Consider the following 61,032-nt stretch of genomic DNA (forward strand, 5'->3'; position numbering starts at 1 on the left):
GCGTTTTTATGGGTGTGGAAGGTTTAAGGTAAGGCCTCAATGTAACCACAACTTCATCTTCCTCAATATTTTCCCTCTTATCGATATTCTACTGTGAATGGGACTGAAGAGGCTTTGTCAATTTTTTACAGGAACAGAACAAGAGGCTTTGCCAATTTTTTAAGTGGTATGACGAACTTGAAGGCAACCCACGTGACAAGAAGGTCATTGCAGGTCTTCTCCGTAAGATTGATGACATGCAGAAGAAGCAAGATATGTTGGGGATACTTTGCATTGTTGGGTGGGGATTATTTAGAGTTGTTCTTCTGCTACTTGTAATTCTCATAGTGAAAATGATGAAATAGAATGTTTAGGAAAAGGATGAGTTGTTGGGTAGGGAAATGTATGGTAGTTTGTAGTATTGGAGTTATTTGAAGTTAATCAGGAAAATTGAGTTGATGTCTGTCGTATTTGGAGTTGTTTAGTTGTAATGGAAAGTATTTGGAGTATGATTCTTTCAAAATGTTGTTCTTGGATTTGTTCCTTTGATTGATCTCTGTTTTGACATGATTATGAGACAAAATACGACATAACAATCTAGAAGCCTTACAAGTTTAATTTGAGGATAATTTGTCAACAACTTAAATCAATTTCAGAGCAATTTATGAGATTATTTTGTCTTTCACAATCAGTTCATAAATTGATCAATCTGTCATGTTCTTTTCATCAAAATAACAGAACAAGTCAACTTCAATAAGCCTACTTCTTATACCAATAAGACATAACAATCATAAAAATAAGTGGTCTGCAAAGAAGCTTAATTTGAAAGGCTTTGAAATAAGTCACCACCCATACAAGGTTCTGTGATCTTCAAAATAGAAGCATTACAAGTTTAACATAGACAAAATAAGAGGGTGTTCCAAAGGTACATTCACCAATTACAAAGACACAAAATACAATTCTGAAAGTTCTCATAATGCTCCACCAATGAAAAAAAGCACAAAATAGAGACATGAGGCTTCAAAGAGTGCTCTCTTGTGTAGACACAACCTCTCTTGCTCTCTTCTTAGCTCTTGTAGTTGGGGCAGAAGATGTCACAGTGCTAGCTTGAACAGATGTTTGTGATGATGGAGGCTGGGATGATGGAGGCTGGGATGGTGGAGGCTGGGATGGTGCTGGCTGCAACTCAGTAGGCTGAGATGGTGCCTTCCTCTTCCTCTTAGAGGCCGGTTTGTACTTGGGTGGCCTTCCAGCAGCAGATGCTCTTTTAGTTTTATCTGTGGGGTGAACAATTTTTTTGTTTTTCTGAAATGGTACAAATTTAATGGTTAGTGAACATACACATTGAATATTGGCTGAATATTATTACTCTAACACACAGACAGTTGTTATTATACCTTGTTTCCTCCTTTTGGGATTTCTCTGTCTGCTCCAGTTTTACCACCGCATGTTCTGACATTATGACCCAACTTCTTACATCTAGTGCACCTTACTTTGGACTGGTTCCTTGCAAGCTTGTAAGGATTTTTGGGTTCATCATTCTTCTTGTTCCTCTGTGTCTTAGGCCTACCGGGTGCTCTTCTGACATATGGTGGATTAATGGGAGGAAGGTTACTGCGTGACCATAAGTTTGGACCATTTGTTGGCATGATGATGTATGAGTAGGTTGCAAGAAAGTTTTCCCTCCTATCACAACAAAAAAAAAACACAGTAAACATATGAAACAAGGAATACCAGATGTGTGCAAGTCATAACAAACTAAATGTGCAAGTCATAACCTGTAACAATTGTCCACAAAGCGTTCAGGTTGTGTATTGTTGTACCACATGCAAGTAATGGCATGAGCGCAAGGAATTCCAGATAAGTCCCATCTTCTGCATGCATAGTGCCTGTCTTTTAACTCAACTCCATACTGGCTTATCCCATTGGTGACTTGAAAGGTTGAATTTTCTGTATCTCCCATCCATTTAGTAGACCAGCCCTCTGCTATTTCCTTATTCAATTTCAGTTTTTGTTGAATCATGGGACAAATGTCTCCCATATATCTATTCATGAGCTGCCTCTGCTTCACAATCCTTGAGCTTATGTAGTCTTTTATCCCTTCAATCAATGAGATTATAGGCTTATCCCTATATTCAAGTATTGCTCTGTTAAATGCCTCACACATGTTATTGACTTGTAGATCACACAATGGAGTTGTGCTAAAGTGAGATCTGGACCACTGCTTAGGTGGAATCTCCAACATATCCTTCCATGCTTGTTCATCCATTTCTTTCATGCTCTCCATAGCCCTTTCAAAATGTAGTATAGTGTTGGCTCTAGCAGCTGACCATAGGCAACTTTTCATCTCTTCACCTGGGTATTTTTTCCTCCAATTGCCATAAACATGTTTCACACACACTCTGTGATCTACATTCTGGACCAGACCTTGAAGAGTAGGAACCAGTCCCTGAAATTAAAAGGAAGATAAACAACATTAAAATACACACAAGCTAGAAATGTAAATGAATAATGTAGCAAGGAAAATAATAAACTTGCCTTTTGTTGGTCTGAAATAAAAGTCCACTCCCTCTGCCTAATAGTGTTTAAGTCCTCCATCAGCAGCTCCATGAACCATTGCCAAGAATCCTTCGTTTCTGCCTCTACTACTGCAAATGCAATAGGGAACATTTGATTGTTCCCATCTTTGCCAACTGCAGCAAGCAACTGACCACCATAAACCCCCTTCAGAAAACACCCATCTAGGCCTATGAGTGGTCTGCAATTTCTTGCAAAAGCTAGCTTACATGCTGCAAAGCAAACATACATCCTCTGGAAAACTGGGCCATCTTCTCCCATTTCAGTCTTGATTATCACTTTACTGTTGGGATTACTCCTAAGCAACTCATCTGCATAGCTTCTTAGATGGGTATATTGCTCTTGTTCAACCCCATGAATCAATTTAAGAGCTTCTTTCCTAACCCTGCCAGCCTGATATATATTCAAAACAACACCCCACCTATTCTGACACTCACCAATAATAGCCTTCAACTTCATTTTAGGGGTATGCCTTATGGTTGGGAGTAATTTTTTGGCTAATATCTTTGGTCGTGCATGTCTATTTTTTGAGCTTCTGCAACAAGAATGTGTATCTACTAAGGACACAATCTTCCAAAAATTGTCACCCACATACTTAGACAATCTACAGTAAAATGTACACTCCCCGTCACACTTAACAACAACCCTTGTCCTCTCACTTTTGTCAATTATCAGATTCTTCCTATATTTGAGAGCATACTCTCTAACTGCTGTCCTAAAAAGCTTTGAATTTGTGAAAGTCTGTGAATAATCAGAAGGCTTAATCAGAAAACCAAATCAATTCACAACCAGAAAAGGCTTAACAAAAAACAGATAAATGGAACATTATTCATGTAAAATTGAGGATTTACAGCATACCTGTCCAAGCTGAAACTTCACTTCTGAACCATCGGGTCCCAATTTAAACTTGGGGTACTTAATTCTTTCTTGTACATCTTCAGCATCCTCATCACTACTAGGGGGTGTATCCAAGTCATCTGAACTCCACTTTTCATACTCAAAATCAGCAAATTCACTAGGTTGAAATTCATCTTGGTCATCTTCATCTTCATCTTCTATGCCACCCTCCTCAGCTTCATAGTTGGACACAAATGCCTTCCAGTCCCACCTCTCATCATAATCACTGTCATCTAATGACACATTACTGACATCTTCTCCATCTGTATCAACACTTCCCTCACTCACAGCCACATCCTCATCCTCACCAGCCCTTTCACCCTCTTTAACAGCTTCACCAACCCTTTCACCCTCTTTTATTACCTCACCAGCCCCACTTCCCTCTTTAATTACCTCACACAACACTGCCTCAGCATCATTAACCCCAATATCAGTCCTTGGTTTCTCCACTAAAGGTACTAAATGTTGAACAAACAAAGTGTGTTCATTATGTCCCTTCACATCATTAAGGAATTGGATTACATCCTTGTCATTGTTGAATGGTCTACATCCATTTAACAGACCTATTCGAGGGTGTTTATACCACAGCTTAAATTCACCCTCAATATACCCAAAACTCTTCACAATATTACCCACATCAATTGAGCTGATATTGTCTATATCCCACCCAGGTAATGTTAGACATTCTCCATCAACGTACCTAGCTGAATTAGGAGTTTTAACAAACTTTCCCCCATACCAAAGATGAACAGTAGATACATTCTCATCATTACTGGACCTACACATAAGGTAATAAACAACTCATTGGCACATGCCTCACTATCACAAAGTGACAACCAAGGTGGAAAAAAAACTCATTTATACATGCCTCACTATAACAAGGTGACGACCAAACTGAATTAAAAATTGATTCATTTGTGCATCAGTATTCACAAATAGACAACCAAAATGAGTAAAAAATTCATCAAATTACCTTATCTGAGTGTCATTATTTTCAAGGACCACAACTTTCCCTTTCTCGTTCCCACCAAATGTGCCCTTCTCCCATGTGCTTTCTTCCTGGACCACACCTTTCGCTTCCCCTTTCCCTTTGTTTTTTCCACGATTCCTTGTCCCTATCGCTGTCGGGTTCCGTTTGACCTTGTTCTGCCTCGGTTGCCTCGGTTTTCCTTTTCCTTTGCCTCCTCGACCACCACGCGTGGAGGACCCTGCCATGGTCGCGTCGGGCAAGAATCAATCACTGATTCAAGCTTCTCTCTGAATTGGATATAAGGTTACCTGGGTGATGGGTGAGATTAGGGTTGAATCCCAATTTGGGGATTTATGTTGGCACACCACGTGAGTGTTTTATTTGGTTTTTTTATTTATTTTTAATTCAGCCAGTTAATCCACATGGAAGCCATGTCAGCGCCTTCCGTCAAGTTTTTAACGATTTTGGACGGAAGGGTAAACGGCGCAGCTTTTTGAAAGAATAGGGTCCCTTTTCGTAGAAAAAATAGACAAGGGTTGACAATCGCAAAACGTTAAAACATGAGGGTCCAAAAGTGCTTTTAAGCCTAGATTGTAAGATATCAAATACAGAAAATGAAATTTTAAAAACAAGTAGCACTACAATTTAAAAACAAGTACTTAACATGGTCTGGTTGATAAATGCCAATTTTACCTAGTTTTGATGAGCAATTTAGACACTTATCTTTGTAAATTCATGAGAAATCTTGATCAAATCCTACTTTTTTTATTAGAACTTATTGATAGGTAAACATTAGGCTAAAATGTGCTTAAGTTTGTTTTAATCTCAACTTGTATTGTAGGATTGAAGATTCAAGGAAGAGGGCATGTTTTGGCAAGAAAAATGGACTTTGAAGATGTACAGGGCGCCCAGCGGGTTGCAGAGGTCGCCCAGCGCCCATGGCGGTTCCAGAAACCTTCCTTTTAAGTAACTGGCCGCTGAGCGGCCAAAAAGGGGCGCTCAGCGCTCTGGCACTCGATAGCACATTATAAAAAGGTCATTTTCAGATTTTGACGAGGGAACTGGAGGAGAGTAGAACCCTAAAAAAGGGAAACACTTGAGAGACAAGGAGAGGCTTAGGAGGCTAGAGAAGAGGCTTGGGTATCGGATTCGGCGGCGAGACATCGCGACGATTTCGGTTCTTCTAATTCTTCTTCTTTATTTGTAAAGCTATCCATTTTCCCATGAAAATGGATAGTTAATCTCTCTTTTGTTGGGATTTGATGTAGTTGTATGATACTTATGCTCTCTATGTGATTCTCCTCAATATAAAGCATGTTTCTAGTTGTTGATTTAGTGATTTTCTCTTGATCTTCATGCTATATCTTAGATTGATCACCTAGGGTATTTTGTTTGATTCGACTTGTGAGGGAAAGCTACAACGTTTCGAGTCCGAACTAGTGTTAATCACCTAATAATCCTAATTGCTAGACATAGAGTTAGGTTTGTTAGTCACTTAAACACCTAAACTTCATGATAACTATCTTTCTTAATCATGTGAGACATCAATGTTTAGGATTAGAGAGTTATTGATATCCACTCATGCGAGACATCGATGACGTAGGGTTGAATTGGTGTAGATGAATCATATGCTTGAACATGTTATGTATTTGAATCACTAGAATGCAAAAAGGTCAAACAATGAAGTCTAATCCCAACAATTCCTCATACCTGTTGTTTCTCTGTTAGTTTATTTGCTTTTCATTCAGTTTCATGTATAATCAATCAATCTCTTATGAATCCATCATTTAAGTTTGTGAACTATTGAACGGCGTAAGTATTACACCTCCTTGTGGATACGACACGACAAAACCCTTTACTATACTACAATTGAGTCTTGAGAGATTCAAACGTAGAGTGGTAAAAAATCTTTCAACAAATTGGCGTCGTTGCCGGGGAAGTGTCTCAATACTTATTGCATTGCAGTAGTTTTCATTCTTGAATGATTGTGAATATAGTGTACAGTTTTTTTTTCTGTTTACTTTCCTTGTTGTTACTAATCTCTTGTGTTAGTTATCTAGCTCAAGAGGAGAATCAACAAGAAGCTTCTAAATCACCAACTTCTCTAAATGGATCAACCATCTCAGTCATTCTACCCCTATGAAGAGGATAGGATTTCCAAGCTTGAGGATACCTTGGTCCAATTCATGCAGATTTCAATAGTTAACCAAAAGAATACAGAGGCTTCCATCAAGAACCTAGAAAATCAAATGGGGCAGCTAGCACAACAAATGGCTGAATATGGTAAGGTTGTTGTGGAAACAAAAGAAATTGAAAACGAAAATGAGGAAGAAGGTGAGGAGGATGAAGTAAAAGAAAAAAAATGAAGAAAATGATCCACCAATTCACAACTCACCTCCAAATTCCCCAAAGGTAAAACATGAAGAGGTTGAGGTAAGCTTTGAAGTTTTTGATGATTTTCAGCATCACCAATGCAATGGTATGATTTATATCGTTGAACATATAGATTCTGTATTTGGGGATAAGTTTGATGAAAATATTTCATTGAATACTTCAAAGAATGTATATAGCTTAAATTGTGAATTAGGGTGGATTGAAAAAAGAAAGAAAAAGAGTGATTTTTGGATGGCTAGGAAAGGTTTTGATAGAACACTTGATGAAGTCCAAGTCAAACGACCTAAGAAGCGGAAGGGGTTATATTATAACCCTTGTTTGTGGTCACCTTGATTGTGTTTGAGTCAAACTAATGACGTTAAACGAGCGCTTCCTGGGAGGCAACCCAGTGTTTTTATTGTTTTTGTTATACTTATGTGTTTTGTGTGTTTTTAGAAGTAGGTTAGTGATTTTGTGAAGCTTTGATTAAATTTGTGCTTTAAGGTGCTTCACAAGTTTTGATAGATATATTGAGTGAGTTTAAAGGTTTTGGAAGCAATGAAAGTGATGAATTTGGAATTTAAGGGATTGACTTGTGAAAATGCATGAAAACTACCTGAAATTTGGATCATGTGAAATTTCTTTTCAAAATCTGCTATTGAGACTTGTAACAAGGCCAAATTTTGATTTAGTATGCATATGGATGGTTGGTGTGTATGACTTGAGTGTTTTTCAAAATTTGGGGTTTGTGGTTGTGAGTTTCAGATGAAAAACTAGTCTCTCATAGCTATTTTCTGCATAAACTGTGAAAACGTGCTTCCAAATGCTTATGAACCATCTCATGTATGAACCAATGTTGTTTCTCAAGTTTAAGAATAGTTTTGTAGTGAACCCTTTGATGATGTGATGAAATTTAAAAAATGAAGGTCAAGTTGCTCTTGTATGGATTATAGAGTGTCATGAGAAGATAAGCTTCAATTGTGTGCTCTAAGGCTCTCCACAAGTTTTAAATGACATGAATGAGTGATTATGAGGCCTAGAATGCAAGGAATTTGAGCAATGAAAAAGATGAGATGTTGAGTTGTGAAATCATTAAATTTGACCCTTAATGGAACTTGGAATGACTTTTGTGCTAAATGTGCTTTAATTGCTAATTTTTAGGTATGTACAAGTTTCATAGGGTATTTGAATGTGTTTGGACCAAGCGGCATGTGCTAGAAGTGAATACATCAAAATATGGCTTATTAAGTTCCGAAAAAGCATAAAAACTTGTATTTGGAAGCCTTGCATTGTGAATCTTTGATAAAATGTGCTTGATTGTTAAATTTTAGGGCCTGGACAAGTTTTAAATGACATATGAATGTGAATAAATCAGTTGACATGATCGGGAAGTGTAAAGCTCAAAATTTGACCTATCTGGTTGTGGTTTTTAAGTTTTCTTGAGATTTTACACTGGCCAGAGCGCCCAACGCCCATCTGATAGGGCTCAGCGGCCTCAAACTCTGATTCTGACTGCTCAGCGGTATGCAGAGGCCGCTCAGCGCCAACCCCTTCTCAGCAATCCACTCTTTTATTCAAATGAGCATAACTTCTTCATTTCTTATTGGATTTGAGCAAACAACCACTCTATGGAAAGATCTTGAAGTCTATTTTCATATGGACTAGGGTGTGAATTGTTTAAATGCTTTTATATTCTCATTTATCCCTTGTACTCTAACATGTTTTTAAGTGACTATAAGGCATATTAACAGGAGAGTCATACACTTTGTCCTGAGGACAGTCCAATTCTCATGGAGGGGGAGAGAGATCAAGGATTTTAGTAGAGAGCTTGGATTCAAATCATTAACATCACAAGGGAGTCCACTTCACTTAGTAGAGAGCTTGGATTCAAATCATTAACATCACAAGGGAGTCCACTTCACTTTTTTTTAGCTTCTTTTTGATAGTATAGTTTATATATAGCACTTGTGTCCCCATTTCTATGATTCTCTGACTTTTTCAATACTTGCATGACTATTGTGAGAATTGCTTGATATATGCTATAAAAATGAATGATGCCATGATTTAAATTGTGCTTGCACTCATTGATGCCATGACTTGGTATGATTGCATAATTTACTTGGAATTCTTGATGCATACATGAAAATTACTTGAAAATCAGGGAAATTTGAAACTTTTTAGCCTGTGAGGGAGTGCTCCTATACACTGTGAGTTGAGAGAACATCACTGAATTATATGGTTAACTTTGTTTGAGTCTCTTACGAACATTGGTTGCATGGAATTTCTGGGAAAGGATCAAGGCATGTTTTGTTCTGTATATATAGCTACTTAGCCAAATAGCCTACCTATGTCAATTAAAATCATTTGTTATCCCTTTGAGCCATAAATTTGAAGATTTTTGTATTGTTCTTGATTATGACCCTTGAGCCTCAAAGAAAAACAATTTTTCTAAGCTTAATAAGCAAAGAGAGCATTCTTACTGTGGGTTGTATGCAAGTTGGGGGGAGAAGGCTCTTGTGCTAAAGTTTCTGTGCGATTTCAGATTCAATCTCTTTGTAAATATTGTCAAATCTGCTTATACTTCAAAAGAGAAAGAAAAAAAAAAAAAAGGAGAAAAAGCCAAAAGAGCAAAAAGAGAATAAAGAAGAGATTGATGAAAGAACAAAAGGGTGAAATTCAAAGAAAAAGGTGAAGAAGAAGTTGGTTTTCAAATAAAAAAAGGAGTGTGTATCATGAAAGTTAGCCTTGATTGCTCTCTTGGTTTATTGAGTTCCATTGTATATCTGAAAAACCAAACTCGTTGAAGCCTAGCCTCATTACAACCCTATAAAGACCTTAGTGATCCTTGATTGAACATGTAGCTTTGATGATTGTGGAGACAGGTAACAATCTTGACTTCTGTGATTTAGTGATGCATATGAGTGAAACACTGACCTTTCCTGATTTACATGTTATATCTTGGCTTGATTGAGTGGTTCCCTGATCAAGAGTAATTGATTGTATGTCTTGAAATTCTAGATCCCTTAGAACAAATGTCCTGCACGATGCTGGGACAATCGATTAGAACATCATACAACTGAAAGACCTGAACACAAAACAACAAACAACTAAAAGGAAACAAGACACAGGAAGTTGTTAACCCAGTTCGGTGAAACTACACCTACGTCTGGTTAGCTTTCGCCCAATGAAAAGGAATTCCACTATCTCAAGAACTAGGTATTACAGACCCACATGAACACATCAAGTTCATTGTTCTTAACCTAATCTACCCAGTGGTATTCTACTTAGAACCACAGCCTAAGTATGAGAGCCCCTCTCACTTTTCCTCAATCACTGCCACAGTGATCGGTGAACAACAATAACACAGAGTTTGTTTGACACTCAAACACAACACAGAACTCAGTCTCACTTTATAGAATCAGTGAGCAAGACGAGTTCACAACTAACAAAGACAAAGAACAACTTACACTCTTAAGAACACTTGATCTTCAAGGTAATTCTCTCGATCAACTTCAAGCTTCAGGTCTTTGTCAATATATACTTCAGCAGAGACGGCTAGGGTTTCTTTGGGCTGAAGAACACTTTGATCCAACTCATATCAGCAGAGAATCTTTCAAGATCTGATATGAGTGATCAACAAGTAAAAATAGAAACAAATCTTTTTAATCACAGATTTGCTTCAACAATAACAACCCGCAACTGGCTCCCAACACACAGTTACTTGACCTTCAAGTAAGCACAGATCACACCATAAAGCATAACCACAAGGGACCCACTTGCATGCCAGCAGGGGCGGATGTCCTGGCCTTCATCAAGGCAGATGTCACAACATCGGCTAGGACATCAGGTTGTTTTTAACAAAATTGATGACAACAAAGGAACAACAATCTCCCCCTTTGTCAAATTTTGACTAAAAACAACTTCACTACCAGAGAGGGAAAAAATATCAAAATCATCAGAGTCAGCAGCAGAAATACTCCCCCTCAAACCAATGCATCCACAACAGCCAAAACATGGAGGAACTCCCCCTCAAAAGATGCATCCAAATAAACACTGCATAAAGTATATAGAACCCATATGCAACACAGTACAAACTAAGCAAGCACACTTGGTACTACTTGAACAGAAGCTAGCTTGTAGCACTTGAACACTTGAACATAAAATATCTCCTGAACTGGTCTTGTCTTGACAAAACTGCATACTTATTACATAACATAACCAGAATACCAAGTCTTAAAAAAAACAAACCACAACAAACTACTACTCCCCCTTTTTAGCACAAATTTGGCAAAGATGGAAAGAATTTAACCAAGGCCAACTAAAAATCAACTTGGAGATGCACTAAACACCAGAAGAAGAGGAGTGTTCCTCATCATTTTCTGCAGATTCTTCCCTCTCAGCATCAGCTGTATGCTCACCCTCTTGACCAGCTTCCCCCTGGAGAGTTTGAATGAGAGCATCCACCTTAATCTTCCTAGCAGCAGCAATCCTGATCGTCTCTTGAAGTTCCTTGGAAATGGCCTCAAGTTCAGCAATGACACTGTGAGTGCCTGAGGCAGACATAGAGGCAGGAACAGATGTCCTACTGGATGGCAGATCAATGTCCAGGACATGAGGGTCCAGGAACAACCGTTGGTCCAAGGTGATGGGAGGGCCTTTGGGCACAGGAACATCATCAACAGTGAGGATATTAGGATGTTGTTTCAGAATGATAGCAGTCAGTAAAGAAGGAAAAGAGATGGGGAGTTTCACTGCACATGTATCTGCATGCTTCAAAGTTTGGGAAAACACAAAGTTGCCAAAGTCATAAGAAATTTCAGTCCCAATGCGATAGAGAAGCTTGGAAAGCATAGCAGAAACAGCAGAAGTATGGTTAGAGGGAACCCAATTCACCACTCCAATCCTATTCAAAATAGCATACTTCACACTCAGAACCCCAGTTGACAGAAGCTTCTTAGCAGGCCACTTCTTTACTCTTCCAGCAGTCAATTCCTCAGCAACCGTATCCAGAGAAAGTTCTTCTTCAACAAATTCAACCACACTTCTTCCAAGGGTTTGGTTGATGATAGCAGGAGAGAAATTCACACACTTACCCCTGACAAACACTTTCCTGAATTCAGGACTGGCAGAATTATTAACATCATCAGAGAGATTGACAATAAATTCCTTCACAAACTTGTCATAACATTTTCCTATGTTCATCACAGTCTGCCTCAACCCTGCTTTTGCTATCAAGGCAATGATCTCTTTGCAGGCTAACACATCAGAATCAATCTCCCTTTCTTTGGCAACACGTCTTTGATAGACATATTTCCATTTGAAGGCATTTTCTGGAGCATGAATAGACACATTATCTAGAGGAACATTAGGAATATCTGAGGGAATACGCTTACCAGAGAACATTTTCTTCTCAGAGGCAGTGATGTCCAGGACATCGCCTTCAACATCTGATTCAGTCTCCAAATCAATTCTGGAAACTTTATGCTTTTTCCCAGTAGTCTTCTTGGCTTTCTTCCCTGATGATTCCACAGCTTTCTGCTTGCCTTTCCGTGACGCATCGGTTGCCCTTGATTTTGAAGATCCAGTAGTGATCTTGGTTTTCTTCTTCTTGACAACAGGGGTTTCTTCAACAGATGCTCTTCTTCGCTTAAGCATTCTGGCAGCAACACTCGCCAGAGGCACATCCTCTGAATCTTCATCATCAGATACATCATGAACAATAGGAGGGGTCTTCATCGATTCCTCTGACAAAGCATCCATTGAGTTTGCAGCCTTGGAATCAGAACTCTTGGATGAAGAGGAAGAATCCTTTGAGAGTGAAACTTCCTTGGCATGCTTATCAGACAATGTCGCGACATCGTCTTCAACATTTGCAGAGACAGAAGTATTGGAGACTTCCTCAGGCACAGGGGCTTCTGGGTTTTGCATTGGGGTTGCACGAGACTTGTAGTGCTTCTTGGAAGGAGTTCTTGAGTTCTTCTTAGATTGAGAGGAAGAACTTGTGTGCAAACCCATAACCCTAGCACCACCAGCAGTTCTCTCTATCTTTCCTTTCACAGACTCTTGCTTGCTTGAAGACATGATGAACTGGTAAAGCAAACGAACAAAAACAAGAAATTGAGAGAAATGTAAGTGATGAGAATCAGAAATTGTTAGAGCAAGATTGGCAACTTGTGGTGAGATTGTGATGAAGTCATTGGTGATGATTATATAGCAGTTGAGTGAGAAGGAAGCAATGATGTCACAACGGCAGTCAATGGTAGTTACGAGGAAACTAGCCGTTAGACAGAAAAGGGGCTTTAATTGCTATGCTTCTTCGAAGAGGCAAATCCCAAGATTTCCTCTTAATTTGTCAAATGTAGCAGCATCTAAGGGTTTGGTAAAGATGTCAGCCAATTGTCTCTCTGTGGGGACATGTTCCAAAGTAACAATTTTATCCTCCACTAATTCCCTGATGAAGTGATGTCTGATATCTATGTGTTTGGTTCTGCTATGTTGTATAGGGTTCTTGGCAATATTGATAGCACTCAAATTGTCACAGTACAATGTCATGACATCTTGCTCAACTTCGTATTCCTTGAGCATCTGCTTCATCCAAATAAGCTGAGTACAACTGCTTCCAGCAGCTATATATTCAGCTTCAGCTGTGGATAAAGACACGCAGTTTTGCTTCTTGCTAAACCAAGAAATTAAGTTGTTTCCAAAGAAGAAACACCCTCCAGATGTACTCTTTCTATCATCAGCACTCCCTGCCCAATCTGCATCACAATACCCTACAAGAGAAGAATTAGTATCATTTGTATAAAGAATCCCATAGTCACAAGTACCATTTATGTACTTAATGATTCTTTTCACTTGTAAGAGATGACTGGTCTTTGGAGCAGCTTGATATCTTGCACAAGCACCAACAGCAAAGGTAATGTCAGGTCTGCTAGCAGTGAGGTACAACAAACTTCCAATCATGCTTCTATATAAGCTTTGATCAACATCCTCTCCCTGATTGTCTTTAGACAGCTTGATATGTGTAGCAGCAGGAGTCCTTTTATGTCCAGATTTTTCAAGTCCAAATTTCTTGACGATGCCCCTAGCATACTTACTCTGGGAAATAAACATTGAGTCTTCCATTTGTTTGATCTGAAGTCCCAGAAAGTAGTTCAATTCACCAACTAAGCTCATCTCAAACTCTGACTTCATTTGTTGGACAAAATGTTCCACCATCGTGTTCGACATCCCACCAAACACAATATCATCAACATATATTTGTGCAATCATGAGTTTTCCTCTTTCATTTCTCACAAATAGTGTCTTGTCTATTCCTCCCTTGCAATAACCATTGCTCACCAGAAACTCTGTAAGACGTTCATACCAAGCTCTAGGAGCCTGTTTTAATCCATACAAGGCTTTCTTGAGTTTGTAGACATGTTCAGGATGATGTGGATCTGTGAATCCCTTTGGCTGTTCAACATAAACTTCCTCATTCAGATAACCATTTAGAAAAGCACTTTTGACATCCATTTGGAATAATCTGAACTTCAAAAGACAAGCAACACCAAGCAAAAGTCTTATGGATTCCAACCTAGCCACTGGAGCAAAGGTTTCATCAAAGTCTACTCCTTCAATCTGAGTATATCCTTGAGCCACCAGTCTTGCTTTGTTTCTAGTTACTACACCATTCTCATCTGACTTGTTCTTGAAAATCCACTTGGTTCCTATGATGTTTACTCCCTCAGGCCTAGGAATGAGATCCCATACTTCATTTCTTCTGAATTGATCAAGTTCTTCTTGCATAGCATTTATCCAGTATTCATCTGTCAGAGCCTCCTTGACATTCTTGGGTTCTACCTTGGATATAAAACATTCATGAGCAATGTAGCTTCTAGCCCTGGTAGTAACTCCTTCTTTGAGGTCACCAATAATATTCTCTTGAGGATGATTCTTTTGAATTCTGATCGATGGAGCTTTATGTGCAGGGGTCATCTGGTGATCTTGCTCATCAGAACTTGTTTCTGATTCAATGTCGAGGTCAATAGTTGGGACATCGGCTGTGACATGTGGACCATCATCATCTTCAGTTGCACCAGTGTCTTCTCTTTCATTTGGTTGATCATCAATAGAGACATTTACAGATTCCATCATTACCTTTGTTCGGGAATTGTACACTCTGTAAGCTTTGCTGTTTGTAGAGTATCCCATGAAAATTCCTTCATCACTCTTAGGATCTAGCTTTCTTCTTTGTTCACGATCAGCCAGAATATAACATTTACTCCCAAAGATATGAAAGTGTTTCACAGTTGGCTTCCTTCCTTTCCAGAGTTCATATAGAGTGACTGTGGTTCCAGCTCTAATGGTTACTCTATTGTGAATGTAACAGGCTGTATTCATGGCTTCTGCCCAGAACTTGTTGGAAATCTTCCTTGCATGAAGCATAACCCTGGTGGATTCTTGAAGAGTCCTGTTTTTCCTTTCAACAATTCCATTCTGCTGAGGTGTAATTGGAGCTGAGAATTCATGGCTTATTCCTTCTGAATCACAGAAGTCAGATAATTTGGAGTTCTCAAACTCTCTTCCATGATCACTTCTGATTCTTACTATAGAGCAATTCTTCTCAGTTTGAAGTTTCAGACATAGCCTTCTGAATATGTCAAAGGTTTCTGATTTTTCCTTCATGAAGTCAATCCATGTGAACCTGGAATAATCATCAACACAGACATAAACATATTTCTTACCTCCTAGACTTTCTACCTGCATGGGTCCCATCAAGTCCATGTGAAGAAGTTCAAGGACTTTTGTTGTAGTTGGATGCTGAAGCTTTGCATGAGATGTTTTGGTCAGCTTTCCAATCTTGCATTCTCCACATATCTTTTCTTCATCTATTTTCAGTTTTGGTAGCCCTCGTACAGCATCTTTAGAGATAACTTTCTGCATACTCTTGAGATTGATGTGACCTAAACGTTGGTGCCATAGATTCAACTCATCCACTTTTGATATCAAACATCTAGACACTTGGGCTTTCTTTTGTGGAATCCACATGTAGCAATTGTCTTTGGACCTGACACCTCTCATCACAATCTCTTGATCACTAGTGGTAACCATGCATTCAGTCTTGCTAAACTTCACATCTAGATCTTGATCACACAACTGACTTATACTGATTAGATTTGCTGTCAACCCCTTGACAAGAAGAACGTTGTTCAGACTAGGAGATCCAGTGTTTACCAACTTCCCAATGCCTTTGATTTTTCCTTTAGCCCCATCTCCAAAGGTGACTGATTTACTGGAGTATTCCTTGAGATTTTCCAGATACTCCTTATTCCCAGTCATGTGTTTTGAGCAGCCACTATCAAAATACCAGTCTTCACTTGATGAGACTCTAAAAGATGTGTGTGCTATAAGACATGAAACTTCTCCTTTGGGTACCCAAGCTCTCTTAGATGTCTTGAGAACCTTCTGGATCTGAGGATATCCGTATAGCTTGAAGCAGTAGGGCTTAATGTGACCAAACCTACCACAATAATGACATCTCCATGGAATTTGAGCAGTAGCCTTCTGAGTAGTAGGATGTTGAGGCATATGTTGTGACATCGGGCTTGACCTCTGATAGTTCTCTGGGTTTTTAAACTCAGAGTTTTCTTTAGCTCTTACAAACTTCCTTGATGCTTTCTGATTTCCTCTACTCCCAGACTGGTAACTGAAACCAATGCCTTTAACACTCTTTCCTTGCTTGCTTGTTTCTTCCAGAATCTCTTCAAGCATATTAGATCCACTATTCAGCATACGCACTGACTTGTAGGTATTTTCCAGTTTGGCTGTCAATGTAGCTACTTTCTCTTGAAGATCAGCTATGGTTAACAGAAGCTTGGCTTTTTCAACAGTTTCAACATCCTTTAATTTTGAGTTCCATTTATCCAAATCATCTTGCAGTTTATCAATGGTCTCCCTTAGGTTTTCATTTTCAGTCTTAACTTGTTTCATCTCATCTTCTTGCTCCTTCAGATGTTTGCAAGTTTCCTTCCATTTAACATGTAGGAGTTTGTAAGTCTCTTCCAAATCCTCAAATGTCATTTCATCACCACTGGAATCTGAGTCATTGACAGCCCCTGAGAAAGCATTAACCTTGTTGACAGATAATTCTTCCTCATCCTCAGTATCTTCATCTGACCATGTCACTACCATGCCTTTCTTCTGTTTCTTCAAGTAGGTTGCACACTCAGATCTAATGTGACCATAACCCTCACATTCATGACACTGAACACCCTTGTTTTGGCCTGATTTGTCCTCTTCTTTGACCTTTCGCTGGGAATTGTAGGTTTTATAGTTGTCTGACTTATTAATGTCCTGGACATTTGGCCTAGTCCTTCTGTCTATCTTCCTTAGAGCTCTGTTGAATTTTCTAGCAAGAAGGACCAGAGCTTCAGATAGATTCTCACTTTCACTATCAGCATCATCTCCTTCAGTGGTGTTGGATACAAAAGCAATGCTTTTGGTCTTCTTTTCAGGTTTTTCACCCAACTTTAACTCATAAGTCTGCAGAGAACCAATCAGCTCATCCACTTTCAAACTGCTGATATCTTGAGCTTCTTCAATAGCAGTGACCTTCATTGCAAACTTGCTGGTTACAGACCTCAAGATTTTCCTCACAAGCTTTTCATCTGACATAGGTTCTCCCAGAGCAAATGAAGCATTTGACAGATCACGCACACGCATGTGATATTCAGAAATAGTCTCATCTTCTGTCATTGTCAAGTTCTCAAAACGAGTAGTAAGCATCTGGAGTCTAGACATCCTCACCCTGGTTGTACCTTCATGTGCTGTTTTCAAAATCTCCCAAGCATCTTTGGCAACAGTGCAAGTATTAATCAATCTAAACATGTTTTTGTCCACAGCATTGAAGATAGCATTCATTGCTTTTGAGTTTGCCAGAGAAGCTTCTTCTTCAGCACTTGTCCATTCATCCTCAGGTTTTTCTTCAGGAGTAGATGTACTTCCTTCTGCTTGAGCTTTGACAGGATGCTTCCAGCCTTTGACAACAGCCTTCCAAGTTTTGATATCAATAGACTTGAGAAAGGCTATCATTCGAACCTTCCAGTAATCATAATTGGAGCCATCCAGGATTGGTGGCCTGTTGATCGATCATCCCTCCTTATTGTCCATGAGATCAAGAAAATATCTCCCTGGAGCTCACCCACACAGAACAGGGGTGCCTGCTCTGATGCCAATTGAAATTCTAGATCCCTTAGAACAAATGTCCTGCACGATGCTGGGACAATCGATTAGAACATCATACAACTGAAAGACCTGAACACAAAACAACAAACAACTAAAAGGAAACAAGACACAGGAAGTTGTTAACCCAGTTCGGTGAAACTACACCTACGTCTGGTTAGCTTTCGCCCAATGAAAAGGAATTCCACTATCTCAAGAACTAGGTATTACAGACCCACATGAACACATCAAGTTCATTGTTCTTAACCTAATCTACCCAGTGGTATTCTACTTAGAACCACAGCCTAAGTATGAGAGCCCCTCTCACTTTTCCTCAATCACTGCCACAGTGATCGGAGAACAACAATAACACAGAGTTTGTTTGACACTCAAACACAACACAGAACTCAGTCTCACTTTATAGAATCAGTGAGCAAGACGAGTTCACAACTAACAAAGACAAAGAACAACTTACACTCTTAAGAACACTTGATCTTCAAGGTAATTCTCTCGATCAACTTCAAGCTTCAGGTCTTTGTCAATATATACTTCAGCAGAGACGGCTAGGGTTTCTTTGGGCTGAAGAACACTTTGATCCAACTCATATCAGCAGAGAATCTTTCAAGATCTGATATGAGTGATCAACAAGTAAAAATAGAAACAAATCTTTTTAATCACAGATTTGCTTCAACAATAACAACCCGCAACTGGCTCCCAACACACAGTTACTTGACCTTCAAGTAAGCACAGATCACACCATAAAGCATAACCACAAGGGACCCACTTGCATGCCAGCAGGGGCGGATGTCCTGGCCTTCATCAAGGCAGATGTCACAACATCGGCTAGGACATCAGGTTGTTTTTAACAAAATTGATGACAACAAAGGAACAACATGTCTATTGAGTTTCGGGTTGAATAAGTAGTTGTATTAATGTCATGCATTCTCTTGTGGGCATCATGTTTCTGTTTTGGATCATTGATTCAATCTTTGTGAGATCTTGCAAATTGAGCTTTGAAAAAGTTTAAGTCATGTTTGTTTGATTTAAGTCTTTGCCTTTTGTTTGAGGACAAACAAAGTGCTAAGTTGGGGGGAGTTGATAAGTGCCAATTTTACCTAGTTTTGATGAGTAATTTAGACACTTATCTTTGTAAATTCATGAGAAATCTTGATCAAATCCTACTTTTTTTATTAGAACTTATTGATAGGTAAACATTAGGCTAAAATGTGCTTAAGTTTGTTTTAATCTCAACTTGTATTGTAGGATTGAAAATTCAAGGAAGAGGGCATGTTTTGGCAAGAAAAATGGACTTTGAAGATGTACAGGGCGCCCAGCGGGTTGCAGAGGCCGCCCAGCGCCCATGGCGGTTCCAGAAACCTTCCTTTTAAGTAACTGGCCGCTGAGCGGCCAAAAAGGGGCGCTCAGCGCTCTGGCACTCGATAGCACATTATAAAAAGGTCATTTTCAGATTTTGACGAGGGAACTGGAGGAGAGTAGAACCCTAAAAAAGGGAAACACTTGAGAGACAAGGAGAGGCTTAGGAGGCTAGAGAAGAGGCTTGGGTATCGGATTCGGCGGCGAGACATCGCGACGATTTCGGTTCTTCTAATTCTTCTTCTTTATTTGTAAAGCTATCCATTTTCCCATGAAAATGGATAGTTAATCTCTCTTTTGTTGGGATTTGATGTAGTTGTATGATACTTATGCTATCTATGTGATTCTCCTCAATATAAAGCATGTTTCTAGTTGTTGATTTAGTGATTTTCTCTTGATCTTCATGCTATATCTTAGATTGATCACCTAGGGTATTTTGTTTGATTCGACTTGTGAGCGAAAGCTACAACGTTTCGAGTCCGAACTAGTGTTAATTACCTAATAATCCTAATTGCTAGACATAGAGTTAGGTTTGTTAGTCACTTAAACACCTAAACTTCATGATAACTATCTTTCTTAATAATGTGAGACATCAATGTTTAGGATTATAGAGTTATTGATATCCACTCATGCGAGACATTGATGATGTAGGGTTGAATTGGTGTAGATGAATCATATGCTTGAACATGTTATGTATTTGAATCACTAGAATGCAAAAAGGTCAAACAATGAAGTCTAATCCCAACAATTCCTCATACCTGTTGTTTCTCTGTTAGTTTATTTGCTTTTCATTCAGTTTCATGTATAATCAATCAATCTCTTATGAATCCATCATTTAAGTTTGTGAACTATTGAACGGCGTATGTATTACACCTCCTTGTGGATACGACAAAACCCTTTACTATACTACAATTGAGTCTTGAGAGATTCAAACGTAGAGTGGTAAAACATCTTTCAACACTGGTCTCCACCAGAATCAGACCTGCTTATGACCTTATCAAAATTAAGAATAACCCTCTCCACACCATCATCCTCCTCACCATCACTCAATTGCATAATTCCATCATCCTCCTCCTCATCACTTAATTGCACAATTCCATCATCCTCCTCATCATTACTTGATATCACAATTACATCATTCTCTTCAATGTTATCCACATCCATAAACTGCCCACCAACATCAGCTACTAGAATCTCCCCACCAACATCAGCCACTGGAACGGGAACTTCCACACCATCTTCATCCTTATCACCAACATCAGCCACTGGAACTGCAACTTCCCCACAAACTTCAACCTTATCACCAACATCAGCCACTGGAACTTCCCCACTAACTTCATCCTTATCACCAACATCAGCCACAACCACCTCTTCACCATTCTTACCTGAACTCCCAACATTAGGTTGCCTTACAGAAGGGCCGGCATCATAGCTTATTTGATTCATCATTCCATCAAATATCCTGATAAAAAACTTGTTCTTTCCACAATAGGAGAAATCTACCCAATGATTTCGTTTCAAATCATACCTTTTTACAAAATTGTCCACATCACCAATGAGCAAACCTCCATTATTACCCACAACCAACTGAAAGGTGAACTTCCCCCCTACAAGATCCCTAATCACAACATGATTTCCCAGCATAGATTTGTATTGTGCAATAAACTCTAATAGAACTTCCACGTCATCCTAATGTTTTTCCAATAAAACTTATTAAAATTGATGTTTAAACCATATAATTATACCAATTCAAATGGAAGGAGCAAAAAATTACCAGGTTTAACTTTATCACAGTATTGAAACCAGGTGTGTAAGGGCCATAAGCACTTGTATGACTCATCTCTTCAAAAACACAAATAATCAGTTCAAAGCACAGAATAAGAATGTGAACACAGACGTTTAAAATTCTATATCAACATAAAAATATGGTTCAATCCCACAAAAAAGAACACTCATGTGATAAACAAGGTTCCAGAACAAATTTACATACCATAAACAACATAAAAATCAAACCTTTAATGCAGACAAAGAAAGGGGAACAACATGCATGTGATATACAAGGTTGATTTTCAAATCTACAGCCTATTCGGAATCATTGTGATTACAAGTTATGAAAAATAACCGTAAACATCAAAACATCAAAACTTTAACTCAGAAAAAGATAGAAGAACGATATCAGAACACAAACCCTGGGAAAAAAAAACCATTCTTTCATTAAGATCGAAACCCAGAAGAGAATACTTGAAGATCAAAACAACGAAAAGAAAAGATGGAGAACATACCGTGATGTTGAAATCGCGAAGATCACCGTCGCCTTCTTCTCTCACGTCGTCGCGTTCCACCGCCGTTCCACCGTCGGTCACCGTCGATCACTCTCGTCGTCTCCGCCACTCAGTCTCTCACACTTCTCTTTCTCTAGAATGTTCTGCTTTGGGAAGGATGAAGATGGTGTTGAGAAATGATGAAAATATTGAAGTGTATCAGTTATCAAAGCAGAGGGAACATCAATAGTCATATCAATTCAAATGAGGGAATTACTTTTACTGTGGTAAATAATTAACTGAGGGACCTGTTAGCAAATTAATAAATATTTTATTTTTATAAACCCATATTTTCTGAAAATCATTTCCTATTATTTTAATTCATTTCAAAAAAAAAAGTCAACTCATTTAATACATGCCACATTCTTACTGGTCCAAATAGGCAGAGGCACCATACCTGCGCCTGGGAAGAGGCACCACAAAAGGGACCAAACTGAAAACCTGTTTGTTACGACCTGTTTTCAAAAACTGTTTTTGAAAACAGCTCTCATTTTCAGTTTTTAAAACAAAAAAACCAAAACAGCTAAAAAATGTTTTCAGTTTCAATTTTTAGTTTTCAGATATTAGTTTTATAAATGTTGGAAAACATGTTATTCAAACATTTTCTTCTTCAGAAAATTATTTTAAAAATTGAAAACTAAAACTGCAATCAAAACAGACCCTTAATATGTTTTGCATTCCAACAAGCAATCAATTTTTTTTAGGCTTAATTGCAACTTTGGTCGTTGACGTTTACCAATTCCACGATTTTAGTCCCCCACCTAATTTAATTACACAGATGGTCCTTGACTTTGCTGACAGTCTGCAACGTTGGTCCTACCGTTTGTTTGTTAATGGAGAAGGTTTACGCGGATTGTCACTTAGCTGATGTGAAAGTTGAATTAGAGAGAGAAAGAGACCAGCAACTGATTCAACCTTCTTCCTCGCCTCTAGGGACTCGTTCGTTCTTTATCTCTTCAATTTTCGCTAAATCTCAAGCTTCGAAACATCTTCCTCACGGTGCTCTGTTTTTTAAGGAGGAAGAGGGTAGAAGATGATCGTTGCAGGTCTCATGTGCAACTCACGTGCTTCCCTTTCTCTTCAGTCCTTCTTTCTCTCTCCAATTGGACATCCACGTAAGCCTCCTCCGTTAACAAATAAACGACAGGACCAACATTGCAAACGGGCAGCAATGTCAGGGACCATTTGTGTAACTAAATTAGGTGGAGGACTAAAATTGTAGAATTGGTAAACGTCAGGGACCAAAGTTGCAATTAAGCCTTTTTTTTAAGTCAAAGTATTGGAACGTCATTCTGGAGTACCAATACGCAAAAGTACCCCAAAGCACACGAATGGGAAGACGGTTCCTAAGAAAACTAGCAAATTCGGTAACGAATGATTCATTTTCCAGCAATCTTCCATATAAAATAACTGTACGTTGTTACTTTTCCTATGTTAGGATGTGGTTCAAGACATTTAATATGTTTTGCATTCGAAAAAGCAATCAATTTTTTTTTAAGAAAAAGTATTGGAACACCATTCTAGAGTACCATTGTACCAATACGCGAATTGAAGATTACCAATACGCAAAAGCACCGCGAACCCGTACGTACGAATTGGAATGCGGTTCCTAAGAAAAATAGCGAATTCGGTAACTAATAATATCAATACTGTAAAAAGAGTAACTTTTCTAAAATAGTTGGAGTACGATTCGAGTGCACCTGCGAAAATTAAAGAAAAACACAGCAACAAACACCCATATTATGCATCACGCAAGTTGATTTTATGATGAGCAATTATTAATGTCAACAAATTATGAATATCAGACAACAACAAAAAAGAATAGGTGGTGGCCGGAACCAAGCTCAAAACTCTGTTGTGGCCTCTTACCAAATTCAAGTTAATTTAAAAGAATCGGTTGATAAAATTCATAATTAAAGTATAATATCTTTGAATGTCATCTCAATAGTTAACACAATATATATCATGCAGGGGTGTAATAGGGAAAAACTCTATGGGTTTTGTTTTAATCCCTGCTGTTCTCTTTTTGATCTTTGTAATCCTTAATCTTTATTAATGAAGCTTTTGTGTTCTGTTGGTGACCAGAAAAAAAGTTATCTATTTAAGAAAAAGCATGATAATAAAATACCCAAACGATATGATATAGAAGTCCTGTGTCATCAAAACTATTACCAAGGATATATAAAAAAGAAATAAACCATGGATTTAGCATCTTTCAAACTAATGCAACCTAAATTTCAAATATAGGCTTAATTGCACTTTTGGTCCCCAACTATGGTCTTCTTGTAAAAATCGTCCCCAAACTTCAAAATTAGCAAAAAACGACCCTAAAGTTTACATCCGGTTGCAAAATTGGTTTTCCGTCCAACTTCCGTTCAAAACCTAACAGATTGCTGATGTGGTATTATTTAATAATATTTTAATTGAAAAATATTAATAATTTAATTAAGAAGTAGAATTTTTATTTTTGGGACTAGTGACTAGGGATGGCAATGGGTAGGGTCTGGGTAGGGTACTATAGTACCCATCCCGATACCCGCGTTTTCAAAAATTACCCGTACCCGTCCACATACCCGCGTGGGTAGCAACTTGAATGCCCGTCCACGTATCCTCTGGGTACCTATTTGCCCATACCCGTGTCCATTACCCGCAATTTAGCTAACCAAAATATATTTTTCACTATTTTTGTTAATAGTAAACAAAAATACAACTACAATTTTAAATAAAAAACACTAATAAAAATACAAAAGATTATTCAAATACTTAACAAATAAAATCATTCAACTAAGCGTATTTTTTTAGAAGGAATAAACGAAAAAGATATAATTTTAAATTTATAATTTAGATTTATAATATAGCCCTAAGTTGTAGGTTAATAACTTACAAATTTTAAAAATAAGTGGGAGTAAATTAGTGATGATTATGAATACCTTAAATACTCACCTACTTTTTTAAAACAGAGTAAGTTTGAAAGCTATTGCTTAAGTTAATTTGTTATATAATACCAAATAATAATAATAATAATAATAATAATAATAATAATAATAATAATAATATGTGTGTGCGGGTATGGGGCGGGTTGGGTATATAATACCCATACCCGCTACTTTTTGCGGGTAATTACCCATACCCAACCTCATACCCATCTAGCGGGTTTTTACCCTACCCATAGTGGATATTTTTTGCGGGTACCCTATGGGTCCTAGACCCATTGCCATCCCTACTAGTGACGGAGATAATCCGTAACAATTCACAATTCAATCACTAAATTTTTTCATCTTCCTCAACATTACAGAGCATTTTCATCAACCTTTTTCCCTAACATCATCAAAATACCATCATCACTGAAACCTTTCCCAAAATCATCATCAAAATACCCATCATCATCACCGCATATATACAAGATGAAATTGTCTGACCAATTAAAAGGAAATTAATAAGTGTTTGTCATAAAAATAAAATCTAAGTTATTTTTCCTGAAATCTATCATCAACCCAAAACCCAGAATGAAGAACCCAGAATCATCACCCCAAACAAATCACGCAAAACTTCATCCCTGCTGCAACTCTCAAAACCCACTAGGGACGAGTTACGACCACAACGTGGTACCAAGGAGCGGTGGCGGCGGTAGAACCAGATTTGGCTATTCCATCTTCGATTTTAGGAGAAACAGAACCCATCTTGGTTCTGCTATGGTGCACAAACACAGAGAGATGAGAATCAGTGGTACAACAAGAAGCCAACCATCACCTCTCGTGAGATACAGACCAATGTGCGTTTGGTTCTCCCTACGCGGATGAGGCCGCGCGTGCGCTGGACGACGCGGTGGCAGTTGCGCGTCTCCGGTGCCACGCCGTGTCGGCCCTCCTTCCCATGCCATCCTCTAACCTCCGCGACGCCTGCGGCCCACCACGCGGCGGGAAGTTCTCTTCGCCGCCGCAGCTCCAACTGCGTGTGCTGGAGTTGTCCATTGTGGAGAAGCTCACCGACGAAGGATGAGCCTCCAGTGTCAAACTCCCTCTTGGCCGCTATGAAACGCTCCCAGGGCTATGACGAAATTCACATCGAACCCAGTCAGCCCATCCATAGATCTGCACAACCAACCACCAAGCTCCTCCCTTTCCCCATGGCCCGCAAGCTTCACCATCTCATCACCGTCATTTTGGTTCGCCACGCATATTTGGCTCAGGGAGGTGGCGGAGGGTGAAACCTAGAGCAGAACCAAGATGGAGAAGATGGGTTCTGTTTCTAATCATTAATTTAGGGTGTAACGCATATAATTAATTTAGGGATGAGTTCTGGTGCAGGGAAAGGGCGAGATGGGTTCTGTTTCTTAATTTAGGGATGAAGAAGATGAATGATGGGATCTGAAATTCTGGAATTTGGGTTCTGAAAGAAGAAGTTGAAGATGAATAGGGTTAAGATGAAAGAAGAAGATTTAATTAACTAATTCACTAATCATTAATTACTAAATAGGTATTTTTGAATTTCTTAAAAATACTTTTGATTTTTTTTAAAAAGACCTGCCTATTATTTAATTAAAAAATTATTATTTTTAGTTAAAATTAATTTAGAAATGCCATGTCATCATTTTCAGTTAGATTTTGGACGAAAAACCAATTTTGCAACCAGGTGTAAACTTCAGGGTCGTTTTTTTGCTAATTTTGAAGTTTAGGGACGATTTTCACAGGAAGGTCATAGAAATGCCATATCATCATTTTCAGTTAGATTTTGGACGAAAAACCAATTTTGCAACCGGGTGTAAACTTCAGGGTCGTTTTTTGCTAATTTTGAAGTTTAGGGACGATTTTCACAGGAAGGTCATAGTTGGTGGACCAAAAGTGCAATTAAGCCAAAAAAAAAAAAAAACTAATGTGCGTCTTAAACAAGACATGGAAAATTACTTCAATTGTCTTGCCAATACTAGACAAATTATGACCAGCACTATATACATCTAGGTATTTGTAGCTCTAGTGTAAATTTGCTGACTTGCATGGGCAGAAACCATCCTGATTGAATCTCTAGCCACCAACTCTCCTATAGCCTTCCTTGCAAGTGATCCATTAATCCTTAAACGATCAGAGAGAATGGAAGGCGTGATGAGCTTGAATTTGGGTGCCTCAGAGAGGAGCTTGTCGTAAGTGCCCTGGTTGTTGACCTTCTCCTTTTGCTTTCCCTTGCTCCACTTCTTCTTCTTCTTCTGCTTTCCACCACCGGACTTGGCGGGCTTAGAGGAAGGTGGGGGAGCCTTATCCTTCTTTAGAGCCATGGAATCGGATCGGAGATAGAGAGATCAGGCACGGGCAGAGAAGAGTACTGGAGACTCGCAGAGAAGGAAAAGTTATCTATATATACACGCATTGTCAAAGAAAACATTTAGTTTAAATAAAAATGAGATTGAGATAGAGAGATAAGATTTATCTTTTTGAGAATGAGATTAAGATAGTATCAAAAAAAGAGAATGAGATTAAGATAAGATTTATCTTTTTTGAAAAGAGACTTATATCTATTTCTTAAAATGTTAGAATAAAAGATAAATCTAGATAAAAAATTTCCGAATTTGATTTGATTTTTTATCTAATCTTAATTCACGAGAATTAGAACTAAAATTGAAATTTAATATTTCACCAAAAAAAGATTGAAATTTAATATGTAACAATTGATTGATATATGTTCAAAAAAAAAATCTTAGAAAATTTACAAAATAATATCTAAAAATATCACGGATTCGACGCTTAATATATGTTGGTATGGTTAGAAACTTAAATTTTTTAAAAGTTTTTGAGTTTGAATTTTTGTTCTTGACCGTGAGTTTTGATTGAGTTTGAATTTAATAATAAGTTGGTTAGTTTTTTTTTTTTTAAAGGAAGCTCATCATATTATTAATCAGAAAAAGCTGAGTCAGCTAGCAAGGAAAGAGCAATACAACTTGGTGGATGATCCCACCATGAAAAAGAATTAAAATCAGAAGCCTTAGCAGCTAACGTATGGGCAACCACATTTGCTGTACGCTTAACATGGGAGATGCTAAATCTTTGGAAGCATGGAACCAAGTCCCTGCAATCTTCAACAATTGCTGCAAACTTTGGATTGCTGTTCCCAGACTTCATTGCATGAACAATAACGGACGCATCCATCTCGACCAACACAGTATCAACGCCCAGTACAAGCAAAGTTGCCAAACACCACCTCAAACCCAAGGCTTCAGCTACTGTCGCATCGGGCCTCAGCTCCTCCACATGGGTCGCAACAAACATAAATTCTCCGGTGTGCTTACGGACAACCATACCGTAACCAGTGCCAGTGTCACCGGTCCAACCCGCATCCACATTGGCTTTAAGCTGGCCTTGAGGTGGTGGCTGCCACCTATCGTTGCTCCTCGTCGTAACATGCTCCGATGACCTCCTATTCTGCACTTGATCCCAATCCGCAAGCGCTGTCAACGAATTCGACATGGTGACTGACGGATCTGCTATGATTGAATTAAAGCAAGCCTCGTTCTGTGCTTTCCATATCCCATAGAAGCCTTGCATTATCATTGGTAATTGTTCTGGTGCATATCTAACCATGCAATATGCAAGCCAATCCCTCGAAGGCCCTCGTACAGCATCTGAATGAATACACAGTGGGTGCGAAAACCATGCAACCCTCGCCCAATTACATTCCATAAACAAATGCCTCAGCGTCTCTTCCACAGGGCTACTGCATAGAGGACATTCTGTATCAACCTGAATTCCTCTCTTTCTCAGATTCGCCCGACTTGGCAGCGTATTAGTTACCATTCTATACACAAAATGTTTCACCTTTGAGGGAGCCCGAGCATTCCAAATCTTCTTCCAAGGGAAGGAGTTCCCGGTTGAGTTGCTGGCAATATTAGCGTTGGTAAGCTCGCGTACTCGATGGTATGCAAATTTCACTGTAAAAAAACCATTGTTACTCCAATTCCAGAACATTCTATCTGTAGTGGTTCGCCACGACAAAGGTATAAGCATTATGGCCTTCCCTACCTCCCTGTCAAAAGCTTGAGAAATCACGGTTTTGTCCCACTGTTTTGTGTCCTGATTTATCAATTCAGCAACCCACGTCAAGCTAGAATTCATCTGAGAAGGGTTAGACCGAAGCACACCATCACCTCTACCTGGTAACCACGCATCTTGCCATATCCTTATGCGCTCCCCATTGCCTACTCTCCATCTCAGCCCATCTTTGATTGTGGCCAAAGTTCCCCACACACTACGCCAAGTGTAACTTGGTCTAAAGCCCAAATCAGCTTCCAAGAAGGATTTTCTAGGAAAATACCGTGCCTTCCAGATCCTGTGAAGCAGCGAGTCTGTGGTCATCAAGATGTGCCAAGCCTGCTTGGGCAATAAAGCATGGTTCAATGCCCCAAGATCTCTAAAACCCAATCCTCTCTCACCTTTAGGCTTACATAAATTTTTCCAGCTTGACCAGTGTACCTTCCTCTCGTTTTGTTTCTGACCCCACCAGAAATTTGCTAGAGAGCTCTCTATTTTATCACAAATCCCATCTGGTAGTTTAAAGCAGCTCATAACATAGGTTAGTACTGCCTGTGCTACTGATTTGATAAGAATTTATTTCCCTGCTCTAGACAAAGTCTTCCCTTTTCAGTCCTGTAGCTTCCTCCATACCCGCTCATGTATTCTATTGAAAGTAGTTGTCTTGGATCCCAATTACAGTAGGCAAGCCCAGATATTTGTCATGAACTACTACAACCTTTATTCCCATCCTTGCGCGGATCATATCCATACTGGTATCAGTCACATTTCGGCTGAAAGATATCTCAGATTTGTCCAAATTGACAAGCTGACCTGAATCTCGCTCATACTGTTTCAGAAGAGCCATTAAACAGTTTACCTCTTCCACAGAGGCCCTAGAAAAAATCAAACTATCATCTGCAAAGAAAAGGTGACTCACAACAGGGGCTCCCCTAGCTACTTGAATACCATGCAATTCTTTCTTATTAACCTTATCTTGTATTAGACCAGACAAAGCTTCAGCTAGGGATGGCAATGGGTAGGGTTTGGGTAGGGTACTATAGTATCCATCCCCATACCCGCGTTTTCAAAAATTACTCGTACCCGTCCCCATACCCGTGTGGGTAACAACTTGAATGCCCGTCCCCAGACCCTCTGGGTACCTATATGCCCGTACCCGTGCCCATTACCCGCAATTTAGCTAACCAAAATCTATTTTTGTTAATAGAAAATAAAAATACAACTAACTTTTTAAATAAAAAACACTAATAAAAAAATTATCCAAATACTTAATAAATAAAATCATTCGACTAAGCATTTTTTAGAAGAAATAAGCGAGAAATATATAATTTTAAATTTATAATATAGTCCTAAAGTTGTAGGTTATTAACTTACTATTATTAAAAATATGTGTGAGTAAATTAGCAATGATTATGAATCCCTTAAATACTTACCTATATTTTTTTTAAAAAAGTGTAAGTTTGAAAGCTATAACTTAAGTTAATTTGTTCATATATTAGTAAATAATAATAATAATAATAATAATAATAATAATAATAATAAAATGTGGGCGGGTATACAGCGGGTTGGGTACTATAGTACCCATACCCGCACCCGTACCCACTACTTCTTGCGGGTAATTACCCATACCCAACCTCATACCCATCTAGCGGGTTTTTACCCTATCCATTGTGGGTATTTTTTGCGGGTACCCTATGGGTTCGAGACTCATTGCCATCCCTAGGCCTTCAGCACACAGAATAAAAAGATAAGGATAGTTTGACTTAGAAGAATGTTAACACATTGAGTTTATTGACAAAATGACAAGGTTTATATTTTCCTAAAAAAATTATCTTCTCAGGTTATAAGTCAAAAAATAAAAAATCCCAAAAGATAACACAAAATAGAAATAGAATCAAGCCGAAATCAAAATTCAATATTCCTGAAAAGCATATATCCTTCTTTCTACTTGTTAACTTTAGCAGTTTAGCTCTCTCTCTTTCTCTTCCTCTTCCTTTGATTTTCTCCTCTTTCTGCAACAACAACAATGGCGGCCGAAGCATCATCATCATCCTCCTCATCAAAGATGATATCGCTGAAAACCGCAGACGGTGAGATCTTCGAGGTGGAGCCATCGATTGCAAAACAGATGCAAACCGTGCAGAACTTTATTGATGATATTGATTCTAACGCGGTCATTCCCCTCCCCGAAATCAAAAGCCGAGAGCTCGTCAATATTATCGAGTACTGCAAGCACCACCGCGCCGCGGACGATGATAAAGACGAGGCCAATAAGGATAAAGAAGAAGGGAAGGATTTTGACGCGGAGTTCGCAAAGGCGCTGAGCTACGACGAGTTGTGGGGGCTGTGTTTGGCGGCGAACTACCTGAACATGAAGGAGCTGCTTGATTTTGTGACCCAGACCATTGCCAATGGGATACAGAACAAAAATGTGGAGTTCATGAGGAAGCTCTTTGGTATTATTGACATTGGTTACACGAAGGAGGAAGAGGAGGCGCTACGTCAAGAGAATGCATGGGCCTTTGAAGGCGTCGATCCCGACGAGACGATAAATTAGGATTTGATTCTGCTGCGGTTATATAATTACAACTAGCTAGGGTTCCGAAATTCTACGTAGTAGGAGATTATATATCTTTGCAATTTACTGTTCAGATTTTCAATTTTATCAATTTCATAAATTAATATGAATTGTTTGCTTTTTGAAATTAAATCCATCTTAGACCGGAATGTCAAGCGTGATAGGGATTTTTATCAGCAATTATATTAATTTTTTATCATATATCGCCTCTATTATTATTTGTTACGGTCCGATTTGCTAATTCTCTGCAGCTAGCACCCCTATAGCAAATGCAGATGATCCAGATCGCGGACTGGTTCTTCCTGTATAAATTAATTGTTTTATAAATCTCCAAGAAAGTTTTGGCATTCATGTGATGATGTTAACATTTTGGTGAACGTTTTTATATAAAGGACTGATTTAATGACATTTATATAAGAGACAAATTTAAGAATAAAAATTTATGCATGTGTGCTAATGAGATGTCAATGAAATCTATAGAAAATCAACTATGCCTGCAACCATTATTCAGACTCAAACTTAATTAGTAACACCAACGCATACAATAACTGTTTGTATTTTGTCAATTTTCACCCTCATCAATCATCAAAAAGCCAAAAAAAAGGCATGGGATTCAGATACCAACCTTCCTGGCTTACCTAGCTAGTTACCTTCCACTTGGTGCTGAGAATAGAAGCATGTCCCAAGAAAAGATGATAATGGGAAGATCTAAGAATTCACAGGGAAACACATTTTATGTGTGATCTAAGAAGTCACTTTTCCTTTCTTGTTTTTTTTTTTTTAATCTACACGAAACTTAAGAGAAATTAAACACCATTCAAATCCAGCAACAACGTCCAAGTAGCAATATCTCATGCATTAGCGCATATCACCAAACACACCTTTTGTGAAGTATTTCATTCACCATTATGAGAACAAAGTTGGGTGGCTGAGAAAGACAAGGTGCATGGAAAAAAGGTGGAGGAGGTGGTGGTGGTGGTGGATGAATGGAGGAGCATACAGGGCCGTGTACAGACATTTTAGGGCCTAAGGCGAAAATGTTAAAGGGGCATTTTTTTAACAAGAATTTTTTTAAAGGGGCTTAAATAAAATACTAAAAAAATATAAATAAACTAATTCCTAAAGTCTAAAATATATTTTAGAAAATGATTATTGATGAAACAGAACTACAGAAGTACATAACAATGATAATATTGAATAGTTTTAAAAGAGATGATATTGATGTAACTTATTTTCAAAAAGAATATTATGTAACTTCCCTTTTTAATTGACTAATTTTTAGGGAAGAGAAATGATTTTTATTTATTTTGTTTTGATCCACTATATGTCTTTATTTCTGGTAGGATTTCCAATGACTCTTATATATTGTATTATTCAGTTATTCAATTCTGTTTGCAATTTCCAACTTCACAACGTTCATTTAATTTTACTAATTAGTTGAGTTTTTTTCCAATCGAATGCTTATGTTCACTCTTTGGTCATTTATAACTAAAAAAAAATTAGGCCTTTTATTTTTGGGGGCCTTAGGCAGCCGCCTTTTTCACCTAAAGGCCCCCACGGCCCTGGGAGCATAGGTGGTGGGTGAAAATTAAAGAGAGCTAGCTCGAACAGAGGATTCATAAGGAAAATTAGAAATAAACGGCGGTGTTAGTAAAGAACCAGACAATGGGGTGCCCAACCGAGATGACCATGGCCGAGATGAAAAGAGGAGGGGAGGGAAGTTGGATGCAACTTAAATGCATGAAACCCCATGACCCAAATGGAAACTTTCTATACCTTTTTTGCCCCGATCTTGTCGTAGCACCCAAAAACTTAGTTGAATGGGTATTGGGCTAAAGAGAAAGCTCAAATAACACAGCTGAAGAAGTAAAATAAATCATGAGCGCAATCAACAACATAAGAATATAACGTGGAAACTCCAAAATCGGAGAAAAACCACGGCCGTTGTCAAAACCGACAACCAGAGAATAAACACTATGTGAAAATTGTTACAACACATAGACTTCACTCTCAACCACCCCATGACCCCAGTACACCCACACTCTCCAAAGTAAATATTTGAACTACATCTCACAATGCTCTAAATCAAGAGCATAAGAGAAAAAGAAAACACAAATATAAACTTAAAGTATTTTTAGGTGCTACATCTTTGGTGTTTTGGTGTGTTGAAACAAGGAGTTTGAGATCCCTATATATAGTCTTGGACCCTCTCACCCCTCACTAATCTAAGCGACGTGGTACTTCTCCAAGATGCATAACTTGATCTTTTTCCTCCTTCATTAGCAATGTGGGACTTACATTGCAATCAACCCCAACAATCTCCACCTTGATTGTAATGGTCTTCAGTCTTCATTGTCTACACCGATAAACATAATTCTCATTGTCTATATACCGACAAATTAAATTATCATACTCCACCATAAAAGAGTACACTACACTTGGAACTAAACCATCCCAAGAATTTTTCTTCACTTGGAACTAAACCATTCCAAGAATTTTATTCACTTGGAACTAAACCATTCCAAGAATTTCCACATGCCAAAACCTTGCTGAACATTTATGGTGCAACTTCCATGTTGCTTTCTCCGGAAGTTCATCAGTCATCGACATAACCACGTACCTAGCATCAACGCCAACCAATGCCCGCACGCTATCACCACACACCTTGCATCTATATCCACCAATGTCCGTGTGCCACCTGGGCAATTGCATGCCCAGAACGCCTTGTGTAATCATGATTGCATCAATTCCTCCATCACATCATCATCACAGCTGCAAACCGACTGTAAACCGTGCACCAGGTTGGTTCGTAGCCAGAACCTCCCAAAAATAGCACTTCACAATGCCACACTTCAATAGCACCTTCGCAATATCACACAAAGTGATATCGATCGAACCGGAAGCTCTGATACCACTGTTAGGAAATAACACAGCTGAAGAAGTAAAATAAATCAGGAGCGCAATCAACAACATAAGAATATAACGTGGAAACTCCAAAATCGGAGAAAAACCACGGCCGTTGTCAAAACCGACAACCAGAGAATAAACACTATGTGAAAATTGTTACAACACATAGACTTCACTCTCAACCACCCCAGTACACCCACACTCTCCAAAGTAAATATTTGAACTACATCTCACAATGCTCTAAATCAAGAGCATAAGAGAAAAAGAAAACACAAATATAAACTTAAAGTGTTTTCAGGTGCTACATCTTTGGTGTTTTGGTGTGTTGAAACAAGGAGTTTGAGATCCCTATATATAGTCTTGGACCCTCTCACCCCTCACTAATCTAAGCGATGTGATACTTCTCCAAGATGCATAACTTGACCTTTTTCCTCCTTCATTAGCAATGTGGGACTTACATTGCTATCAACCCCAACAATCTCCACCTTGATTGTAATGGTCTTCAGTCTTCATTGTCTACACCGACAAACATAATTCTCATTGTCTATATACCGACAAATTAAATTATCATACTCCACCATAAAAGAGTACACTACATTGGAACTAAACCATCCCAAGAATTTTTCTTCACTTGGAACTAAACCATTCCAAGAATTTTATTTACTTGGAACTAAACCATTCCAAGAATTTCCACATGCCAAAACCTTACTGAACATTTATGGTGCAACTTCCATGTTGGCTTTCTCCGGAAGTTCATCAGTCATCGACATAACCACGTACCTTGCATCAACGCCAACGAATGCCCGCACGCTATCACCACACACCTTGCATCTATATCCACCAATGCCCGTGTGCCACCTGGGCAATTGCATGCCCAGAACGCCTTGTGTAATCATGATTGCATCAATTCCTCCATCACATCATCATCACAGCTGCAAACCGACTGTAAACCGTGCACCAGGTTGGTTCCTAGCCAGAACCTCCCAAAAACAGCACTTCACAATGCCACACTTCAATAGCACCTTCGCAATATCACACAAAGTGATATCCATCGAACCGGAAGCTCTGATACCACTGTTAGGAAATAACACAGCTAAAGAAGTAAAATAAACCAGGAGCGTAATCAACAACATAAGAATATAACGTGGAAACTCCAAAACCGGAGAAAAACCACGGTCGTTGTCAAAACCGACAACCAGAGAATAAACACTATGTGAAAATTGTTACAACACATAGACTTCACTCTCAACCACCCCATGACCCCAGTACACCCACACTCTCCAAAGTAAATATTTGAACTACATCTCACAATGCTCTAAATCAAGAGCATAAGAGAAAAAGAAAACACAAATATAAACTAAAAGTGTTTTCAGGTGCTACATCTTTGGTGTTTTGGTGTGTTGAAACAAGGAGTTTGAGATCCCTATATATAGTCTTGGACCCTCCCACCCCTCACTAATCTAAGCGATGTGGTACTTCTCCAAGATGCATAACTTGATCTTTTTCCTCCTTCATTAGCAATGTGGGACTTACATTGCAATCAACCCCAACAAAAGCAAGGAGGGACTGACTTGAACACAGAGAAATGAACACTGAGGACATATGTTGCCACAGTACAAATTCGGCTCATATAATTTCGGACGCATGTGTTGAAGTTTTTAAGCTCATTTTGAATCATGAGTGTAATGGAGGAGGCAGGTCAAGCAATTCATTGCTTTAGACCAGAGGTTGTCTCGGATCTTTGACATTCCAATCATTCTAAAGTTTTGGAAACTTAGACTGTGGGCAAACTTCTACGTAATAAAATGATAGACTTATTACTTTGACCCAATATTAACAGTGTGCAATGTGTATGAGAATAAAGATTCCTAATTAAAGTAATATCTACTACTACAAAATAATTTATGTTATATGTCAATATATCTCTATCATACATTTGTTTTTTCTGCTTGGAGAAATTGCTTCATATCTCGATCCCGCCTAGGGCCTCCACCCCTTTTTCCTCTCCTTATCCTAGGGCCTCCACCCCTGCTTCTCAAGCTTTTCGGTAGCCCTCTTTCACCGGAGGCCCTGGCCCAGATGATGCTGCCTCTACGGACGGGGACCAGCTTATGAGAGCGAAGGTTGTGAGGATAGGGGAAAAGCTTCCTCCAATTTAGCGTCCACCCTCTTCGTGGACGGGATTCCTAAGATCGCATCTTACTATACCACATATGTGGGTTGTTCAACCAAATTGAAAAGCTTGTGAGCTGTTTCGTGTAGAGACAGAGGAGGGTTGGAAGAGTTTCCCGCATTGACTTCTCTAGATACTCATCGTTAGAGATGGTGTCCCTTGCAACCAACCTCTTCAACGGCGTGGGGTTGGGAGACTCGACCCTGTCGGTGGGTCTTGCGAGGTTTCCGATATTAGAGAGTTCTGGTCATAGAGAGGGAACAAGATTTTCTCCGCCTCTGACGGCTTACGTTGATGATGCTCCACTTTCTGCGACTGGCTGGGGGTGGGAGAGCTCGTTGCTCTATTGCTTTTTCGGAGGGCGAAACACTGATTCGTCATGCCGGAGCTGCCCGTGGTCGCTTCTTTTCCCAGAGATCATCGTCGCTAGTCGTAGTGGTGGTGTTGCCCCTTTGGTTGACTCGAAGGACGAGATATGCTCTTGTGCGCTTCTTTTTCCTAAACTGGGCAATGTGCCCTCTGAAGTGTTTTTTTTATGTAGGTATTCATGAGGGGCTGCCGAGCCTTTCCTCTATTTTGACAAGCTGTGGTTGGAGCGAGGGTCGGGCTGCAAGAGGAGAGACCGACCTAAGAAAGTTGTTGCAGTAGGGAAGAATATGGGGGAGTTTGGAGTGTCGATCGAAGAGGTCGCTAATATTTTGTTGGTAGAGGTCTCGCCAAACAAGGGCTCCTCGCTGATCATTCTCGAGGCTTGGGGTTTCGTCGGAGCTATGACGAGAGCACGAAGGGATTTTCTTCTTGTTAAGCAGCTTGGAGTTGTTCCGTTGGGCACTGATGAGGAAGCCATTCAAGGCTATGAAAACCACCTCATTGCGAACCCCCCTAGGTTATACGGTGTCCCCTAACGTGGGCTCTCCTGCTACTTGTCTCTGGTTGGGTTTGGGTCAGGCTTTTAGGGGTGCTTTGCATTTGGTTTTCGTTTGGGTTTTCTTTTCTCTTCCTCGAGGAATTTTTTTCCCTTGGGGCGTTCTTGGTTTTGTTGTCGTACTAGTTTAGGTTGGTTTGTGTGGGTGTTCGGGGCCTTCTCTCTATCCTGCGATGTTCTCTTGTCTTGGGGTTGCGTTCTTTCTGCTTGAGAGTCTCAACCTTTATGCCATATTTATATTTTATTAATCCTTCTAAAAAAAATTCTATCATACATGCGCATGATTTGATCCAAGTTTATTAAACTCTAGTGTAGTGGATTGGGCGAGACCCCAGGGGCCCTCGCCCAGGGACGTTTGTCTGGGGGCGACGCACGAGCCAGAGAGTTGGGCCTTCTCCCAGGAGGCCCAGCCGGCCCACTAAGGGTGGTCAGGAATGCTAACCCCAGCCCCAAGTCTATAAATAGGGGGCGAGAATTAATTGTAAGGGACTCTTAGCTCATTTGAGAAATAACAAGCTTGAAATTCAGTTACTTTCTCTCTCTAAGCGGTTGCGCTCTAAACTCTCTCTAGATTCTCACATCACGATCATTTCACTCTAGGTACCGTACCTCATCTCTATGTTCTTGGATAGAACATGTATAAATACATGTTAAGAGAATACTACTCAGGCACATACTATCTTCTAACCTTAATTATAGTTTCTCCCTCAGTTTATTGACTTGAGCTATGAAGTGTTTTGCAAGTACCAACTTCTTGGGCCCATTCTTTTCCAAGGATTTGTGTGGAAAAAAATTGCTTGCTATATAGGGAGTGACTTCTCTCATCCCATGGCCATTCTTATTTAGCTACAATTATTTCAGATTGTCGTTCGTTAGTGTCTCATTTTTTATAATGTTTATGTTTCTTTTGTGCGTCGTAGTAGCAATGGTGTAGCAGACTGTCTAGCTAGGTATGCTTATTCTTTTCCATGATCTGTCTGAATTGAGGAAGTACCACTTCAGGTAATCTCACTTGAGAACGCTGATGTATTGGCACCCATACCTCACGATATTAAATTTATTATGAGGTTCATTTTAAAACAAACCTTCTATGCCAATTTGATGGTATACAATTAGAACGAGTTGGGTTTTTAATTTTTGTTTTATTATAAGTCGTCAATCTAGAATACGACTTCTTCTATTTTTCTTAAATACATTGAATTATACTGGCTCAAAAAAAAAATACATTGAATTATAAATTAAGAGTATATGTAAAATATTATGTATTAGTAAAAATATATAATTTTAATATGATAAAAAGCTTATATAAAGGTTTTAATTTTTTGAATAACTTACATAAATTTAAATAATTGATTTAAATTATAATTAACTATATAAAAATTGATTTAATAACACTTTCAGTCCCCAACTTATACCTATGAGTAGCTTTGGTCCTTAAATTATAAAAATTACAATTTTAGTCCCTGACATTTATCTCTGTTTGTGATTTTGGTTTTTCGTCCAATTCCATCCAACAATTAATTAAAAATAAATAAATAAAAACCCAACAACCACTCTGGATCCTCGATGCCTACATCTGGGTAAGCCTACATCTAGATCCTCGATGCCTACATCACTCAATCTCCCTCGACATAAGGAAGATTTCCATCATTTTTACAATGAAGGTTGTTGTTTAGTGTGATTCCATTCGGTGAGAATTGTAGATTTTGGTGTCTAGCTTGGAATTTAGTTTGTTGTGAGAAGAATTTTGATTATTTTTCTTTCAAGACCGTTGTTCAGTGAATTCCATATAAAGTTTCTCCCCCTTTTGCCTTCAAAAATATCTTTAGGATTCTTTTTGAAAGAAAGTCTCGCATTATGTAGAAGGTGAAACTTTCTTTAGTTCATGAAATATGTGATGAGTTTACTTAGATAATTTATGCATTTTTATTCATAAAAGCATAGAACAAATTTTTTCCATTTAGAAAGCTCTTGTGTTTAATTTTTTATTTTCATAAAGAAAACATACTTCTAAAACGTTAATTGATTTTTAAATAAATTCTCCATCAGTTATTATTTTTAACACTATGTTGCTCCCCCAAAGTCGTATCATCCTCATGCATGAGGTGTTATAAGATCTCACGTCTAGCCAATAGCTTGTTTTTCCTTCTGCTCTCGCATTCGATAAACAATCGACATCACAATTTCATATGGAAAACATATAACACTTAGTGAAACACAATGATTCAGCAACATGTCATATCATCTTATCACATACCTCAAAGAGTCACATGAATACATCGATCAATTCATAATCACACACTTCAAGAATCACTTGTAACAATTCATTGATCATATACCCATACACTTAGTGTCACTTGTCATCCAATTTAAGTGCCACTCGCAATGTCTCATCAACGACATAACTCCATCAAGCATACAATATATATAACACATAAATGCATCACCCAAAACTCGAAGTTCCCTTACCTTTGTCATTTTCTTTCCTACGAATTCTTTCTGACTCTTTCCTTGTATCACACTTTATACCTTCACATACACACATTTTAACTTATTTATTTCCTCCACTAAAGCACTACTCTTAGGTTGAGGTTTAGAATCGTTCTAAGGTCCATAAACACTTGCGCAAACTAATAAACTCAAGCAAAACTCTTAACTTAAAAGAACATTTTTTAAAGCTAATTACTCATCTCTTTGCTAAAAGCTAGGTACGAATAAAAATTCAACAGTTTTCTCTCATTCTCCTTTAGGATATTCATTAAGGTATCTTCCACACACATTCAAAGAAATTTTCCTAATTCAAGTAAGCACAAACTGATCAACCATTCAATAGTTTCTCTCTTAAAAAATTTGCACCAATTACTCCATTTTCACATATTAAAACACAACTCATAAAATTTTCCATCCATTCCCCATGTCTTTGTTCTCGGCCACAATAACAAAAACATAGTTCAAATTTTATTTCAAACCTTCTAACAACATTACTACTTGCAAATACACTTAAATATCATTTTAAGACAAGTTTTAACATGAAATATTTCTCTCTTTCTTATGCATACTTTCTTCAAAACCAACTATCACATAAGCCTGAAATAAGTAAATCTATATTGAAAAACACTTCAAAGTTCAAAAATAAACATTTGATCATCATGAAATTTCAAAAGGCTCAAAGTTTAAGAAAATCCAAGTTCAAGAATTTTTCTAAGAGTTAAGACTCATTCTTTTAAAAAATTACTTTTACATATCTATAGATCCATTCTGTGGGAACAACATTTACAAAGACACTTTCATAAGTTCTATACTCGAATTATTCAGAGATGTTAGAACTCAAGATTTTTTAAAATAAAAACCATCAACATACTCATCAAGACATAGACTTCAACATTCATGAAGAGACTTTAGGCAAAACTCATCTCAAAAACTTTTAAATCTCAAAACTTAAGCTTTTTTCAAAAATAAATTCCATGGTTCACAAGATCATTACCATGGCATCAACATTAACAAAAAAAACATATTCCAACATCCAAAACAAAAACTTTTTTTCAACAAATTACATGAGCTTGAAGCTCTTGTTCATAGCTTCATCTTTAATAAAGACTAAGCAGGGTTTTAAGCAAGTGTAAAATAAAAGACTCAGCCTTTTTCTAAAAGAAGACCAAAACAAGCAAGCTCATGAGATTCTATACCCCTTTAATGAAGAATAGAAGAGCAAAAGATGAAGTGAATGATGTGTTTGTGGTTGACCTTGGGCGGTTTTTGTGTAGGAGATAAAGATGGTGAAGAACCGTGCACTTTTCTCTCACTTTCTCTTTCTAGATTCTCTTCAACACTTATTGCTCATTGGTACGCCGTATTAGACATGATAATATAAGCTTATACAATACATTATGGACATATCCATTATTTGGTGTTAACATTATATTGTATAAGCTTATACATCGTTCTCCTCTTATGCATTAAAATGATAAATTATTTAATACACCCTATAGATGATGGATACAACATGATAAGTGTGTGACATATAAGCTACGTGAAAATATTTAATCCACGGCCCCACCCTCCACCCTCCACCACTATCGTTTCTACCATCACCACGGCCACTGCCGCCATCACCACAACCACCGCCCACCGCTACCACCATCATTACCATCACCTTTAAACACCACCACTACCACCACCGCTGCCAACGCTGCCACCACCGCCACTGCCGCCACCACCACCCTACAACATTGCCACCACCAACACCATCCACTACCACCACCACCACCACCTTCACCACCCTCCACTACCATCGTCACCGCCACCACCACTATGACCCACCACTACTGCTACCGCCACAACCATCTCCCTCCACTGCCGCCACCACCTTGACTACCAATGCCACCACCATCACCTTCCAACACCACCACTATCGTCGCCACCACCCAAACCACCACCGCTATTGCTGCCACCACCATAATACTCTCTACAACACAATCCACCACCACAAACGCTGCCTCCACGACCCTACACCACCATTACCAACTGCCACTACCCACCACCCAACACTACCGTCACAACCACCTATCAGCATCACCACCACCACCTTTCCAGCCACCCCTACCCTCCATCACCGCCATCGCCATCGCCATTGTCGCAGCCACCTCGACGGCCACCACTATCTTCATCACCCACTAACATCATCTTAATTTTTATAATATCTATCATTATTCAATAATTCACGAAACATAGGTTTGTATGAATTTAAACGAAATGCTAAGTGCAACATCCTGACTTGACGACTGACCTCACGGTAACAACACGAGTCTTTTCAGCGTGTTTTGTCCTCACTCGCGTGCTTCCCGAGAAAACTTCCCAGGAGGTCACCCATCATAATATTGCTCCAAGGCTAGCACACTTAACCATGGAGTTCTTATGAGTTGGGCTCCCGAAAAGAAGTTGCAACTTGTTGTTATGGGTAGTACAATCAAATCATATATGCCTTTCTCAACTGTATAGTCCATCCCTACACAGTCTCGGAATACCTCTTTTTCGGGTGTGGTGCGTCCCTCCACATAGAAGGCGATCAATTATCGCCCTTCTCAGCTCAGGGCGTCACAGGCCCACCAACTTCCGCTTGGTTTGTCCTCGAACCACACCGTACTGGGAGAGGTCGGCTCTGATACCAATTGTAACATCCTGACTTGACGACTGGTCTCACGGTAACAACACGAGTCTTTTCAGCGCGCTTTGTCCTCACTCGCGCGTTTCCTGGGAAACGCGCGAGTGAAAGAAATTGAAAGAAATTTTCATGCGTTGTCGACTTGTTGCATTCCATTTAGGTAGCAATATGAAAGAAATTGTTGTTTCATAAGACCATAATAAGAACACAATTTCTATTTTACTTCTAAACAAATACGATATAGATCTAACAAGATGTAAATGTTCACGATTTGAATGAAAATTACTAAAGGGTACACACGGTACATCATAAATCATAAAATTTATGTATATGATAGTTATAATCTTATTTAACACAAAAAAATGGTTGATTGAATAGGAAAATTGGACGATTGACTTCATGAAGTAAATAACCATCAACATTGTGTACTGCATTTAATCAGTTTTGTTTTTATTTAATTTTCTAATACTTCCCCTTTTCCATGCCATCTCTATTTTTATTGGAATGCCAAATTTATATATTAAAAAGAAAAGTACTAGGAGTGATAAGGAACCAGATACAAGGGGAGAGGGAGGAGAACAAAAGAAAATGAGAAAAAAACGAACAGCAAGAGGCACACAGGCCTTGCGCAAAACAATCCCGGCAAGAAGCAAAAAGCAAAAAGCCAAACCTATCTGACCTACAAGAAGAAGACAACGAAGAAACCACCCTGCAATCAACTAAAGAGCAGCCACACCACCGAACTGCACAGCAACAAGGAGAGATTTTGTGACAAAACCAAGCAGTGAAGTGTAATAAGCCACCATTGACTTTTAACCCAGCCTTTCCATGAAAACTCGAGTGAAGCAAGTAGAGGTTCCTGGTCTGTAAACAGAGCTTCCAGGTTTTTCTCACCCCCAAACACATTCTCGGGTTTGCAGACCATTCATAGGAAGAGCAGTTAAACCCCTTTCTTTTGCATCTTAACCATTTCCAAGAAAGGAATTTGATTAATTCCACCACCTTCTCCACATTGATTGATCCATAATTCAAAAGTATATCAGTCCTATGTAACCAGATTGACCAAACTGCTGCAGCCTAAACCGTCAACCAACTCCAAGCAGCACCACTAGACACCCCTTGCCCATTTTGCAGAAAATGGGCAGCAGACTTCTCTTCCATCATAGTGCTAACTCCAAGCCAATGATAACATCTCATCCACACCTTCCAAGAGAAATTGCAGGAGAACAGAAGATGTGACAAATCTTTCTCTTTTTTCAGAGTAGAGAACACACAAACAATCCACACCCTGCTGCACAATATTTATCTTCTCGAGGTTTGCTTTCATTTGAATTCTATCATGAAGAACCCTCTAGGAAAACGCTTGAATATTTGAGGGCGCAACAATGGTCCATATCTTTAAGAGCACATCCTTGTTTGCTCGCGTGTTTCACATCAATTGCATCTCATAGGCAGATTTCACTGGTAACAAACCTTTAGGTGTTCCCTTCCAAATCCATTTGTCTTCAAAGCCCTATTTTGGTTGAAAAGAGCATAGTGCTGCCATCATCACTTCTTGGAGCTGTGATTCTCAATCGAACGTGACCCTTCTCCAAGGAAAATTCCAACGTCACTCCCCCTCAAGCCTTTTGTCTATGATTATTTGAAACTGCACTCTTAGTGAGTAATTTGGTGTTCACCACATCTTGATTAAAATTACGAGAGCAATTTAGTAAATAAGAAAATTCCATGCTTCTCTGAAACCTACATCCCGTAAACATATCATAAAGAGGCATGAACTTTTGTTAACAATAAAATAAAATAATGTTTTCAAAAAAATTGACTTGCTGCAAAAAACTGGTTGGCTTCAAGGTGGAAAAAATGAGGAGGTTGAAGTGGCGGTTCTTCAGTTTGCAGATGATACCATGTTAATGGGGGATGCAACGCTACATAATGTTTTTACAATAAAATGCATACTTCGGTGCTTTGAATTGGCTACGGGCCTCAAGGTCAACTTTCTCAAAAGCTGTTGTGTAGGTATTTGTGTGCCGGAAGATGACCTCCGGATGTACACCTCAATACTAAACTGAAAATTAGCTAAAACGACTTTTCTCTACCTTGGAATACCAATTGGAGGCAATCCTAGACGGGCTTCTCTTTGGCAACCTATTTTGGCGAAGATGAAGCATAAACTCTCTTCTTGGAAACATAGGACTCTTTTTATGGGTGGGAGGCTTTGTTTGATCAAGATTTTCCTCACCACTTTACCTTTGTTTTCCTCTCCTTCTTTTGGATACCAAAGGAAGGAAGAAAAGAGGATCATGAGAAACTTCTTATGGGGAGGAACCGATTTGAGCAACAAGATAGCGAGGGCAGATCTGCTTGATATCCTGAGCCAGTGCATTGTGGATCGGGTATAGAACACCATCTTCACTAAGGAGGAAGAGGCCAGTCTCCGTGAGGAGATGCCCTGGGCCTTTGAGCGTGGTGTCCACCACAATGAATGAGAATTGAATGTCGCAACTACAGAACTAGGGTTCCGGAGAAGTTAATTATCTTTTTATTCTGAATTTTGTAAGCAATAGATGTTGAATTTGATTCAAGTTATGAGTATTTAGAGTTTTGATTTTTAATTTTATTAATAAAAGTGGTTTGCTTTGTGAAATTAAATCCATCTTACACCGGTGCGTCAAGCATGATAGAGATTTCATGATTCATAGTCTATTGACCTCTCTTGGATGTAGACATCAGAGAGAAAAAAAAGATACGAGATGAGATAAATGTGATATATGATGCAATGTGATAAGAAGTAAGAAATAGAGAGAAAATTGTGGATGTGTATGCTGTTGAGCGAACTATGAATCTGGACTCATTCTGTTTCAGGGTTCAGTCCATATGTATCATGAAAATTTATTTAATTCAAAATCAAAACCAAATTTTACTTTTACCAAATGCATTAATGGAATTTTTTATAATTATTATTATCATTAATTTATTATTGACATTAATATATTAATTTTAATTGTAATATTATTAAATTGTATATTTATTAACTTACTTGAAAATTGAATTGTAATAATTTATTGAAATATTATCATGTTAATTTATTTAAATATATGGGTTATTAAGTGAATTCTTTTTAATTTGGATAATTAATTTTTCACACAACCCTAAATTCATTTTGTGAGTAAATTAAAATTATTTTAGAAGATATGGTTTATGTTAATAAAGAAGCAAAGAAAATAGAAACAAGGAAGGAAAATAGAAAATATATATAATTTTTGTCAAATCTTTAAATTAAAATTTCAAAATTCACAAAAGGCAATCAACTACTGAAATAAAATTAAATAATTGTCAAATTATATTCCATTATTGGTTAGATAATTATTGCGTGTTAGCATTTTGGTTAATCGCCAAATATTTTAGCCACAGACACAAATCAATCAAGTCTACCACAATTATAATTGCCAATGAAGACAAACAATTGGTTGAATCTATCAGAAAAGTTTCTCATGATATTTCACTCTAGATTTTTATCGAGTGCATTATTAACCATATCATGACTGCTACTATAATCATAGTCCAACATTTTATATGCATCTATTTTGGTTCAAACCCTTGCATTTACGGGTAGAATTAATAGTAAAGCACTTATTATTAAAGTGCATGATAAGAGAAATAAGATGGAAAAAGCTAGTGGGCCTATTTTACAGGGTCCAAGCAACAATATTTAATCAGTTTGATCTTAACACTAAACCAGAAGAAAGAAGTATGGGTTGTCTGGTTGGCTCTTCACACTTTTTTTATAGCTACAAGAGGAAGATTTCTAAACAAACAAACTAACGAAGAATATCAAAGCATAAAAACCTTAGAACCACATAAATAAATGCAATATTTAGAGTGCGTATTTTAGATTCCGAGAAGGTTGTAGACTTCGTTCAATTTAAGTCCATGATTTGGCTTCAATCCAAACTAAATAACCTTAGCTTTTCCATTTATGATTGCAGATTCAACCATTATTGTGTCTGTCAACTATATAATTTGTTCATTTTGATAAGTAATTTGACTTGGTACCCTTGTACATGGTTAATAAAAAAATTGATGTTAAAAAAATATTAGGACAATTAGTAGATTAATTGTTGTCAGCTCTCAGTTGGTTAGGCTTTAGTAGAATGATGGTTGTACAATCAGTTAAATACCTTCTTATCAGAGCAGGGGAAGTTAGAAGCGAAGGGAATTACGTAAAGTCAATTAATGTTGGGAGAGTGCTACACTGATTGAGAAAGCAATATATGGATTGATGAAGGTTAAATAGTTCAGCTTACCCACCAATATTATATACTTTTGTAGGTCCCAAAATGGAATTCGCTCTATTGTAGGTTTCAGTCTTGGCTCCAAAGGGGTCTCATGACAAGGTTTGGACCTCATAAGATGAGTCTCGGCTAGCAAGTACATAACATGCTTTCTTTGTGATATAAAGATCTCATTAATCTGAAAACAGAAAGTCTTAAATTTTCCAATTCGTTCACTATCACTTCCTGTAATCACAATATCATCAACATAAACAAATCATTTTTAGTTTGTTTGAAAATCACACTCTCGCTTCTTAGCCAAAGCTCCAAGTCAAAATAGATCGTCAATCATTGAGTCTATATATGTTTTATCTAATCGTCATTGTGCATTTCAGGAGGTGCAAGTTTTTTTGTACTATTTAATGGAGAAAAGTACATAAAACTATAAAAATAATAACAATTGGTTTAAGACTTTAAATTGAACAGGCTCCAACCAGACCAGACTAAAGTTTCATATTCAAATTTCGTACACTTAGTGATAATGCACTACAACATTTTTGGCCTTCCAGCACGGACGGAAAACCGCGGTGCAATGTGAAAAAACCGTGGCTAAAAGCTTACGCCACGGTTCTGTCACGGTTTTCTTGTCACGGGTTATGTGGCCGTGGCCAAGTTCAAGTGCCACGGTTTTGCCAAGTTTAAGCCGCGGTTATTAAAAAAACGTAAGGCCGCGGTTTATTTAGCACCGCGTGTCATAAACCGTAGCATTAGACAATTTACCCGCGGTTTACACACAACTCTAGTGCCACGGTTATTTTTTCGCCACTAATTCATAACCGCGGCCTATACATTTCCGCCACGGTTGTACATAAACTCTAAAGCCACGGTTATATTTACACCACTCGTTTGTAACCGTGGCCAATAGCTTTTAGCCACGGTTATTATGGAAGCTTAAAACCACGATTTATTTTATGCCACGAGTAGCAGCTGCTGTTGTACCATGTTTTTTAGCCATTGTTTTGCACCTAATCCACATTTTGGGAACCATCTGTTTTGCTTCCATAATATTTTAATAACCTAATTTATTAAAGTATTATAACAATAACAAATGTACACATCAACTAAAATAATTACAATCAACTTTTTCTTCATAAGTTAATTCATTTAAAAGAAGCCCAAGATTAGTTCAACCAATATCAAGAGATAGAGCCAATACAAAAAACTGAATCACATGAAACTAAGACCAAATCATAGCAATGCCTAATCCTGTTCAACTTGACAGCTTCTAGTCAATTCATGACAATGTTAAAATCAACATAAACACCAACAAAATAAAATCTCAAGATGTCATCCTAAGTTCCAAACAATCTTTCAATATTAGAAAATACTATCAATTCCAAGAGTAATCAATATTCTTCTACTTCTTCTTCTCCTTCTCCTTTTTCATGAAAATCATCATTCTCCTCATTCTGCTAACATGAAACACAATACACACAAATTAGTGAAATAAACAATCCAAATAATCATTTCATATAAGTCAAGAATATAATCGCACTGAGTGCTTAAAAAAAGGCCATAGAAACTGTAAAAAAGAGGGCATCCAAGCATAGAGAGCAAAACAGCAGGGTACAATCATGTAAAGCATTATAAGCATGCACAACAAAGTTCCGCTACAAACAACAACCAAACCACAAAACAGCCCAAAAGCAATAATAGCAGCAGAAAAGAGATTAGAAACCAAGGAAAAAAGGCAAGGAGAAGAAGGTAAGAAAGCACATTATACACCCCTTTTGGTGCAAATTTTCCCACAACATACCAGAAATTTTAGGAAATTAAACAAGTATACCTTTTCGTGAGGAGGAACATAGGTCGATGCGGAGCTACACTATTTTCATTGCCAAGAGCAGCTTCCATCATATTAGAGATCTCTTCTTCATCTAAATTTGGGTGTTGTAGCTTCAACATGTTCCTTACAAGTAATGTTAATCCATCCATCTACCTCTTCATACCAGTCATTTCATCTTTATGTTGCTTCTTAATAGCAGAAATTTCTTCATTTTTTTTCATCATGGATGGTGTTAACGTTCTTCATTTGAGTTCTGAATGGAATCTTGAAGAATAGCCTAATAAAAAGAAATAAATGCAAACATAAAATCAAGATGAAGCTTAGCCAAATTGAAAGAAACAATCTCAAAAATTAAATCTAAGTCTTGCATAACATATTTTAACATCGTGGGTGACAGTGGGATTTTATTTATCTAATGGTTTGGGAGATTGCATCGTGGGATTGTTTTCTTGGCTGCTGGGCATGTTGCATAGTTACTAATCTTTATTTATCCTTTTTCTTTGTTTAACCAAGGAAGGAATAGTTCAGAAGCATAGCCTTTTTATTTGTTAAGGCAGATATCCACTGACAATCTAACTAATATAACATATAGCTTCTCTAAGGTGCAAATATAGCAGCAAAATTGACAATGCACTATTTCCATGAACTGACTATAAGTTTTTTTTTAGAGAATCAAAATCATTTTTTTAGAGAATCAAAATCATTCAATTGATAAATAAAGTCTTGGGAACAAACTCTCCCAAGAGAGGTGCTTCCAAGGATACATGAAAAAATGGAAAAAAAGCAAGCTAGAAAAAATAGAAAAAGAAGATACTAAAACTAAGACAGTAGAAGACTAAAACAGTAAGAGATGAGGAAAGGAAACATGACTAAGAAAAAAGGAAAAGCAGCAGCAGCATAAGTACAAAGCATTAGAGCCAAGCAGACTTGCTCTTACACTTCACGGGCACACCAACAGAAGAAAACAACTAGGAGAAAAAGTCCAGCCAAAGTCCAACATAAAGCTAAGCCAAGATGCCATCATGAATCAAAGCAGGGCATACACAAAAAATATGCAGCAACCAAGAAGCCAGAACCAGAAAAAAAAATACCAGATTTAGTAAGAAAAGAACTGGCAATTGAATGATTTAAGAAAAGGACTGGCAATTGAATGATTTAAGAAAAGAACTGGCAATCCAAACAAGAATGCAGCAATGTCAGTTCATAGCCAAAAAAATAAAAAGATCAGCAGCAATATTTTCATATAGCAAAGCATCAGTTTTTACAGCAGCCTCAAATTGACTAGCTCATTGGCTTATCTTCACAAGACGGTTTTTTCCCCTGAATAGAAAATACTCGTTTTTGCAATAGAATGAGACAATGTCGTAGATCCTCATGCAGTCATGCTACAAAATTTATGAATATATTCTCATGCAGAAAAATTCTATGAACATGTTAGAGAGCAAACAGAGACATTAGAATCCAAACGCAGGCATTGTAACTGAGAGCTTTTTTTGGGTAAGCAAAAGTTGTATTACTAACCCAAGAAAACAAGACAAGACAAGATCAAAAGGAAAAGATAGGAACAAAGAAGAAACAGAACAGAAACAGAGAAAGACAGGACCAAAGAGAACCCAAAACCAACAACAGAGGAGATAGCACCATCCAATGGGTAATCACCCCTCCCCACACAACCAATACACATTCAAAACACAAGAACCACCTCGTTGCAATCTCTTCAACCAAAGAAGGGCATAATGAAACATGAAACAAGAAGGGCCAAGAACACATATTTGATTGTACAGGAACAAGAACCAATACCTCAGCAACGTAGAGAAGAGGGTCGCACAAGCAGTCGCCGGCGGATAGAGGAGGGTCGCCAAGATGAGCAGTACCAGCAGAGGAGGAGGATCACAATCGTTCAACCAAGAAGGAGAAAGTTAGGGTTCAATCTTTTCTCTGAAGTAGTCTACGTGAGTGTGGTGTTAGGGATTTGGGGGGTTTCTATTTATTTTATTTTATTTTGAACGTAATTTCTATTATTTTATTACTTTTAAGTTTTTTTTAATGAAAATTAATTCTTTAGTTGTGCCAAAACTGAAAACACGCATGGGATACACGAAATTTTGGCGGAAGAAATTTGTTTAGTGTTATTATAAGGCCACGGTTATATTTGTGGGATTAGGTTGCCGCGGTTAGGAATCTGTAGCCATGAACTACCCACAATTGTGGAACTGTGGTATACAATGTAGATCCCACGGTTTTTTTCAGCTGTGGTCATCGCACGTCCACAACTTTTGAACTGTGGCATATACTGCAATTAGGCCACGGTTCTTTCTCCGTCGAAGAAATTTGCGCGGCCTAAAGTGAAAAATGTTGTAGTGATGCTATTATGAGAAGGAGTTGTTCGTTGAGTGTATCTAAATAAATACTATGTTTATATATAAATTCATGCGTTGTCGACTTGTTGCATTCCATTTAGGTAGCAATATGAAAGAAATTGTTGTTTCATAAGACCATAATAAGAACACAATTTCTATTTTACTTCTAAACAAATACGATATAGATCTAACAAGATGTAAATGTTCACGATTTGAATGAAAATTACTAAAGGGTACACACGGTATATCATAAATCATAAAATTTATGTATATGATAGTTATAATCTTATTTAACACAAAAAAATGGTTGATTGAATAGGAAAATTGGACGATTGACTTCATGAAGTAAATAACCATCAACATTGTGTACTGCATTTAATCAGTTTTGTTTTTATTTAATTTTCTAATACTTCCCCTTTTCCATGCCATCTCTATTTTTATTGGAATGCCAAATTTATATATTAAAAAGAAAAGTACTAGGAGTGATAAGGAACCAGATACAAGGGGAGAGGGAGGAGAACAAAAGAAAATGAGAAAAAAACGAACAGCAAGAGGCACACAGGCCTTGCGCAAAACAATCCCGGCAAGAAGCAAAAAGCAAAAAGCCAAACCTATCTGACCTACAAGAAGAAGACAACGAAGAAACCACCCTGCAATCAACTAAAGAGCAGCCACACCACCGAACTGCACAGCAACAAGGAGAGATTTTGTGACAAAACCAAGCAGTGAAGTGTAATAAGCCACCATTGACTTTTAACCCAGCCTTTCCATGAAAACTCGAGTGAAGCAAGTAGAGGTTCCTGGTCTGTAAACAGAGCTTCCAGGTTTTTCTCACCCCCAAACACATTCTCGGGTTTGCAGACCATTCATAGGAAGAGCAGTTAAACCCCTTTCTTTTGCATCTTAACCATTTCCAAGAAAGGAATTTGATTAATTCCACCACCTTCTCCACATTGATTGATCCATAATTCAAAAGTATATCAGTCCTATGTAACCAGATTGACCAAACTGCTGCAGCCTAAACCGTCAACCAACTCCAAGCAGCACCACTAGACACCCCTTGCCCATTTTGCAGAAAATGGGCAGCAGACTTCTCTTCCATCATAGTGCTAACTCCAAGCCAATGATAACATCTCATCCACACCTTCCAAGAGAAATTGCAGGAGAACAGAAGATGTGACAAATCTTTCTCTTTTTTCAGAGCAGAGAACACACAAACAATCCACACCCTGCTGCACAATATTTATCTTCTCGAGGTTTGCTTTCATTTGAATTCTATCATGAAGAACCCTCTAGGAAAACGCTTGAATATTTGAGGGCGCAACAATGGTCCATATCTTTAAGAGCACATCCTTGTTTGCTCGCGTGTTTCACATCAATTGCATCTCATAGGCAGATTTCACTGGTAACAAACCTTTAGGTGTTCCCTTCCAAATCCATTTGTCTTCAAAGCCCTATTTTGGTTGAAAAGAGCATAGTGCTGCCATCATCACTTCTTGGAGCTGTGATTCTCAATCGAACGTGACCCTTCTCCAAGGAAAATTCCAACGTCACTCCCCCTCAAGCCTTTTGTCTATGATTATTTGAAACTGCACTCTTAGTGAGTAATTTGGTGTTCACCACATCTTGATTAAAATTACGAGAGCAATTTAGTAAATAAGAAAATTCCATGCTTCTCTGAAACCTACATCCCGTAAACATATCATAAAGAGGCATGAACTTTTGTTAACAATAAAATAAAATAATGTTTTCAAAAAAATTGACTTGCTGCAAAAAACTGGTTGGCTTCAAGGTGGAAAAAATGAGGAGGTTGAAGTGGCGGTTCTTCAGTTTGCAGATGATACCATGTTAATGGGGGATACAACGCTACATAATGTTTTTACAATAAAATGCATACTCCGGTGCTTTGAATTGGCTACGGGCCTCAAGGTCAACTTTCTCAAAAGCTGTTGTGTAGGTATTTGTGTGCCGGAAGATGACCTCCGGATGTACACCTCAATACTAAACTGAAAATTAGCTAAAACGACTTTTCTCTACCTTGGAATACCAATTGGAGGCAATCCTAGACGGGCTTCTCTTTGGCAACCTATTTTGGCGAAGATGAAGCATAAACTCTCTTCTTGGAAACATAGGACTCTTTTTATGGGTGGGAGGCTTTGTTTGATCAAGATTTTCCTCACCACTTTACCTTTGTTTTCCTCTCCTTCTTTTGGATACCAAAGGAAGGAAGAAAAGAGGATCATGAGAAACTTCTTATGGGGAGGAACCGATTTGAGCAACAAGATAGCGAGGGTTAAGTGTGATCTTGTTTGCAAACCAAGAGAAGCAGGAAGGCTTGGGGTCAAAGATTGGGATTTTTTTAACAAAGCACTCTTGGGGAAATGGAGATATAAATTCATGATAGGATACAGTGACTTATGTAGCATATTTATTTGGGCGTTTTATGGTAATAGGGCTTCGGTTGGGACTTTGAATTCCATGGATCGAGACTCTATTTGGTGGCGTGGTCTTCATAAGGTGTGCTTTAACTCGGATATGGGTGGAGGTTGGTTCAATTCAGAGCTCCGGAGAAAATTGGGAGGTGGGGGATCAGTTCTATTTTGGAAGGATAAGTGGTGTGGAGAAACCTTGCTAAAAACCCGATTCATGAAGTTATTTCATCTTTCAGTTCAAAAAAATCGAACCATTATGGTGATGGGTAAGGTATCAAAACGTGGTTGGTGTTGGTATTTTAGTTGGAGGAGAACACTGAGCTCCAGGGAGCAACAACTTGTGGAGGATCTGAGAAGCGTTGTGGGAAGCGCAAATCTTCATCCGGGTACTTCCGATTCTTGGGTGTGTCTACCGGATCCGGGTGGAATTTACATTATCAATTCAGCATATACTCTAATCCAATCTCCCGTACTTGGTGAATCTGATCATGTGAATAGCATTATCTGGGTAGCAGTAGTGCCCTCAATTAGGGGTGTTCATAACCGAACCAATCCAAACAAAACCGACAAACCGATCCAAAAAAACCGAAATCCAATCAAACCGAAAATCGAACGGACAGAAAATTGAAAAAACCGAAATTATTTATTGGATCGGATCGGATTTCGGATTTGATTTCCAAAACCGAACCAATCCAATCCAAACCGAACATTCACAAATATGTATACTTTTAGTTATACATATATCATTTCATTTACACTTACATAATACATATTTATTGTTTATATATTGATTATATCACACATGCTTATTTATAAAATTACGTTTTAATAAAAAAAGTTCAAGTAATTATTTGAACTATATACATGCATCAAAGTAAACAATTATAATCATAATTTAAAAATTTATTACTATGTTATAATTTATGAATGTTATAAATTATGTATCATATATTATATATTTTTAAAATTTATACAACACAATTTCAAAATATAAAAAAGTGAAACAAAAACCGAATAATCCAATCCAATCCAAACCGCTATAGATTGGATCGGATTGGTTCGGATTTGAATTTAGTAAAAAATCCATTGGATGACAAAATCATAAAACCGATAAGATCGGATCGGATGATTTTTCTCCTCAAAACCGATTCAATCCAATCCGCGAACACCATGGTGTGTATCTTTCTATCGAGAGCGATGCTTGGTCGACTTCCAACTCGAGACAACCTTCTGAAGAGGAGGATCATCCATTTGAGGCTGAAGAACAATGTCCCCTTTGTGATCTCAGCGAGGAATCGACAGATCATGCTTTAGTTTTGTGCCCTGAGGCTTCTGCTATTTGGACTTCGTGCTATTGTTGGTTGGGATTAAGCATAGTTCTTCCCATGGTGAGTGCCTTACACTTGCAGCAACACTCACTCCTTAATTCATCATCGAAACAAAACATGCTTTTCCGGGTAATTTGGTTCGCTACAACATGGACAATAGGGCACCATCAAAACCGAGTCATCTTCAACAATGGGAGTAGTGATGAGGGTTTGATTATGAAAGTGTCCCAATTCAGAGCATGGCAATGGCTATCAGGTAGAGTGAACGACTTCAAATGTTCAGTCTAGGAGTGGAAAACACAGCCAATTTTGTGCATTCAAGCGGCATGTTAAGTTTTGCTGCAGTTATTGGATGGCGAGATGGATAACAAGGTGGTGTCTTTGGCTCTTGTTCGTGCGTTTGTTGGCTTTATGGGGTCCCTGGCTGTTTGGGTTTTCCAAGTCGGTGGGGGATGCCGGTTTGGCCTCCTCACTGAGTTGTTATTTGGCAGTGATTGACTTCAAGGCTCAAGATTTAAACTCTTAACTTGTGGCCTCTTTTCCTGCTTTCTTTTTGCAACCTTGGTGCTCTTCCTTGGCTTTTCTGTATTATCTCTTCTTTCTCTCTGTTTTTTCTTTCTCCCTTTCTTGTAAATTACGGGTTGGCACCCCTTGTGCCTAGTTAATATATCTTTAGCTTACCCCAAAAAAAAAACTAGAATCCCTTCACGTGCGAAAACCACCTACATCAACCCCGTGAAAATAGGAAATGTGGTTTCAACTACTAAACCAACTTATGCAAGGACGATCGGCTCAAAACAACAATCCTAGCTGACTAGGAGAGATAACATACCAACACCCCATATGATATATGAGTGCTTGTAAGGAATGAGAATGTGGGTTAATGGCAGGTGATTATCAACTGTTGTGAGTTAGCCTAATTTGACCCCTACAAATTTGTACAAAACACAACTCAACAATCAATGGAAAACTACAAACTTCATGCATTAGCTTTTTACTTCAGCCGTTTATCTTTCGGCACTTTATTTATTCTGTTTTCAACCAATTATTTCTACTTGTCTAAGTCTTTATACATCCATTTAAGTCGTACTCTTAGTTCAATACCCATATTTCGTTCACATTTTCTCAATAGAGATCACTAAAAGCTTTTTAGAGTGTCTTGAAAACCTGCATTGAGAAACAAAGTCCCTTCCTCAATTAATCTCTTGATTTGGGAACAATGATCCCTTCCTCGACCCACAAAATTACCTAGTCTAAAACTATTTGTAAACCAACACGCATGTTGTATTAGTGGTACAACAATATGATGTTAATATTTTTTAAAAATTAATTATTGAATAATTTATAGTATTTTTTTCTAATATTTTAATCAAACTAAAGTGAAATACAAACAACATTAAAATGATTTTAAAAATAAAAACTTATTTAATTTTCCCTATTAAATGTCGTCTAATGCTTTCCAAATTTTCAAAATTCAAATAATCATTAAATAATATCATCATTAAATGAGTTTTATTTTTATGGTTTTTATTATGTAATAACTTATGATTACTATGATGATAAAAAAAAAAAAAACTTATGATTACTATGAAGTAGTTCCATTCAAAAATTTAACCATTAATATATTAATAAAATAAAATATTTTATGGAAGCAAAATATTAATTATCATTAGAAAAATATGATAAATATCAAGGGAAGAGAAGGGTAGGCAGCCTAACAAAAGAAAAGGACATAACCTCCCAGTTGTAGAAAACAAAAACCCAACAAAAAACACCCACGACTACATGGCCCTATACAAAAAAAAAACCTTTAGATGCTGCACAAAAAGAAACACTCCCAAAGTGCCATGAAAACAACACTCATAACAACAACACTAGGACGCTAAGAAGAGATCACCCTAAATTCTTTTTCAAACATACGAGATGATACAACCAGAATCTCAGAGAGGGAGAAGAGAGGGAATAGGGACAGAGAAGAGAGAACAAAGGGATAGAAGGGGTTTCATTATCTCAACAATATTCAACATATCTCAATTACAAGGCCAATCCCTATTTATATGCGTAACATATCCCTCCCCTTAAAATTTTCCTTGTCCTCAAGGAAACTCATCAAAATCCAAACACTAACAAGAACAAAATACAACCAAACCACATTAAAAAACAAGAAAATGTAACACACGGAAACAGGGACTCGAAGCAACAATGAAATGAAAAAAAAAACTCCAAAAAAGTGAATGGCCCAACACAAGCTGATGTCCACCCATTGCAGCACTTGGACTGTTTTTATTGTTCCTCCTGCAAGGCCCAAGTCCTTCCAAGCGCAGTTTGGGCCTGGCCCACTCAGAGGGCACACACGCACATCCTTCTCTGTATCAGGTGTCTCCGTCACCATGTCCCATCCCACGCCGAAGTCTGGCGGCTTCCCCGGTGGCCTCCTCGCCTCCACTGTAACAGCGAGTATCGAGCCTTCCCTGACCCTCTCTTGGCTTCCACTTCCGCAACAGCAAGCCCAGTGGCCTTTCACGCCTTCATCTCCCTTTCTTTCGTCGTCGTCCTCCGCCGAATCCGGAGGCTTCGCCGGTGGCCGGTGCGCCATGACCAGCAAGCAAGAACCTCCGGCAACGACAGCAAAAGCACCGCCACACAAAAACGAATCCGGCGACTTCGCCGGTGGACGGTTGGACAAGATCAGAAGGTAACGATCTCTGACCAAGCAGCAAGGGTCTCCGCCAGAAAGAAACACGTCCGGTGGCTTCCTTGGAGGTCTTCTTCCTCTGTCAATCTCAAAATCCACAATTATTGGTGAAACCACGAACCCTAGATATTTGATTTGCAACATTGCGAATCTGGAATCACCAATTGGAGGAACGACGACTCTGACGAACCCTAATTCGCCGCCGCTTTGGGCCGGAATCGCCATGGAAGACCCGATCTGCAGCTTCTGGACAAAGATCGGACGCTCTGTTTCTTCATTTTCTTGAATCGTCGTCACCTTCGACGCCACCGCAACCACAGCCTCCGAAACGACTTCGCGTTCCGCCCCCGGCGCGTCCTCCACCGCGAGTCGCTCCGCCGCCGCTGCCGCTTTGGCTTCGAACCGCTCGTACGCAGCCATGTACTGCTCGTACTCGGCCACGTGCCGCTCATACGCCGCTGCCGCTTCTTCTCGCCGGCGAACTTCTTCACGTAGGCAAGCTGCTTCATGGGAACGTTTCAGGGATTCATCAAGCCTGTCGATGGCTTTCCACCAATCTGCATCCATTTTTTTCCTTTTTGATTTTCTGGTTCAGGAATAATTTTCTGAGAAGTCACGTCTTTTTAGCATTGGTAAAATATTTGTCAGAAAAATCCTCCTTAAAAGGCGAAGGAATTGACACCTCTAAAGGAGTAAGGGTGGGAATAGGCCAAGCTGCTCGTCAGGGGTCTGTGGCCCGGCTCGTCTGAGGCTCGGCCCGGCCTGGCTCGTTTATTAAAAAGTCTAGACTTAGGATTTTTAAAAGGCTTTTTAACTAAAAAGGTCAGGCTCAAACAATTAAATAAAGCCTATTTGGCCTGAAAAGTCGGCCTACTTATCTATTATTTTTATTAATAATTTACATAATATAATGTAATTATATATAATTTAATTTTTATTGTGTTTGTTTTAAATAATTGAGGTTTTGTTCTTTGAAATGCAATGATATACAAGTTTATTTATTTGAAAAGAAAATGAAATATGATATATAAAAAAGACATATTAGCTCGCTAGCCTATTAGTCTGCTGGACTAATGACCTTCTTTTGGTGAATTTTTTTGTTAAATAGACTTTTAAGTAGGCTTATTGGCCAGGCCAGGCCTTATAAAAGGTCAGGTCAAACCTTAAAATTTGGCCTATTGATAGGCCACAGCCAGGCTTAGGCCACAAAAAGAAAATGTAGGCCAGGCTCAGGCCACGCAAAGCCTGGCTCGGCCCGGCCTATTTTCACCCAATAAAGGAGTAGCAATGTTTGACATATCAAATTAAATAAAATATTTTTAGTTACCTGCATTAAATTTTTTAACTTTGATAAAGTCTTACTTAAAAAAAAAACTTAATATTGAAGTAACTTTAATATTTGAATAATATAAATAATTTAATAATATAACAATCCCTCAATAGAGTTTATTATTATGCACTGTCATTGTAAAAAATGTTTACATATAATCATCCAATTAAACTTCATCAATTTTCCTTATCATGATTAAATTTAAATTTAAAATGAAAAATGGTGAGATGTGATTGGATGTATGAGTATGTAAAACCTTTACACTGTCCTCGTATGATAGCTCGAGTGGTAGGAGCTATAGGACATATGGGTTAGGTAGGGGAGGTCCAGGGATCGATTCCTAGCGGGTGCAATTTATCTTTCTGATTTACCAAAAAAAAACTTTTACACTATCGGTGTACATAAATTAACTTCATACTTAATAATAAAAAAATAACTTATGATATATAAAATTTTTAAACTCACCTAGTAATTAATTAATATCAAAATAAATTATTCTTATTGATTAATATCATTTAATACTTTTTATTCATGTTACTATCAATTATATTTTAGGGTTTAAATATTCTTTTCGTCCCTGAACTATAGCGAAATTTTGGAAACCGTTCGTCAACTAAATTTTTGGTGGTTTATGTCCCTTAACTTAATAAACTGTTTTCTATTCACCCTTTGACCATGTTGATTGCTTATGTGTGTTGCCAGTGTATAGGTTAGTGCTCGCATGGAGGTTTTCTTGCCAGTTTTTCCTTTGTTTTTTTTATTTTTAATCATTTCTTATTAAGTAAAAATTTGGAAATTATCCTTTTACTTTTTAACTTCAGTCAGAATTGTTCTTCACCTTTTCTCCTCATCTTTACCTATCTGAGACTTCTCCTTCCGCAGACTCCCTCCACTGCCGTTGTCATTAACTAAGTGTGAGTGTTTTCCTCATCTCGCCGTCGCTGACCTCGTCTCAGGTTTGTCATTTATCCCTTCTCTTTTTCGATTATGGTCTGTTGTCTCCAATCTCCCTTTCTTAATCGCGATTTTTGGACCTTTAGGGTTAGGGACCATTGTCGTTTATGTGTGGACCAAACCCTAAGTTTAATCGCGAATATTTGCTTGATTTAAGGTTGGGGACGAATTTCGAATCTGTTGGTACCAAAACCCTAACCTTAATCGCGATTTCGTGCTTGATTTAGGGTTGGGGACCAATTTTGATTCTATGGGTACCAAAACTCTAACCTTAATTGTGATTTCGTGCTTAATTTAGGGTTGGGGACCAATTTCGATTCTGGGACTTCTAAATTAGATTGTTGTATGATTGTTAACATATTAATGTGTGTGTATTGTAGGAAAAATGACATTCACAGCGGTTTTTCATCATAGGGGTGGATTTGTGTATACCCTTTTGTCTGTGTATGAGGAGGGTGACATCACTGCATTCCATCAATTTACTCTTCTTTGTCTCCGTCGTCGCCCTTCAATCCCTTCGATCTGAGCACCTCCACAAGACCACAACCTTCACAACCTCCCCTGTGTTACCCATATCCCTCTCTGTCTCAAACTCTGAAAACCCTAAATTAGGATTTAGGGGTAGAAATTAAGGTGAGAATAACAAATAAATAAATAAGGAATTTTTAGTATTAAAAATAAAAAAAGAAAGGAAAAACCGGAAAGAAAACCTCAGTGTGAACACTAACCTACACGCTGGCAACACACGTAAGCTGTCAACATGGTCAAAGGGTGAATAGCAAACAGTTTATTAAGTTAAGGGACAGAAACCACAAAAAATTTAGTTGAGGGACGGTTTCCAAAACTTCGCTATAGTTCAGGGAAGAAAAAGAATATTTAACCCTATATTTTAACTTTAATCATTATTTTTTAAGATATAATATTTAGTATTATAAATTTTAATTACAAAAAAAAATTATTTCAATATTTTACAAAATTAATTTTAACATTTTTACTTCAAGCCAACATATTATTAAAGTTTACATTACTCAGTTTTCCTTTCACTCATTTAGAACATGACTTAAAGTATTGAGTATTTTAAACTTAAAGAAAGTATTAAGTATTTTTAAGGACCAAAGTATTGAGTATTTTAAACTTAAAAGAATTTAATTGGTAAAAAACTAATTTTGAAGTATTAAATTAGTCAAAGTATTGAGTATTTTTACCGAAGTTATGCCTGGTCGAGCTTGTGCTGGTCGCGATGGCTTTTTTAATGGGGAGGCCGTTTAGAGAGTGGGTAATGGTGTGACTATTTTGATTAGTGATAATAAGTGGTTTCCCTTTTGTTGTCCTTTAATCTCTAGGGAGGACGCAACTGGGGCGT

At 38.2% G+C, this 61,032-nt stretch overlaps 2 protein-coding genes and 1 long non-coding RNA gene across 3 annotated transcripts; 1 reads left to right on the plus strand and 2 right to left on the minus strand.

Annotated features, from left to right (window-relative positions):
• Positions 1 to 26,388: 26,388 nt before the first annotated feature.
• On the minus strand, positions 26,389 to 27,039 carry LOC130742512 (40S ribosomal protein S25-2-like). Its single transcript, XM_057594609.1, has one exon. The coding sequence runs from the start codon at positions 26,960 to 26,962 to the stop codon at positions 26,648 to 26,650; it is 315 nt and encodes a 104-aa protein (XP_057450592.1). The 5' UTR covers positions 26,963 to 27,039; the 3' UTR covers positions 26,389 to 26,647.
• Positions 27,040 to 30,735: 3,696 nt separating this feature from the next.
• Positions 30,736 to 31,266, plus strand: LOC130744661 (SKP1-like protein 11). The gene has a single exon (XM_057596826.1). It carries the CDS (start codon positions 30,736 to 30,738, stop codon positions 31,264 to 31,266), a length of 531 nt encoding a protein of 176 aa, XP_057452809.1.
• Positions 31,267 to 47,854: 16,588 nt separating this feature from the next.
• Positions 47,855 to 50,522, minus strand: LOC130745681 (uncharacterized). Its single transcript, XR_009021845.1, has 3 exons — positions 50,371 to 50,522; positions 48,571 to 48,847; positions 47,855 to 48,193 (listed from the first exon to the last, which is right to left on the minus strand). It is a non-coding gene; the product is annotated as an uncharacterized LOC130745681 (long non-coding RNA).
• Positions 50,523 to 61,032: the final 10,510 nt, after the last annotated feature.

Source organism: Lotus japonicus, chromosome 3 (genome assembly GCF_012489685.1).
Source record: "Lotus japonicus ecotype B-129 chromosome 3, LjGifu_v1.2".
Classification (NCBI taxonomy): domain Eukaryota; kingdom Viridiplantae; phylum Streptophyta; class Magnoliopsida; order Fabales; family Fabaceae; genus Lotus; species Lotus japonicus.

What these genes read in the sequence shown, in the direction of transcription:
- LOC130742512 (XM_057594609.1), bottom strand. Translation starts at nt 26,962, where the DNA reads ATGGCTCTAAAGAAGGATAAGGCTCCCCCACCTTCCTCTAAGCCCGCC.
- LOC130744661 (XM_057596826.1), top strand. Translation starts at nt 30,736, where the DNA reads ATGGCGGCCGAAGCATCATCATCATCCTCCTCATCAAAGATGATATCG.